The 53301-nt window shown below is 40.1% G+C and overlaps 3 protein-coding genes across 7 annotated transcripts; 2 read left to right on the top strand and 1 right to left on the bottom strand.

The window, feature by feature from the left end:
* Positions 1 to 230: 230 nt before the first annotated feature.
* On the top strand, positions 231 to 20239 carry LOC115141156 (advillin-like). Of its 4 annotated transcripts, none has more exons than XM_029679866.2 (20): positions 231 to 434; positions 827 to 912; positions 1008 to 1082; positions 9470 to 9666; positions 11936 to 12044; positions 12160 to 12270; positions 13801 to 14006; positions 14223 to 14301; positions 14417 to 14515; positions 14677 to 14830; positions 16754 to 16854; positions 16973 to 17110; positions 17237 to 17395; positions 17598 to 17777; positions 18038 to 18189; positions 18423 to 18567; positions 18768 to 18956; positions 19107 to 19175; positions 19496 to 19606; positions 19845 to 20239. In XM_029679866.2, exons 2-20 carry the CDS (start codon positions 853 to 855, stop codon positions 19956 to 19958), a joined length of 2448 nt encoding a protein of 815 aa, XP_029535726.1. In that variant the 5' UTR covers positions 231 to 434; positions 827 to 852; the 3' UTR covers positions 19959 to 20239. The 4 variants fall into 4 exon arrangements, with proteins under 4 accessions (XP_029535726.1, XP_029535710.1, XP_029535718.1 ...); XM_029679850.2 differs by having other exon boundaries at positions 811 to 912; XM_029679858.2 differs by having other exon boundaries at positions 780 to 912.
* A 2538-nt stretch (positions 20240 to 22777) lies between these two features.
* On the top strand, positions 22778 to 30124 carry LOC115141144 (probable Bax inhibitor 1). 2 transcript variants are annotated; one of them, XM_029679836.2, is made up of 10 exons: positions 22778 to 22891; positions 24383 to 24481; positions 27449 to 27557; positions 27778 to 27898; positions 28542 to 28590; positions 28686 to 28783; positions 29026 to 29105; positions 29272 to 29372; positions 29660 to 29735; positions 30016 to 30124. In XM_029679836.2, the coding sequence occupies exons 2-10, from the start codon at positions 24426 to 24428 to the stop codon at positions 30034 to 30036; spliced, it is 711 nt and encodes a 236-aa protein (XP_029535696.1). In that variant the 5' UTR covers positions 22778 to 22891; positions 24383 to 24425; the 3' UTR covers positions 30037 to 30124. The 2 variants fall into 2 exon arrangements, with proteins under 2 accessions (XP_029535696.1, XP_029535687.1); XM_029679827.2 differs by having other exon boundaries at positions 22779 to 22891; positions 30013 to 30124.
* Positions 30125 to 30180: 56 nt separating this feature from the next.
* LOC115146084 (ly6/PLAUR domain-containing protein 1-like) lies at positions 30181 to 36572 on the bottom strand. The gene is made up of 3 exons (XM_029687885.2): positions 35896 to 36572; positions 34053 to 34190; positions 30181 to 33883 (listed from the first exon to the last, which is right to left on the bottom strand). Exons 1-3 carry the CDS (start codon positions 35945 to 35947, stop codon positions 33654 to 33656), a joined length of 420 nt encoding a protein of 139 aa, XP_029543745.1. The 5' UTR covers positions 35948 to 36572; the 3' UTR covers positions 30181 to 33653.
* Positions 36573 to 53301: the final 16729 nt, after the last annotated feature.

Below are 53301 nucleotides of genomic sequence, written 5' to 3'. Positions count from 1 at the left end.
CTCCCTCCCTTTCTTTCTCCACCTCCTCTCCCCCCTTCCCTCCCAACTCCACTATCACTAATGTGTCCTTTAAGCCCATGGTCTTTTGAATATGAGTCGTGTCTGCTCTCTCATTTCCCTGCTGATTTGTGTATCTTTCCTTTTCTCGAATCAGCGATTGGATGGAGCGATAGGAGAGGTCCTGGAACATGCAAACTCAGGCAAATCTCCCAGGGTCCAAGGGCCAGGAGGAGGAAGAGGAGAAGAAGGATGCTTTGATGCTCCAGTGACAATCCTAAATCCTCTGGTGCTCTCCTGGGGATGTACTGCTGTGTCCAACCTTGAGTCAACAGAAGAACCATCCAGACACACACAGAGACACTTACTCCTACAATCAAGCAAGTAACTTTCTAGCTGGACACCCTTGTCTTCTACCTCTGCAACAGCAACTCCAGGTACTGTTTGACTTGATCATATCTGCCCTCTGTGATTTCTGAGTTTCATGGTGTATATTGAGAGAAGATAATCAGGATGTTTTATGGCTGGATCGATATAGGCGTACACAGCTTTGACCATCAGAACAGTAAGGTACAGTATGTTGTGGACTTTGTATAGTAATGGATGTCAATGGCAACGCAGTGCTTTTGAATGCTTCTCCCTCTTCTTCCGACAACACCCATTTTTTGATGCAAATACATTCATTCTGCAGTAAAACTCCATAAATCCTGAAATTGATATTGAAGTCATTTTTAATATCCATCTCAATAACCTCCTGTGTCAGACATTGCAATTTGGTTCAGTGGTTACAGAAATACTCCTTCTTCGTCCAAGGATCTTTCCCTCATAGATTGAGATTGCCTGTATCTGAGAAACATGGAGTACACATTCAGAGCAGTATCCCACAATCCTGGGATTATAATCTGGCGAATCGAGGTAAGGCAGCTGTCAGTCAGTGTATTCTTTGAAAATGATCAGGGTGTGGATTTCACAAAGTCAGTTGTGAAAAAGACATTTCTTTGTCACCACAGAAAATGGAGCTGGTGCAGGTCCCTGAAAAATCACATGGAAACTTCTACGAGGGCGACTGCTACATCCTACTCTCTGTGAGTCTCGGGGCCATGATACTCATCAGGGATGTCATGTCAGCACATTAATTTGTTGAATGAGGGAGTTATGATTTGCAGTGCCTAGTGAAAGTCTACACACCCCTCTTCACATTTGTCTGTCTTAAAATGTAATCTAAAAGGGATTCAATAGTTTTTCCCCCTCTACAGATATACACAACGTCTCCACATTTTTTTGTGGTACTTTTTACCCCTTTTTTGTGATATCCAATTGGTAGTTCCAGTCTTGTCTCATCACTTCAACTCCCAACTCGGGAGAGGCGAAGGTCGAGAGCCACGCATCCTCCGAAACACGACCCTGCCAAGCCACCCTGCTTTTTGACACACTGCTCGCTTAATCCGGAAGCCAGCCGCAACAACGTATCGGAGAAAACACTGTACAACTGGCAACCGTGTCAGCGTGCAAGTGCCCGGCCCACCACAGGAGTCGCTAGAGCGAGATGGGACAAATACATCCCGGCCGGCCAAACCCTCCCCTAATCTGGACAACGCTGGGCCAATTGTGCCCTACCTCATGGGTCTCCCGGTCACGGCTGGCTGCAACACAGCCCGGGATTGAACCCAGATCTGTAGTGACGCCTTTAGCACTGCAATGCAGTGCCTTAGACCGCTGCGCCACTCGGGAGGCCTACTCCACATTTTCAAAGTGAAAGAAAGCTATACAATAATTTCCAAATGAACACAAAAAACCCTAAGATTTCTTGAATGCGCATGTCTTCACACGCTAGAGTTAATACTTGGTGAAAGCACCTATGGCAGCCATTACAGCTGTGAATAGTTTTCAATACGATTCTACCAACTTTGCACAACTCTTAGCGCAACATATATCCATCATTTTTGTCAAAACTGGTCAAGCTCAGTAAATTCGCTTGGGAATCATTGATGGAAAGCAATATTTAATCCTTGTCTCAGATTTTTTAAATAGATTTAAATCGGGACTGAGACTGGACCATTCAAGAACACTCAACTCCTCTTGGTATGCCATTCTGATGTCTTTACATAAACATTTGTGTAATTGTCCTGCGGAAATATAAAACCCTATCCCAAGGTTAGGTTTTCAGAAGACTACGGTAGGTTTTTCTCTCAACTTTTTACCTGGGATTTGCTCCGTTCATATTTATTTTGACCCTGGCAAACTCCCCAGTCCCTGCCAGTGACAAGCATACCCATAACATGATGCTGTCACCACAATTCTTGAAAATACAAAGGGATCCACAACATTGCATTCACTCCATACTAGCCTGTGTGATAAAGTAAAACATCCACTCCAAATCATCCATTCTGTTTGCAACAAGGATGTTAAGCAATACTGCAAGACAACACAGTGAATACATTAAATAAAAAACTACAGGTTTGGGTCAAATCCAATACATTACAGAGGGAAACCCTCTCTATTTTCAAGTATTGTAGTGGCAGCATCATGTTATATGTATGCTTGTCATCGGCAGGAACTGAGGAGTTTGTCAGGATCAAATTAAATATGAAAAGAGCAAAGCCCAGGTAAAAAGTTAGAGGAAAACCAGCCTCAGCCTTCTGAATACCCTGGGATAGAGTTTTATTTTACAGCAAGACAATTACACCAATGTTAATGCCAAAGACACACCAGAATGGCTTTCAAAGTGGTGTTGAGTGTTCCTGAATGGTCCAGTCTCAGTCCTGACTTAAATCTGCTTGAAAAATCTGAAACAAGGTTTGAATATTGCAGTCCATCAATGATTCACAATCAAATGTAATGTGATTGAGCAATTTTGACAAAAACAATGGATATGTTGCCCTATAGGTTGGTAGAATCATTTTCTAAATGATTCACAGATGTAATGGCTGCCAAAGGTGCTTCCACCAAGATTTTTAAATTTTGATTATTTAACCACGCTGGGCCAATTGTGCGCCGCCCTATGGGATTTCTTAACTCTGGGTTGTGAAAACATACGCAATCCAGTTATATTTGTTAATTTTTTACATTTTCTATAACTTCCTTTAAACTTTGAAAATGTTGTGTTGATCTGTAGGGAACCGCCACCCCCCCGCACACACATTTAATCAATATTTAGATTGAATTTTAAGGCAGCAAAATGTGAAGACTGTATATAGGGTGTGTAGACTTTCACTAGGCACTGCATGTTAATTAATGCCCTGGAGGGAATCAGTGTGTTTGCTTTGGAGTCTGTTTTGCATGATTATCATAGTGGTGACAGTATTTGCTTGCTAACGGCTATATACCATTGGTCCTGGTTTGAAGGCCTGTGAGTCACAAAATGCTCTTTGTGATGTTTCCTCTTTCTATCTCTGTCAGTTTGTTTGTTTGTCTGTCCGCCTCTACCTCCTCTTCTTTCAATCTCCCTCCATGCTTTTTATCTCTTTCTATCTCCACCCTCTCCCTATCTGTCGCTCTGTTAATCTATCTACAGTGCCTTCAGAAAGTATTCACACCCCATGACTTTTTCCACATGTTGTTGTGTTACAAGGTGGGATTCAAATGGATTTAATGGTCTTTTTTTTGTGTCAATGATCTACATAAAACTCCCTGAGTCAATACATGTTAGAATCTGTGAGTCTTTCTGGGTTAGTCTAGGATTTTGCCTGTGCTTAGTTATATTCTGTTTATTTTTATCCTAAAAAAAACTTCCTAGTCCTTGCAGATGACAAGCATACCCATAACATGATGCAGCCAGCACCATGCTTGAAAATATGAAGAGTGGTACTCAGTCATATGTTGGATTTGCCCCAAACATAACACTTTGTATTCAGGATATAAAGTTAATTTCTTTGCCAATTTTTTGGGGGCCTTTCGTGCCTTATTGCAAACAGGATGCATGTTTTGGTATATTTTTTTATTCTGTACAGGCCTACTTCTTTTCACTCTGTCATTTAGGTTAGTGTTGTGGAATAACTACAATGTTGTTGATCCATCCTCAGTTTTCTCCTATCACAGCCATTAAACTCTGTAACTGTCACAATTGGCTAGTGGTGAAATCCCTGAGTGGTTTCCTTCCTCTCCGGCAACTAAGTTAGGAAGGACGCCTGTATATTTTCAGTGACTAGATGTATTGATACACCATCCAAAGTGTCATTAATAACTTCACCATGCTCAAAGGGATATTCAATGTTTGTTTTTTGTATTTTTACCCATCTACCAATAGGTGCCCTTCTTTGCGAGACATTGGAAAACCTCCCTGGTCTTTGTGGTTGAATCTGTGTTTGAAATTCACTGCTCGACTGAGGGACCTTACAGATAATTGTATGTGTGGGGTACAAATCATGTTAAACACCATTATTGCACATAGAGTAAGTCCATACAACTTATTATGTGACTTGCAATAACAAAGGGGTTGAAGACATTTTAGTAAAAACATAATTCAACTTTAACATTATGGGGTATTGTGTGTAGGCCAGTGACACAAAATCTCAATTTAATCCATTTTAGTTTCAGGTTGTAACACAACAAAATGTGGAAAAAGTCAAGTGGTGTAAATACTTTCTAAAGGCACTGGGTCTATTTCTCTCGCTCTCTCAATTCAATGGGGCTTTATTTACATGGGAAACATGTTTACATTGACAAAGCAAGGGAAGTAAACAATAAACAAAAGTGAGAAGACACAAAACATCAACAAACAATTATTAGAAATTAACAGTAAACATTGCATTCACAAAGGTTTCAAAATGATAAAGACATTTTAAGTGTAATATTATCAACTATGTACAGTGTTTCAGCAATGTGCAAATAGTTGTAGTAGGAATAGTAGGGAAGATAAATAAACAGATAAGTGTTGGTGGTATTTACAGTGTTGTTTCTGCTCCACTGGTTGCCCTTTTCTCATGGCAACGGACAACACATCTTGCTGCTGCAATTGCACGTTGTGGTATTTTGCCAAACAAATATGGGAGTTTATTAATGTTTTATTTGTTTTCAAATTCTTTGTGGGTCTGTGTGATCTGTGAGAAATATGTATCTCTAATAGGGTCATGCATTTGGCAGGAAGTTCAGCTCAGTTTCCACCACATTTTGCGGCCAGTGTGCACATAGCCTGTCTTCTCTCGAGAGCTATGGAGCTATGGCGGACTCTCGCAATAGCAAGGCTATGCTCACTGAGCCTGTACATAGTCAAGGATGTTCTTTAATTTTGGGTCAGTCACAGAGGTCACGTGTTCTGCCACTGTCTACTCTCTGTTTAGGGCCAGATAGCATTCCAATTTGCTGTTTTTTGGTTAATTCATTTCCAGTTTGTCAAATAGTTCTCTTTTTGCTTTCTCATAATTTGGTTGGATCTGATTGTGTTGCTGTCCTGGAGCTCTGTGGGGTCTGTTTGTGTTTGTGAACAGAGCCCCAGAACCAGCTGGCTGAGGGGACTCTTCTCTAGGTTCATCTCTCTGTATGTGAGGGCTTTGTGGTGGAATGTTTGGGCATCGGTTTGTTTTAGGTGGTTGTACAATATAACACCTATATTCTGGATTTGGATAACTACTGGATATAGTCCTAATTCTGCTCTGCATGCATTATTCGGAGTTTTGCGTTGTACACTAAATATATTTTTGCAGAATTCTGCATGCAGCGTCTAAATTGGGTGTTTTTTCTAATTTTGTGAATTCTTGGTTGGTGAGTGGACTCCTAGACCTCACAACCAGAGGACAATGGGTTCTAGAACTGATTCAAGTATTTTTATCCAGACTCTAATTGGGATGTCGAATTTGATGTTCCTTTTGATGGCATAGAAAGCCCTTCTTGCCTTGTCTCTTAGATCGTTCACAGCCCTGTGGAAGTTACCTGTGGTGTTGATGTTTAAGTAATGCTTGACTTGGGATGAAAGAAGTGCAGGAGCTGTCTTTTTCCAAGTTGGTTCATTAGACTATGTTCACCGAAATTCACAAATTACATTATGCTACAGAGACCTGATTATTCACTGTTAATGGTTTATACAAATGTTCCATTACTTCTCCATGATTTTTAACCACGTTTTCATGACTATTATTATAGCGTACATGAAAAGTAAGCATTATTGACACTGGAAGGCTGCTGTGTCTGATCCCATGTAGACTTACCATCTCCTGCCATTGTGCCCTTGATCAAGGCACTTAACCTTCAACTAAGTAGAACTCCAGTTGTCACATGTTATCAACAAGTGGTCAACCCTCAATCTGGAGAGCTCCTGGGTGAGGAGGCTTGGCTATTGATCCAGCCCTGAAACACCCAAGTCTACCCTGTTGAGCAGCTCCTGTTTTGACTACTATGTGGTTAGACCAGGGCTTGAACAAAAGCCTGCACACTCAGTAGCTATCCTGGAGGATGGTTACCACCCTTGATATAAAATATTGCAACATTACAACAAAATGCTTTTGTCTTTATAAAATGATTCCCTCATTCAATGAATCAGGGATCAAATGGATAAAGTAAGCTACTTCAAAGCCAGGTATCTAACTAGACATATTTATATATAAGGCTATAATATTCATGTTTTGGGGGAGATCTATGCACAGCATGTTATTTGTCAGTTAGACTATTCTTCGAATATTTTTTAACATTAGCCATAAATTATGGCTATTGTCTAGTAGAGGGGAATCCCAATTTTCCAACATTGCAGATTTATTTAGGCTCTACAGTGGTGGTGGAAATGTGACAACGACATTAATGCTTAGTTAGCTATAGCAAGATAACTTGTAGAAATGATGTTTTGAATTGGCTATCTAGTAAGTCTTGTCTGTAATTATTTTATACCTTCTGCTGAAATGTCGCGCTCTTCCTCAGGCAACGGCCCACTCGCACTGGCACACAAACAGCACACATAGACAGGCACTGAAGGGTAATTCCCATTTAAACATGTGCCTTTATGAATTACATAACAAAAATTATTCAACTAATTTCCATGACTTTTCATGACCTTACAATCCCTAATTTGACAACTTGGAACAGCATTCAGGCTGGCACATTTTCAATCTGCGCACTTTCAAACAGTTTACTGTTACGCACAGATTCACAGACAGGCAGCAAATAAACTTGAACAAAACGGAATTAGGAAATGAATGCCCACTCTCCATTGCTATTCAATGCAGATCTCGCCTTCATTCCACTTCGATCAATCATTTTTTGCCTGTGTGTGAATCTAGGCCCAGCGATAGACTACTTTGTTTTATAGAGGAGGTGGTACGCAGTTCCCCTAAACTTTGAAGTGCCGGTATGGCGCTCTGTACTGCTCTGGCCGAAGTCAAGCAATGTGTCATGCCCTGACCTTATAGAGCTTTTTATGTCTCTATTTTGGTTTGGTCAGGGTGTGATTTGGGTGGGCATTCTATGTTCTTTTTTCTATGTTTTGTATTTCTTTGTTTTGGCCGGGTATGGTTCTCAATCAGGGACAGCTGACTATCATTGTCTCTGATTGGGAAACATACTTAGGCAGCTTTTTCCCACCTATGTTTTGTCGGTAGTTTTTTTTTCTTCTGTTTAGTGGTCTTCACCTGACAGGACTGTTTCGGTTTCGTGTATTCACTTTGTTATTTCTGTTTGTGTTCAATAAAAGTAATGAACACTCACTACGCTGCGCTTTGGTCCGATTCCCCCTCTTCCTACGACGACACCCGTTACACAATGTGTTTAGGCCAGGAGCTCAACTTTCACATGCCGCCTAATGAAAATGAAAAATCGTTCTTTTAGAAATGTTTGCAAATTTATTTACAAAAACAACAGATATGTAAATAACGTAAGTATTCAGACCCTTTGCTAAGAGACTCCAAATTGAGCTCAGGTGCATCCTGTTTCCATTGATCATCATTGAGATGTTTCTACAACTTGATTGTAGTCCACCTGTGGTAAATTCAATTCCTTCTACCTCATGGCTTGGTTTTTGCTCTGACATGCACTGTCAACTGTGGAACCTTATATAGATAGACAGGTGTGTGCCTTTCCAAATAATTTCCAATCAATTGAATTTACCACAGGTGGACTCCAATCAAGTTGTAGAAACATCTCATAGATGATCAATGGAAACAGGATGTACCTAAGATCAATTTCGAGTGTCATAGCAAAGGGTCTGAATACTTATGTTAAGATATTTCTGTTTTTTAAAATTTCTAACATTTCAAAAAACCTGTTTTCACTTTGTCATTATGGGGTATTGTACGTAGATTTGTAAGGTAACACAATGTGGAAAAGTCAAGGAGTCTGAATACTTTCCGAATGCACTGTGTACGTGGTCTGTCGTATGTTTTTTTTTGTAAGAAGCCAATTTGACATTTGCTCAGGACATTGTTTTCACTGAGGAAATGTTGGTGTCTGCTGTTGATACTGCAGAGGATTTCTGTGATTGCTGTTGACACAGATTCCACAGTAATTATTGGGGTGAAATTTGTCTCCACTTTTGTGGCTTGTAGTAACTAGACTTTGGTTCCAAATATTGGGGAATACGCCAGACCTAAGAATAATGTTGGAGAGTTTAAGAATAGCCCATTTGAATTTGTGGTCTGTATATTTTATCATTTTGTTTAGTATACCATTAACAACACAGGCCTTTTCAGGTTGGAGGGTTTGTATTTGTCCTGTAGCTCATCCAATGTAATTTGAGAATCCAGTGGGTTCTGGTAGTCTTTAATAGCTGATTTATGCTCTTATTCTTTGCCTTATTCTAGAATTTATTAAATTGGATTTTTCTCTCATCAATCTACATACAATACCCCATAATGACAAAGTGAAAACAGTTTTTTTGAAATGTTAGAACTGTTGTTATATTGCTGAAGAGGTTGTAGAAGTGGTTTATCCATACATCTCAATTTTGAATAGATAGCTCTTCATTAAACCATTTCTCATTGCTGTTAGTTTTCTTAGGTTTTCTGCCTGAATTCAAATGTGATATGTTAGCTGATAGGTCAAATATATTGTTCAGGCTTCCTACTTCTAAGTTTACACCTTCACTATTTGCAGGGAAACATTTTGTCCAGGAAGTTATCTAGGGGTGATTGGCTTTGTTTTTGGCCAATTGTTTTTTGGTAGGTATCTACACTACCCTCCTACCATCGATAGCATTTCTCAATAGCATGCAGTTTTTTCGGCTTCGATGCCTCATGGTTGAGTATTGCTCTCTTCAAGTAGATTGTGATTTTGCTGTGATCTGATAGGGGTGTCAGTGGGCTAACTGTGAACACTCTGAGAAACTCTGGGTTAAGGTCAGTGATAAAGTGGTCTGCAGTATTACTGCCAAGAGATGAGCTATAGGTGTACCTACAGATGTAGTTCCCCCGAAGCCTATCATTGACTATGTACAGACCCAGCGTGAAACAGAGCTGCAGGAGTTGTGACCCGTTTATGTTGGTTGTTTTGTTGTAGTTGTGTCTAGGGGGGGAATATTGATCTCTCTCTCTTTATCTCCCCCTGTCTATCTCAGACCCAGAAAGTGGGTAGTTCTCTCTCCTATGACATCCACTACTGGATCGGCTCCCAGTCCAGTCAGGATGAACAGGGTGCGGCCGCAGTCTACACCATCCAGCTGGATGAGTTCCTGGGATCAGGGCCCATCCAGCACCGCGAGGCCCAGAACCATGAGTCGGATGCCTTCCGGGGATACTTCAAACAAGGGGTCATGTAAGTATATACAGTGCCTTGTGAAAGTATTCACCGCCCTTGGAATTTTTCCTATTTTGTTGCCTTGCAACCTGGAATTAAAATATATTTTTGGGGGTTTGTATCATTTGACTTACACAACATGCCTACCACTTTGAAAATGCAAAATATTTATTTTTGTGAAACAAATGACAAATAAGACAAAAAAACAGAACTTGATGGTGCACACCTATTGGGGTATGTCTCTCTAAGCTTGGCACATCTAGCCACTGGGATATTTGCCCATTTGTAACGATCTTCTTCATCTGAGGAACAGGAAAGATCGGACCAAAACGCAGCATGGTAGGTGTCCATGTTAATTTAATAACTGAACACGAAATACAAAATAACCAAGTGAAACAACGAAAATCGAAACTGTCCTGAAAGGTGACAACACAAAACAGAAAACAACTACCCACAAAACCCATGTGGGCAAGAGCTACCTAAGTATGATTGAGAATCAGAGACAACGATAGACAGCTGCCTCTGATTGGGAACCATACCAGGCCAAACACAGAAAACATAGAAAAACAACAGAATGCCAACCCCAACTCACTCCCCGACCAAACCAAAATAGAGACATCAAAAAAGAACTAAGGTCAGGGCGTGACACCATTCTTCAAGGCAAACTGCTCCAGCTCCTTCAAGTTGGATGGGTTCCGTTGGTTTATAGCAATCTTTTAGTCATACCACAGATTCTCAATTGGATTGAGGTCTGGGCTTTGACTAGGCCATTCCAAGACATTTAAATGTTTCCCCTTAAACCACTCAAGTGTTGCTTTAGCAGTATGCTTAGGGTTATTGTCCTGCCGGAAGGTGAACCTCCGTCCTAGTCTCAAATCTCTGGAAGACTGAAACAGGTTTCCCTCAATAATTTCCCTGTATTTAGCTCCATCCATCATTCCTTCAATTCTGACCAGTTTCCCAGTCCCTGCCGATGGAAAAACATCCCCACAGCATGATGCTGGGGATGGTGTTCTCGGAGTGATGAGAGGTGTTGGGTTTGCGCCAGACATAGCATTTTCCTTGAGTGCCAAAAAGCTCAATTTTAGTCTCATCTGACCAGAGTACCTTCTTCCATATGTTTGGGGAGTCTCCCACATGCCTTTTGGCGAACACCAAACATGTTTGCTTATTTTGTTCTTTAAGCAATGGCCTTTAACTGGCCACTCTTCCATAAAGCCCAGCTCTGTGGAGTGTACGGCTTAAAGTGGTCCTATGGACAGATACTCCAATCTCCACTGTGAAGCTTTGCAGCTCTTTCAGGGTTATCTTTGGTCTCTTTGTTGCCTCTCTGATTAATGCCCTCCTTGCCTGGTCCATGAGCTTTGGTGGGCGGCCCTCTGTTGGCAGGTTTGTTGTGGTGCCATATTCTTTCCATTTTTAATAATGGATTTAATGGTGCTCGTGGGATGTTCAAAGTTTCTGATATTTTTTTATAACCAAACCCTGATCTGTACTCCACAACATTGTCCCTGACTTGTTTGGAGAGCTCCTTGGTCTTCATGGGGCCGCTTGCTTGGTGGTGCCCCTTGCTTAGTGGTGTTGCAAACTCTGGAGCCTTTCAGAACAGGTGTGTATATATACTGAGATCATGTGACAGATCATGTGACACTTAGATTGCACACAGGTGGACTTTATTTATCTAATTATGTGAATTCTGAAGGTAATTGGTTTCACCAGATCTTATTTAGGGTCTTCACAGCAAAGTGGGTGAATACATATGCACGCACCACTTTTCCGTTTTTTATTTTGTAGAATTTTTTTAAACAAGTAATTTTTTAAAATTTCACTTCACCAATTTGGACTATTTTGTGTATGTCCATTACATGAAATCCAAATAAATTTAAATTTAAATTACAGGTTGTAATGCAACAAAATATGAAAAATGCCAAGGGGGATGAATACTTTTGCAAGGCACTGTACATAAAATATATATAAATATATACACAGAGACAGAGACAGGGAGAAATCAAACAATCTCATCGTTATACTCTGTTCAGTATTCCCATTCTGATCTTATTCTGAGGCACTGTGGGTAATTCTTCTGTGGGTGTAGGTTGGGCAAAGCAGCATAGTTATCAATGGTGATTAGTGTACCCACCCATACAGATTTGATTATTGAGCAAAAGCTCTTATTTCAACGTCACTAAAAACACAATGTATATTGTGCATGCAATACAGACATTACACTGTAATAAAACCAAGAGAAATGTATTTTATAGCCTACTTATCTCTCTGTCTCCTACAGCTATAAGAAGGGTGGGGTGGCATCAGGAATGAAACACATAGAGACCAACAGTTATGACATCCAGAGACTGCTGCATGTGAAAGGGAAGAAAAGGGTCAGCGCCATGGAGGTGAGAAACATAGATACAGGGGGATTTCATTCTGTGTAACACAACAGGAAGTGCAGCTGAAAATGCTTGAAAATTAACTTGTAATGTATCTGGCACAATTCTGCCTATACTGTAGGTAGAGATGAGCTGGAAAAGCTTCAATCTTGGGGATGTCTTTCTGTTGGACTCTGGTAAAACCATCATTCAGTGGAATGGACCAGAGAGCAACAGACAGGAGAGGCTCAAGGTACGGTAACGATCTGTGCAATTGCTATTCTCAAGGAGTGCATCAACAGTGAAGTCAATGTAATCTTATTACACCTACCTCCTATCAGTGACACGATGAAGCTAATTCCATATTGGTAGCTCAATAAACCAAGAGTGGTTGAAGTGAAATCCACTTCACTCCCTTAAAGATTGGCTGAAGAGACCCCTAGTAGAAACACATTAGAAGCGACACTTTAGATTAGAATCACAGTAAATCAATCACACAACTCTGGGTTATTCCACCAATTCTGTGCCTTTTGAAAATATTTGATTTCACCTAATTTTAACATTCTGTCATAAAGAGCACATGTTCATGTAATGTGCTGGTGGCAGGGAAGTCAGGCGCAGGAGAATGAACTTGGTAAAAACGGAGCTGTTTAATAAACATCAAAACCTCCGAAAACCAAAGTATACAAAAATAACATAATAGGGTGCAAAACCCGTCGCACACCAGAACAAATAACACACCTACATACAACAAACAATCTCTGACAAGGACATGAGAGGAAACAGAGGGTTAAATACACAACATGTAATAAATGGGATTGGAACCAGGTGTGTAGGAAGACAAGACAAAACCAATGGAAAATGAAAAATGGATCAATGATGGCTAGAAGGTCGGTGACAAGGAGAGGGACCGAACAAGGAGAGGGACCGACTTCGGCGGAAGTTGTGACAGTTCAACTTTATTCAAAACAAATCTTTCCATCTTGATAGGTTAAATAAATAAATAAACACTATAATAAGTGCCTATTAAGTGCCAAATAAAGTAACAGGGTTGACCATAACAGGGTTGATGATTTCATCTTAAATCCGACATAAAATCCCATTGTGACAGGGGGAATGGAAGCTTGTTGTGGGCAACAGAGAGCGGCAGTTGAATGCAAGCTTCACAAAAAAACGTTTATCTCGCCTGTCTATCTTATGGGTAACAGGGTTGACAGGTGTTATGCTCGACCTGTTTAGTTGTCCCATCACAAAACACCAGAAAATTGCCAAAAAGAGTAGAACCAGCTCACTTGCGTTTACACTATGATTTGACTATTAGATGTTCAATGTTTCTTTTGGAAAAAATGATCCAAAACTCAATAAAAATGCAGTTATTGTAACAGGGTTGACCTTAAATTGAACCACTAATCACATTAAATAAATAATCTTTAGAAATTAATTTGGCAAATCAAGTTAATAACTAGGGCTTTACAATGATGATGAAACTTGGGAAAATGTTTGGTGGGTTGAAGTGGGATGAAATCTTCCTAAAAGTGACACAGGGTTGATAGAGGAACATGTACAAATGCAGAAGTTTTGCACTTTATAAGCCATAATTCATATAAAAAAGTCTGATTTATCGAATTCTCCAGGTGGTATATATTAAAGGGCACTTCATTGAATTTAACAGACTTTTAAAATGCAATATTGGTGAACAATTTCTACTGAAAATATCAAAGGGATGCAACATCCACTCTTTTCATGGAACGACATCTCTAACTTTACATTCTGTGACTCTTAGGGCATGCTGCTGGCTAAAGACATTCGGGACAGGGAGCGAGGGGGTCGGACGGAGATAGGGGTGATAGAGGGGGAAGCAGAAGCAAATTCCTCTAAACTGATGGACATCCTGACTAGCATCCTGGGGCAACGGACCTCCAAGCTGCCCAGTGGAATGCCTGATGAATTAGCTGACCAACAACAGAAAGCACAGCTTACTCTGTACCAGTGAGTGGCTAAGGGCCCATGTCCAGATGTCCTGTATTTTTGCCTGTTTGGATTGTGTCAGGCATTTATTCCAAAAAAAGTTAACTCCAAAAAGTTTAAAACTCATTCTGAATCATAGTTAGCCTAGTCCAAGCCATGCTTGGCATGACAATAAGATACAAGGAGTTGACATGATAGCATGCTTAGTCATTAGTAAGTATGTCCTGTCCCCAACAGTGTGTCTGATGCTGAGGGCCAGATGAAAGTCATAGAAGTTGCCACTAGGCCACTGGTTCAGGACATGTTGAATCATGACGTAAGTCTGCAGAGCAGAAAATTGTACAAGTCGGACATCATTTGATATTAGCATTATGAAGAGTTGTGGGCTCCCAGTTATAGATATTTGCTCATGTGACTTAATCTTTCTCCAGGACTGTTATTTCCTAGACCAGGGAGGGGTGAAGATCTTTGTGTGGAAGGGGAAGCGAGCCAACAAGGCAGAGAGACAGGCTGCCATGTCCAGAGCTTTGGTGGGTATAAGAGATCACACATACTGTATGGTATCTTCTTTTTGTTTCCTCTTTTGTAACAAAAAATCAGCTATAGTGGCAGCTTGAGTTTTGTGTGCCAAGTAACCAGTTGCAGTATCTGATGGGAATGCACTGAATCTGTCTCCTTCCTCTGTGAACAGGAGTTCATTAAGCTGAAGAACTATCCCACCACCACCAATGTGGAGACAGTGAATGATGGGGCAGAGTCTGCCCTCTTTAAGCAGCTGTTCCAGAGCTGGAGTGTGAAGGATCAGACTGTAGGCCTGGGCAAAACACACAGTGTGGGGAGAGTGGGTATGTGTTTCTATGTTAGGTACCAGATCCAAATCAATAGCTAGAAATGGGATAAAAGTTATTGTCTTTAAGTGACTACCTTTCCCCCTTCTTGATGTATGTTTGACATGAGTGCTTGGAAAATACTATCTTTAGTATCTAATTGCTCACTTTGTGTTTGTCTTTATTTTGTGGAGTCATTAAAACTCGTTTTTCAACCACTCCACAAATTTCTTGTTAACAAACTATAGTTTTGGCAAGTCGGTTAGGACATCTTCTTTGTGCATGACACAAGTAATTTTTCAACAATTGTTTACAGACAGATTATTTCACTTATAACTCACTGTATCACAATTCCAGTGGGTCAGAAGTTTACATACACTAAGTTGACTGTGCCTACAGCTTGGAAAATTCCAGAAAATGATGTCATGGCTTTAGAAGCTTCTGATGGGCTAATTGACATCATTTAAGTCAATTGGAGGTGTACCTGTAGATGTATTTCAAGGCCTACCTTCAAACTCAGTGCCTCTTTGCTTGACATCATGTGAATATCAAAAGAAATCAGCCAAAACCTCAGAAAAAAAATTGTAAACCTCCACAAGTCTGGTTCATCCTTGGGAGCATTTCTAAACGCCTGAAGGTACCACGTTCATCTGTACAAACAATAGTACACAAGTATAAACACCATGGGGCCACGCAGCCGTCATACCTCTCAGGAAGGAGACGCGTTCTGTCTCCTAGAGATGAACGTACTTTGGTGCGATAATTGCAAATCAATCTCAGAACAACGGCAAAGGACCTTGTGAAGATGCTGGAGGAAACAGGTACAAAAGTATCTATATCCACAGTAAAATGAGTCCTATATCGACATAACCTGAAAGGCCGCTCAGCAAGGAAGAAGCCACTGCTCCAAAACCGCCATATAAAAGCCAGACTACGGTTTGTAACTGCACATGTGGACAAAGATCATACTTTTTGGAGAAATGTCCTCTGGACTAATGAAAAAAAAATAGAACTGTTCGGCCATATTGACCATCGCTTTGTTTGGAGGATAAAGGGGGAGGCTTGCAAGAGGAAGAACACCATCCCAACCGTGAAGCGCGGGGGTGGCAGCATCATGTTGTGGGGGTGCTTTGCTGCAGGAGGGACTGGTGCACTTCACAAAATAGATGGCATCATGAGGAAAGGAAAATTGTGGATATATTGAAGCAACATCTCAAGACAACAGTCAGGAAGTTAAAGCTTGGTCACAAACTGGTCTTCCAAATGGACAATGACCCCAAGCATACTTCCAAAATTGTGGAAAAATGGCTTAAGGACAACAAAGTCAAGGTATTGGAGTGGTCATCACAAAGCCCTGACCTCAATCCTATAGAAAATTTGTGGGTAGAACTGAAAAAGCGTGTTCGAACAAGGAGGCCTACAAACCTGACTCAGTTACACCAGCTCTGTCAGGAGGAATGGGCCAAAATTCACCCAAATTATTTTGGGGAGCTTGTGGAAGGCTACCCGAAACATTTGGCCCAAGTAAAACGATTTAAAGGCAATGCTGCCAAATACTAATTGAGTGTATGTAAACTTCTGACCCACTGGGAATGTGATGAAAGAAATAAAATCTGAAATAAATAATTCTCTCTAGTATAATTCGGACATTTTACATTCTTAAAATAAAGTGGGGATCCTAACTGACCTAAGACAGGGTATTTTTACTATGATGAAATGTCAGGAATTGTGAAAAACTGAGTTTAAATGTATTTGGCTAAGGTGTATTTAAACACTTTTTTGTTTGTGTGTTACATCATAGTTTTATATAAGTGTTATATATGTGTTATTTCATAGTTTTGATGTATTCACTATTATTCTACAATGTAGAAAATAATAAAAATAAAGAATGAGTAGGTGTGTCCAAACTTTTGACTAATACTGTATACATATATATGTTAGCCAACGTCACTCAGGAGAAGTTTGATGCAACACGGATGCATGTGATGCCAGATGTAGCAGCACAGGAGCGCATGGTGGATGATGGCACTGGCCAAGTGCAGGTAAACTCACAAAAACATGAACTCTGATTTATGTCATTTGTTCCAAGATATCTCTCGGTCATTTGACTCACTGTTTGTTCCTTGTGGAGATTTCATACACTCTCTGTGACACATGCAGGTGTGGCGTATCGAGGACCTGGAGCTGGTCCCAGTGGAATCCCAGTGGCATGGCTTCTTCTATGGAGGAGACTGCTACTTGGTCCTCTACACTTATGAGGTCCACAACAAACTCAACTACCTCCTTTACATGTGGCAGGTAAAGGAGCTCACTGCCATTGTAGAACGCATGAAGGTTCATCCATTTATTTGGAATAACATGGCAATAAAATTACCTTACTTTAGACCTAAATACATCATCATTACAGTTCATATTTTTTTTCAGGGGCGTCATGCCTCTCAGGATGAGATAGCGGCATCTGCCTTCCAGGCCGTGGCCCTGGATCAAAAGTATGGTGACCAGCCTGTACAAGTAAGGATCACCATGGGCAAGGAACCCAGACACTTCATGGCCATGTTCAAGGGTAAAATGGTTATATTTGAGGTGAGACAGTTTTATTTTTTGATTTAATGGTACAATGATACAATTTAAGAATTGTGAAACTGGTTTTCATTTTCTGATATCCATGGATTGTCTTTTGTTTATCCGTGATTATAGGTTGATTTAGGATTTCAAACCATGAAGTAATTTATTACAACATATTTAAATCAAACCTGACCTGCTCTCCTCATCTTCTGTTCCTTAGGGTGGTACCTCCAGAAAAGGGACATCTGACCCAGAGCCCCCCATCAGATTGTTCCAGGTCCGCGGTTCTGATGCCTCCAACACCAAAGCCATCGAGGTGCCGGCCCTGGCAGCCTCGCTCAACTCAAACGATGTCTTTCTGCTGAGGAGCCAGTCCGGGATTCACCTGTGGTGTGGCAAGGTACTGTAGGGAGGATAAATAGATATATTCAGGTGTGGAATCTGCTGGTTTTCTGTTCTACCAGATAATTAATTGCACACACCTGGTGTGACAGGTCTACATCAGTCCCTGACTGAAGGGGAACAATTAATAAAATGAAGTGGAACATGCTTCGAGGTCCAGAGTTGAGTTTGTGGGGTATAGGGAATAGGGTGCCATTTGGGACGCAGACACAGAGATGGTACAACATTCTGTCTAATAGTCTCTCTCTGATTGGCCAGGGATCAAGTGGGGATGAGAGAGCCATGGCTAAGGAGGTCAGTTCTGTAATTGGACAGCACTCAACTGCTGAGGAGATCGTGGCGGAGGGTCAGGAGCCTGTTGAATTCTGGGATTTACTTGGAGGGAAGGCTCCTTATGCCAACGACAAGAGGTAATAAACTGTCATAAAGTATGGCAGTATGTTACCTTGCCATTATCTGTATTTCAACCAAATATTCTCTCATATAATGTAAATTGGAGCAGCTGTATTACGTTAGTGAAGTTATTGCAATCCTAAACCATGTACAATTGATTGATGTGAGTCACTGTGCTAGATAGGTTGGATTTCAAGTAAACAGTTTGGTGTATTTACATTTGTGTGTGTGTGTTTCTTGTCTCTGAAAGACTACAGCAGGCTGCTCTGGATCATCAGCAGCGTCTCTTTGAATGCTCCAATAAGACTGGCCGTTTCATCGTTACCGAGGTGACCCAGTTCACACAGGATGACCTCAGCGAGGATGATGTCATGCTGCTAGACACGTGGGACCAGGTACAGTGTGTATTGTTAAAACACAACTTGCAATGTTAACCAAATTGTTATAAAGTAAATCACACAATTATAAAACATTATACTAACAAAAAGGTAATAGGTCTGCAATCAAAGCGCTGTCACATGAAGCTTACTTTATTTTGTATATTTTATATTACATTTGTGAATCGTCATCAGATATCTGATCATGTTGCATCCAGGTTTTCCTCTGGGTAGGGAATGAGGCCAATGAGTTGGAGAGGAAGGAGGCTGTGGTCACCAGTCAGGAGTACCTGCGAACCCACCCAGGGTCCCGGGACCCTGACACCCCCGTCCTCCTCATCAAGCAGGGGTACGAACCCCCCACCTTCACCGGCTGGTTCACCGCCTGGGACCCCTCCAAATGGAGCGTGAGTGCAAGTGATCTCCTTCTCTTCCAGTTGAACTCTCGGCCTGTGTGTGTGTATATGTGTGTGTCTGTGTGTGTGCGTCAAATTGTACACAACTGTTTAAGTATATAGATTCCATCAATAATACTGTACACACATTTGTTGTGTTAGGGAGGGAAAACTTACGAAGAGCTGAAGAAAGAGTTGGGGGAGGTGACATTCCTCGTAAGGATCACAAATGTAAGCACAATTTTATTTATCTATGCATTCACCAAAACTTGGTGTAAAGAGGGGGATTGAGAAAATGATGAGCTGAATCCATCAATCAATTGACCTAACCTTGCTGTGAACTCAACCCAACAGACGAAGGGATACCTCAATTGTATTGGCCCTGTACACACTCAGGCCATTACAACAGATTTACAACCCACTTTGGTTGTGATATAACTGATCGTTTAGTTTGTCTGAACAAAAATGATTACACATCCATTATGCCACGGCAGCCGTTGTGTAAAACAAAATTGTCAGACAAACTCCTGAATCTAATCTTTGCCTCTCAGGAGCAGAATGGTGTTGAGACCAAGAAGAACTTCCAGTCTTACCCACCTAAGGACCTGATCAACAAACTAGCCAATGAGCTGCCTAAGGGTGTCGAACCCACCCAAAAGGAGGTAGGTGTACTGAGCTGCTATAATGAAGTGACTAGTGTTCAAAGTACTGCCACACTGATACACTCAGATGATGTATTCATTGGTAGTTTTTAAAGTGAGAAAAGTATATTCTCTCCTCAATATGAGTTACGCAGTAGTACAACTTGTTTTAAGTGTCTTGACAAATGTATTCTTTACACTTGAATGTTGCCTTGAAACATGTAAATGGTCTCCTTCTCTCTCTCCCTCTGTCTTCCAGAAACATCTCTCAGACTCAGACTTCAGTGCCATATTTGGAATGTCTAAAAACCTGTTTGCCAGCCTGCCTATATGGAAGCAGCTGAGCATTAAAAAAGGCAAAGGCTTATTTTAAGGGGACTGAATCTCTCATAATTTTGCATCAATTTCCAGATGTTTAAATTTGCAAAGCATACTAATTGTACCTTGTTCCAACATTACTTTTAATTTGTGTCTTATTATTTTGTTCTAATTTCAAAGACTGTCATAAATTCAATGGATGTCAGAAGAAATTAACTGAGATATTTAATGTTTTGTGCACTTAAAAAAACATTTTGATTGTACATGTCTACCTCAATCAAACACCCATGTTAAATACAATCAATTGAATAAAAACATCAATGTGTGTATTCTCAATGATTATATTATTGCCTCTTCGGACCACGCACAACTACCACATATCCTGTAGTTTAGTTGATTGTAATATGGTAGGACTCAATATCCAAATAAAAAATGGGATATGTCTATCATTGTTATGTGTGTTTCATGCGTGTAGTTCACAAGAGGCTTTCAGGGTCTTCATTTCTTGGTGTAATTATCTTTCTCCTAATCCATCTTCAATAAATTGATGTTAATAATGTCAAAATCAAACATGCATAATTGTGATTGAATTGTTTTGAGTCCTGAATATATATTTTATGGCAAACTATTTTTATTAGCAGACATTTTTGGAGGTGTGTTGTGTTCAATGCAATGCATGCAACTTTTGTACCATGTTGTTGCACTATATTCGGGGCGTGTCTATTCCTATGATGTCACCACGTACCCTATAGTTATGTACACATTGAAACAACAGAATCTAAAGCAGAGATATAGAAAAAGAAGGAACAGCACTGTCAGAAATCAACTCAATGTAATCGAAGACTCCATAGACTCTAACCACTTCTGGGAAAATTGGAAAACACTAAACAAAGAACAACACGAAGAGTTCTCTATCTAAAACTGAGATGTATGGGTAAACCACTTCTCCAATCTTTGTGGCCCAATAACAAAGAACAAACAGCAAAAACATATACATGATCAAATACAAATCTTAGAATCAACTATTAAAGACTACCAGAACCCACAAAATGCAAACCCTCCAACCCAAAACGGCCTGTGGTGTTGATGGTATCCTCAATGAATTTATAAAATATACAAACCACAAATTCCATTTGGCTATACTTAAACTCTTTAACATCATCATTAGCTCTGGCATCTTCCCCAATATTTGGAACCAAGGACTGATCACCCCAATCCACAAAAGTGGAGACAAATTTGACCCCAATAACTACCATGGGATATGCGTCAACAGCAACCTCGGAAAAATCCTCTGCATTATCATTAACAGCAGACTCGTACAATTCTTCAGCGAAAACAATGTACTGAGCAAATGTCAAAAATTTGACATACCAATTAGGATCTGGCTAAAAAATACTTGAATCAGTTATATAATTCATTGCCCTTCATGGTTGTGAGGTCTGGGATCCGCTCACCAACCAAGAGTTCACAAAATGGGACAAACACCAAATTGAGACGCTGCATGCAGAATTCTGCAAAAATATCCTCTGTGTACAACGTTAAACACCAAAAAAATGCATGTAGAGCAGAATTAGGCCGATACCCGCTAATGATCAAAATCCTGAAAAGAGCCGTTAAATTCTACAACCACCTAAAAGGAAGAGATTCCCAAACCTTCCATAACAAAGCCATCACCTACAGAGAGATGAACCTGGAGAAGAGTCCCCTAAGCAAGCAAGCTGGTCCTGGGGCTCTGTTCACAAACAGACCCCATAGAGCCCCAGGACAGCCACACAATTAGATCCAACCAAATCAAGAGAAAACTAAAAGATAATTACTTGACACATTGGAAAGAATTAACAAATCAACTGAGCAAACTAGAATGCTATTTGGCCCTAAACAGAGAGTACACAGCGGCAGAATACCTGACCACTGTGACTGACCCAAACTTAAGGAAAGCTTTGACTATGTATAGACTCAGTGAGCATAGCCTTGCTATTGAGAAAGCTGGCTCTCAAGAGAAGACAGGCTATGTGCACACTGCTCACAAAATGAGTTGGAAACTGAGCTGCACTTCCTACCAAATGTAGAGACACATATTTCCCTCAGATTACACAGATCCACAAAGAATTCAAAAACAAACCCAAATTTGATAAACTCTTATATCTACTGGGTGAAATACCACAGTGTGCCATCACAGCAGCAAGATTTGTGACCTGTTGCCACAAGGGCAACCAGTGAAGAACAAACACCTTTGTAAATACATCCCATATTTATGTTTATTTATTTTCCATGTTGTACTATTTGCACATCGTTACAACACTGTATATAGACATAATGTGACATGTGTAATGTCTTTATTATGTTGGGTCTTCTGTGAGTGAAAAAAAACAATAAAAATGGACATTACTGTTCATTTTTATTGTTTTTTTCCACATTTGTTTATTATCTACTTCACTTGCTTTGGCAATGTTGACATATGTTTCCCATGCCAATAAAGCCCTTAAATTGAAATGATATTAAAGAAAGGAGTAGCTCTGGCTAAAGTACGTAAAGAAGCTGCAAGACTATTCTACTCAAGATAGACCACAGCATTTAGTTTCAAATGGGAACAAATAAGTCATAGTGGGCAGAGCCAAGCACGCATGTATTTGATAGAAATCTAAACAACGCAATTTTTAAATAAACTTTTGCAAAGGTTAAAATCTACAAAACACAGTCCACTCTGTTCGTAACAGATTCTAGTTTTGGCAACAGTAAACGGTATTGAAATGAAATGTTTCATCGATGAGAACCTTTGCATACTTCCGGCCAAAATCCATCTCACTCCATCTTCTCCCACTGGGCTTCCTCTCATCACCATATTTGGTAGTGAGCGGAAACGGCAACCGGATGCTTCACACTTGTACTAACAGTGAAATGTCTGGCTCATCTGTGGAAACAGCTTGCCTTTCGTTAGCTATTTAAAAATCTATCTGTTGCTGATCGTTGTCCAAATATCACCATCAGGTAATTTGTATTATATATCAAATGCAGCTATCCAGAAAGTTGTAAACGACACCTGCCCTTATGTTCGTTTTGACGTCTGACAATGAAAAGCGTTGTTAGCCAATGTCGACGCTAACATAAACTAGCTAGTTAGTAGGCTTGTTCGACATTGCAGCCAACAGTGTAGGCGGCTACCGACTGACTGATCTAAATAACTGCCCATTAAAATGTCTAGATCAGTCAGTCCACCCATGCTTACATTACGTTTTTGATGCTCTCGAACACGGCCAATGTTAGCTAGCTAACGTTAAATAGTTGACTTTCTACTCACATTTTATTTATCCATAAAAATGATGTAACGTTATCCTGTTACCTGGCTTTTATGTAAAGGGTTGTGGTTAGCTATATTACAATAGGCAACTGTAATTAATCGGAGTGAAGTTGGCTAGTTTTAGATAACCTTACACGAAACGGCGAACAAGCTAAGTTTGTTTGAGTTTTACGCATGATTGGGTAAGGGCCTTCGTTAGCCAAATTGTCTAGGATAGCGTGCTGGCATTAGATGTCTGGCTATCATGACAGCGCCCCCTTCAACTAGCCATCTGTTTGGGAGCATCTAAGCGCTAGCTACATTTACGATTACATTAAATAGCTAGATAGATTAACAATGTAATCTGAAGTGAGTTAGTTAGTTTCCTGGTTGCACTATCCTCTTCCACCACTAAAAGCACTTGCCGCGTTCATGTACTAGTCGGAACTCGGAAATGTACGACTTGCTTACTGGTTGTCGTTATACTCGTGACGCGTTTAACCATTTGGCAAGTCGTAGAATTTCGAGTTTCTTAGTTCAGACCATAAAATGAACATGGCAACTGTCATTTTAAATCAGTGCGTATGTGGCCTGACGTCAATTGTCGACTCTTGTGCGATTACGACAAGGTTTCATTACGTTTGACAAGTGTTGACTATTTGTTTACTGTAGGCCTAATTACCCGTAATAGTTTGTTACTCTGGGGGATTTTGGCCAAGGTGTATTAGCTAACAGTTGTTTACCGATAACTAAGTAAATCTGAAACGTAGCCAGAGATGGTCATGGTGAGACTGAGTGCTATATAAGAATTGAACTCAGGAAGCCCCTTACCACAATCCCTTACAACCAAGTCAGTAAAAAGCTAAACCCCAATCCCAAACCTTCGTAATGCCAGACTAATCATTACACGAATTATTGCTTTGCATAAGAGGAGGCTATATTCGTTCAATTTCAAACCCACACAGTTAACGTTAGCTGTCTATTTGATCTGTCCCAAGTATGTGATCCATAATATAAAGAATGAAGTGAAAAAAGTACTTTTGGCTCGGGTGATTCAGCCAGATATATTTTTTTCACTTTCATTCCAGGACATATAGCTAGTTCAAATATGATTTAATTAAGAAGGCTGTTTTTATTTCAATCCATTACTGTACTAATCAACAGTAATGCCTAATGTCCATCACATATTTGTTTTGTTTCAGGAAATTTTACTCTAGGGACAGGGTCCAACCAAGTCCAGACAAGATGAACATGTTTGATCGGAATATACATTTTGATTCCCTTTTTAAATTTTCCCAAATGTAAGTAACTTGCTTGGTGTACTATTTCCACACACTATCTGACAACATTAAGGAGACTTACTGGCATCATTAGTGTTGTCATCATGAGTCAGTCATTGAACAGAAGCAGTCTGTACTGGTCACTAACAGGCTTTGCTACTGTTGCAGGCATTGATGTGTTACTAAATTACAATATGACTAGATTAGTCCTAACTGATGAGTTGGACATTTTATGTTAAAATACATTTTCTGTAGAGCTAAACCTGTTCCTCATACAATAAAAACTCTCCCCTTGATCTCACGTCCTACTCCACTCAGGCTACAAGCATACCTGATTCTGGGTGGGGTGGGTTGGGTGTAGTGATAGATCAATTCTCTGTTGATGTTAGGCTTTGTGGGTGTTGCATGTGATGTGCACTAACGTTAAAACGTTTGGGGTACCCTAGAAATGTCCTTGTTTTTGAAAGAAACACTCATTTTGTACATTAAAATAACATCAAATTGATCAGAAATGCAGTGTAGACATAGTTAATGTTGTAAATTACTATTGTAGCTGGAAACGGCAGTTTTTTTAATGGAATATGTACATAGGCATACAGAGGCCCATTATCAGAAACCTTCACTCGTGTTCCAATGACGCGTTGTGTTAGATAATCCAAGTTTATCATTTTAAAGGGCTAATTGATCATTAAAACACCCTTTTGCAATTATGTTAGCACAGCTGAAAACTGTTGTCCTGATTTAAAGAAGCAATACAACTGTCCTTCTTTAGACTAGTTGAGTATCTGGAGAATCAACATTTGTGGGTTCAATTAGTCCCGAAATGGCCAGAAACAAAACTTTCTTCTGAAACTTGTCAGTCTATTCTTGTTCTGAGAAATGAAGGCTATTCCATGCCAGAAATTGCCAAGAAACTGAAGATCTCGTACAACGCTGTGTACTACTCCCTTCACAGAACAGTGCAAACTGGCTCTAACCAGAATAGAAAGAGGAGTGGGAGTCCCCAGTGCACAACTGAGCTAGATGACAAGTACATTAGACTGTCTAGTTTGAGAAACAGACACCTCACAACTCCTGAACAGGCAGTTTCATTAAATAGTACCCGCAAAACATCAGTCTCAACGTCAACTGTGAAGAGGCGACGGGATGCTGGCCTTCTAGGCAGAGTTCCTCTGTCAAGTGTCTGTTCGACTATCTTAATCTTTTCTTTTTATTGGCCAGTCTGGAATATGGCTTTTTCTTTGCAACTCTGCCTGAGACATGAGATACATAGAGAAGATTAAGAGAGATGTGTGCATGTATATACAGTTGAAGTCGGAAGTTTACATACTTAGGTTGGAGTCATTAAAACTCGTTTTTCAACCAGTCCACACATTTCTTGTTAACAAACTGTAGTTTTGGAAAGTCTGTTAGGACATCTACTTTGTACATGACACAAGTCATTTTTTCCAACAATTGTTTACATACAGATTATTTCACTTAAAGTTCACTGTATCACAATTCCAGTGGGTCAGAAGTTTACATACACTAAGTTGACTGTGCCTTTAAACAGCTTGGAAAATTTCCATAAAATGATGTCATGGCTTTAGAAGCTTCTGATGGGCTAATTGACATAATTTGAGTCAATTGGAGGTGTACCTGTGGATGTATTTCAAGGCCTACCTTCAAACTCAGTGCCTCTTTGCTTGACATCATGGGAAAATCAAAAGAAATCAGCCAAGACTTCAGAAAAAAACATTGTAGACCTCCACAAGTCTGGTTCATCCTTGGGAACAATTTCCAAACTCCTGTAGGTACCACATTCATCTGTACAAACAATAGTAAGTAAGTATAAACACCATGGGACCACGCAGTCGTCGTACCGCTCAGGAAGGAGATGCGTTCTGTCTCCTAGAGATTAATGTACTTTGGTGTGAAAAGTGCAAATCAATCCCAGAACTTAAGCAAAGGACCTTGGGAAGATGCTGGAGGAAACAGGTACAAAAGTATCTACATCCACAGTAAAACAAGTCCAATATCGACATAACCTGAAAGGCTGCTCAGCAAGGAAGAAGCCACTGCTCCAAAACCGCCATTAAAAAATAAAAGCCAGACTATGGATTGCAACTGCCCATGGAGAAATGGAACTGTTTGGCCATATTGACCATCGTTATGTTTGGAGGAAAAAGGGGGAGGCTTGCAAGCTGAAGAACACCATCCCAACCGTGAAGCACGGGGCTGGCAGCATCATGTTGTGGGGGTGCTTTGCTGCAAGAGGGACTGGTGCACTTCACAAAATAGACAGCATCATGAGGAAAGGAAAATTATGTGGATATATTTAAGCAACATCTCAAGACATCAGTCAGGAAGTTAAAGCTTGGTTGCAAATGGGTCTTCCAAATGGAAAATGACCCCAAGCATACTTCCAAAGTTGTGGCAAAATGGCTTAAGGACAACAAAGTCAAGGTATTGGAGTGGCCATCACAAAGCCCTGACCTCAATCCTGTAGAAAATTTGTTGGCAGAACTGAAAAAGCGTGTGTGAGCAAGGAGGCCTACAAACCTGACTCAGTTACACCAGCTCTGTCAGGAGGAATGGGCCAAAATTCACCCAACTTATTGTGGGAAGCTTGTGGAAGGCTACCTGAAACATTTGACCCAAGTTAAACAATTTAAAGGCAATGCTACCAAATACTAATTGAGTGTATGTAAACTTCTGACCCACTGGGAATGTGATGAAAGAAATAAAAGCTGAAATAAATCATTCTCTCTACTATAATTTGGACATTTTACATTCTTAAAATAAAGTGGTGAGCCTAACTGACCTAAGACAGGGAATTGTTACTAGGATTAAATGTCAGGAATTGTGAAACTGAGTTTAAATGTATTTGGCTAAAGTGTATGTAAACTTCTGACTTCAACTGTGTGTGTGACACACACACACACACACACACACACACGTACGTGTCTGTGTGTTCCTCATACAGTACAACTTTCCCTTCTGTCTCAGCTCCCGCTCCACTCAGCTGCACCTGAAGAATGTCTACTCCAGCCTGGCCCTGTGCATGTTTGTGGCTGCAGCTGGAGCCTACGTCCACGTCATCACCAGACTATTCCAGGTAAATGGAGATAATGGTAGCCATAGGAACAAGTACAACCAAACTGAAGCACTCTATTAGTGTTGTAACTATGAAGAACACTTAAGTTTGGGGTAGATTTCACAAAAGAGGGCCATATAACATGATTGTGTGGTAATGTTTCGCATTAACTGGTAATTGACAATCACCATTTATCTTATTACATTATAATAACTGTTGCTGTGTGTTTTATGTCCATTAGGGTGGGCTGTTGACAATAATGGGCTCCCTGGCCATGATGGTCTGGCTGACGATGACCCCCCACTGCCCTCAGACGGAGAAGAAGAGACTGGCTATCCTCTCTGGCTTTGCCTTCTTCACAGGTAATCTCTTGTGCACAGATCTACGTAAATATAACTGGTAACGTAGAATCTGTCGGGAAGGAATGGGACGCGTAGGATAATGAGCAGCAGTAGTTTCATTGTTTGGGTTTTCCGTCACTGGTTATTTGGACAATCACGATTTCGCAGGTGTTAGCATTTTTTGGAAGGGGAGGGGACATTCAGCCCGGTAACTTGCAAAGAGGGGGTGGACCTCCTCGTTCCAGTTCCGCTCTGTTTTAGCATCTCTTGATCCCTTCTCTTAACACTTATGGACCCAGAACTTAATTGAGCAGCTGAGCAATTACACAAGATTTTAGTTCTGGGCAAACCAAGGTTACTTGACATCTGGTTACCAAGGTTACTTGACATCTGCCTCATAGCGCTGTCAGAAAAGGGCTGTGTGTGTGTGTACTTTTTCACTCACCCTCATGCATTTTAAAAGCTTTGGATTGGTGCAAACATGGCTGGAGGGAGTTGCCACCATATTCCTTACACCAGTCCATTCTTTTGAATAAATCCTTGAGGGGGAGGGTACGAGTGCACACTTCCAAAGAAGGGTAGAGAATCTAAACGCAGCCTATGTATTTTTAGCTATTGTAGTGGTCATGTGCTGATTTTTATTTTATTTTTTTCTCCATTCCAGGTGTTGGTTTGGGCCCAACCATGGATTACATCATCTCTATTAACCCTAGGTAAAATGAAAATAATGATCTGTAAGTAGCTAGTTTCCTTTTGACTGAAGGTTTTTTCTAAATGTTTCTCATATCTACTCTCCTTCTCCAACCAGCATCATAGTTACAGCCTTCCTGGGGACCTCCATCATCTTTGTGTGCTTCACACTGAGTGCTCTTTACGCCCAGCGTAGGAGCTTCCTCTTCCTCTGGGGTAAAGTGTTGTCTGCTGCTAACCACATTGTGTAATGTAAAGGAATTGAAACTATAGAACGTAAACTTGCACACCTTGACGTGCTACTAGGTCAGATACATGGAGAAAATAGTCTAGTCATTACCAGTGTCCTGGAGTTTTATTTTTTATTAAGGGACTGAAATCACTACGGTTTTAGTGAAACTGTACTATTGTACAAAATAAATGTTACTAAATTAAAATACCCCATGTCTGCCTTTCAGGTACTCTGACATCCGGATTGTCCATCCTGCTCCTGGTCTCTTTCCTCAACATGTTCCTGGGGTCTGTCATGTTGTTCAAGGTAAGAGGAAAACAACCTACTATAGTCAAGTTTGCATTGTTTTGAATAATAATAATACTATACACAGTGCTGTCCAACACTACTCTTCATGGACTTAGTTATAGTATGACTTACAGAATGTGTGCTAGTTGTCATTTTTACCAATCAAATGTTTTTGTGTGTGTAGGCTCACATATACCTTGGCCTGGCCATCATGTGTGGATTTGTGCTATTTGACACTCAACTCATCATTGAGAAGGCTGAGATGGGAGACAAAGACTACATATGGTAATGGGGACACACTCTCTGGACCTGGTGAAGAGGGTGGGGGACTAGTTGTTGAAACAGTCTTTTGCCATTGTGATCTGGAATTTACAAATGTGCATGGGTGTGTCTCTCAGGCCATGCAATCTTTCCTTATCTAACACAGTAAAACGTAGAGTAGGGTATACAATGCAATTGGTACGGACTTGGTATTATGTAGACTGTGTCAATAGCTTGGCTCTTTTATAATGAGCTTTTCAAGTGTTTTATAAGATATTTGTTAACTCTTTTCTCTCTTCACCCTATTGAAGGCACTCTGTGGATCTCTTCTTGGACTTTGTGACTATCTTCAGGAAGCTAATGGTTATTCTGGCCATGAATGAGAAGGTACAATACTGGCAAGGGTGCTCTAACACAGTGCATTTTGATATAGTATACCAACTATACTATACTTCCACTAACTCTTATACACATTGCTATGTTTTGAACAATCTAATAACATGCACATAGGACCAGAAAGCATCTTAAATACTATGTATGATTAACCAGCATAGTGTACCTTATAGTAATCTTGTACTTTGCACTGCCAGGTTAATAATGGTTTGAGGTTAGTTAAGGTGAGAATTTGTCTGTTTTATGTATTGAAAATATGTTATTTATTTAGCAGGACAACAAGAAGAAGAAGTAAATTAAGTGGAGGAAAGATCTGTGACCTGGAATTGCATCAGGGGTGCGTCTGGTGCATTCGCCTTAACTGCTTGATCATTATGAATTATTTAGACCATGATTTGATTTTGTTCTTTGGTATATTGTCTTAATTTTTAGGAACCGATTGGTTGCATTTGGAATTTGACTTTGGCATAAGGTTTGATGTCTTTGAGCTTTGATGTAAAGGTCTAGAAGTCCCATTTTGAAGGGACCGTGTAGTTGCTTTGAAGTAATTCACACAGACTTATTTTGATAGTTATTTTCACATTGTGTTGAGGAGACGATTATAAAAAAATATATATTTTCCATGTGAACAATGCCTCAAATGATTAAAGGCCACTTTTTATATACCTACTGATAAGTACGATAACAGTTTGCATTTGTGGGACCTCTTCAGCAGCTGTTAATATAATGGAAATGGATACATTTACTGCAAAGAGGATGATAATTCTGTGAATATTATCTGTTCAGTTGGGAATTCTGCCACTTAAATAACCCCCCACACCATATTGGTCTCATAACGATGACACCGCAGGATTTCAGCGTTGTGATGAATGAAGAACATGAGTTCGTAGGGTGCTCATTTACATGCTTTATCATTGTTATTAGCATACCGGTATAAGAAATATTACTACTTCTATTACAGTACAATCCCTTTCTAGGACATTTATTTATGTCTGTTAACTGATCAGAGTAATTTACTGGTTTCATTTAAGACATTGTCTTTCTCAAAGTGAGGATGCTCTTATATCAGTATTTTTATTTTGTAGGTTGTCATTTAGGGGATGTTCTCAGTTTTTTTTATAAGATGCAAACGATTGCATTCGAGGATTTTAATCATGTTAAATATCCAGACCTGGCCCAAAGCACCTCAATCAACATAAAAAATGATTGCTATAGGAGTTGTATGGTAATTGCTGGTGGTGTTGTCCGCTATGGTGTCTAGAAAGTGATATATATTGATTGACTTGTTGAGAAGTGTAATATATTTTCCAGATATTTCTTTTGTCAAGCTTGTTCTGTCTTTTCCTTAAAAAAAGATTCAGTGCTTGAAACGGGTGAACAGTAGAGAACCTGTGTTTCATGTGCTACGGATTTTATTTTATGTATTGAGGTGAAATGAAATAAATAAATCCCACTCATTTTAAAGGAATGTCCAGGAGTAACAAAATTGATTTACAAGGTGCACTTACAGTTGAATTGAGAAGTAATCTCTTGTGACAGGGGTTATGGGATTAATTGAGAAGTAATCTCTTGTGACAGGGGTTATGGGATTAATTGAGAAGTAATCTCTTGTGACAGGGGTTATGGGATTAATTGATAAGTAATCTCTTGTGACAGGGGTTATGGGATTAATTGATAAGTAATCTCTTGTGACAGGGGTTATGGGATTAATTGAGAAGTAATCTCTTGTGACCGGGGTTATGGGATTAATTGAGAAGTAATCTCTTGTGACCGGGGTTATGGGATTAATTGAGAAGTAATCTCTTGTGACCGGGGTTATGGGATTAATTGAGAAGTAATCTCTTGTGACAGGGGTTATGGGATTAATTGAGAAGTAATCTCTTGTGACAGGGGTTATGGGATTAATTGAGAAGTAATCTCTTGTGACAGGGGTTATGGGATTAATTGAGAAGTAATCTCTTGTGACAGGGGTTATGGTATTAATTGAGAAGGTATGGCATTTCTGCCAAATTCAAACTATTCCAGTCAGTTCAGTCACTGAAGCACATGGCATAGCATCCAATTACCAGTCAGAACTAGTCCTCTTCTACTCATTAATTCTGCGTCCTTGGCTAAAGGATGAGCTGCTACGAATGTTTCTTCCTAGATGTTGAGGGGAATCAAGATGCAGGGAAATTAACGGTTTCCATTCTGATATGTGTCATATTCCTTAGGTTTTCAACATTGCTTGAATGAAATTGAACAGTCAAAGATCCTCCCTGCTAGGCTTTATTTTCTTAAAGTGCCAATAACAATACAGGTTTACCAAACTATTACTTCTCATCTGAGGATTTTACGGTTTCAAAAATTAAATAAGTGCTCTCTTATACTGTGAAAACTTTTGCTTTTCCAGGAATTGCTGTTGTAAATCTGCTAAATTAATGTAAGAATAAAAACGTTAAAATAAGGTTTAAATCAATAGGACTTGTAATTTATGTTCATTATGATTTTTTTATGGGTTGCAAAGTATCACACACATCCCAAGGGTCTTTTAATCCTTAGTCTATTGACGCACCTGTGCATCAATCTAATTAACATGATAAAAACATCCCCATCAAAATCTGTCAGTTTAAGATGATTATTTTTTGCATGGGCTTCATCTCAATCCAACACATCAGCCTTTGTCAGCCTTCCAAATCTGCGGTGGAAAGTGGCTACAGGACTGTCAGACCAGGAGACATCCCAAAAGTCGGTATTCTCACAAAAACCTCTTTTGACCACTATGGAAAGAGTCCCGTGGGACTCGCCTGAAGTCAGTACCGCCGATGTGGAAACTTCTGTCTCTACCGTCCAAACTGTTTGGACAACAAACTAATATGCTAATTTGCTCTTCAACCCCCACAAGTGTCATGGGACTTGTCTCAAGGTAACCCATACAAATGTCATGGGACTTGTCTCAAGGTAACCCATACAAATGTCATGGGACTTGTCTCAAGGTAACCCATACAAATGTCATGGGACTTGTCTCAAGGTAACCCATACAAATGTCATGGGACTTGTCTCAAGGTAACCCATACAAATGTCATGGGACTTGTCTCAAGGTAACCCATACAAATGTCATGGGACTTGTCTCAAGGTAACCCATACAAATGTCATGGGACTTGTCTCAAGGTAACCCATACAAATGTCATGGGACTTGTCTCAAGGTAACCCATACAAATGTCATGGGACTTGTCTCAAGGTAACCCATACAAATGTCATGGGACTTGTCTCAAGGTAACCCATACAAATGTCATGGGACTTGTCTCAAGGTAACCCATACAAATGTCATGGGACTTGTCTCAAGGTAACCCATACAAATGTCATGGGACTTGTCTCAAGGTAACCCATACAAATGTCATGGGACTTGTCTCAAGGTAACCCATACAAATGAATGGAGGTAGTTTTGTGGCAACAAAAAAGCGGTTAAATATGTAAAAAATATATATAATTTCCTAAGCTTTCTTATCTCCTAGATATTAGGACAGACACAAACCATATTCCTTATGATTTATTTATCTTTTTTTGCCATGTATGAATGTGTTATTCAATGTGTTTCTATGGGCCAAATTCAATATTTTATTTTTTTAATATATTTTTTGATACATAGTGGTTCTAAAATTCAAAATCAAATTGCTTAATGATCCATGGTTTGAGTATCTTAAAACAATTATATATGTTATCTTTGTAGACCAATTTCACTTCTGTTTGTCACTCTTTTTGGTCAATGGAGCCATATGTGTCAGTCAGCCCTGTTGGTAGATTGTAGAATCTCTGTCCACAGTAGACCTTGTTTTTCCAGTCATCTCTCAGGGCAGTGTCTGTTGGCTCCAAAGCAAGGCATCTCCACATCTGAGAACCTTCTATCCAATCCAGCCAATACTAGTGTCCACATCAGGGAAGTGTTCCCATGGCAACAGTGATGATGAGGAGAGTAGTGGGTCTAGTGGGAGGATGGGTGGGGGCCAGGGAAATCCTGGGGGGGCGGGGTCCGTTGCAGAGGGGGGTGTTACAGCAGCTGATGCAGACAGAGCCCATCCGACCCGGGACGCAGAAGGACTGATACCCTGCTGATACGATCAGACAGGTGGAGAAAGAGGCACAGGTCTTCCTGTAGGACACACCTGGAGAGAGAGAACACTGAAACATCAAAACCTTAGCCAAACATTACACAAGTCAAAGGGTGCAATTTTGTTTGTTATTGTAAAACAACAAAGATATTTTTTAAATATTACTATTAACCCTGCCAGAATGGATTCAGACTTGACAGCAAAAAAAGTCCACCAGGCTCACCATTTTCACCCACAATCACCTCCTTCTGACAGGCATTCTGGATGTTTGCTGTGCAGTTGACAATGAACTTTGGAGCTGAACAGTCATTGTCCAACAGAGTCTCTTCACAGTGATAACACTGCATCTGAAAAGGCCAGCCTGACACACACGCATGCGTAAAATACATGGAAGGAAACATCTAGTTATGGTGCAATAAAACATGGAAGCGCATTCACGTGTTTCCAAGCAACGTCCATGGAGATAAATGCAGTGCAGAATATCCACAAGAGGGAGCCATTTCCTTCTGTTGATGCCTCTATTCCTTCTCTAATACGAAGACATGACCATTTGCTAGTACCCTTTTCAATTAGCATGGGTTTAAACCCTCTAAAAATGCTACAGTTATTGCTTTTACACTGTTTCTCGTTTTAACACCATATTATTATGACCACTGTCTCAGCAAAAAAGGGAGCGATCATCACATGCACCTTCAAGTTTGAAAGCTATCCAATCACTGCCACGATACAGATAATCATTAGTATTACGAATCCTTGGCAATCAGTAGTCACCCAGCTCTGATCAACATAGATGTTTGGAGTTGATCTGTTGTTCATCCTCTGACTATCTGGGCTGGATTGATGTTTATTTATTTTACATTTATTTAAACAGGGTGTCACCAATGAGACCAGGGTCTCTTTCGCAACGGAGACCTACACATACATAAAAACGAACTAAATACAGTACAACAAACAATCAAGAAAAACAGCCACATTCCTCGGCAAATAGTTCCCCAATCAATATTTTAAATTGCCCAAGTGTTATCAGAGCATCCAATTGCAGTGCATGTTGCAATTGGTTCCAGCAATGAGGGGGATTAAAACAAAACAAAAATGACGTATTTTGGTGGAAACCCAAGGAACATCAAGAGTTAACCAATCCTGGGAGCGGGTTTGGTTTCTCATGTTAAAAAAACTTTAACAACGAAGTTAGGTCAATTGGAAGCTTGTGTAGTAGGGGTTTTTAAACAGAAAGAGAGTATTGAGTTGATCTACGGGACTTTAATGAGGACCAGCCTACCTTTTGATACAGGATGCAGCGGTGAGTATTAAAACTGTCACCAGTGCTAAAACGAATGGCGCTATGGTAGACGGCATCCAAAGGTTTAAGAGTAGAGGCTAATGCAATCTGTTATGCCAGCATGATCTGATGGGTATTGCTTGCAACTCATGAACAACATTATAGCAGCACGTTGTAAAACACATATCTCTATACAGCTCCACTATTTTGAAATCGTATTACTATTTTTCTGTGTGGTTGCGTCCTATATGCATGGTTCAACATTGATATGTCTGTCTGTCTGTCTGTCTGTAAAGTCATCTACCATAAAGAATAATCCAAAGTGGCCACACATACAGTATTATTATTACATTATCCATATTTCAAACAAAGAGATTAACTGGTCTAACTATAGGCTAATGCTGTTGGAGCAGAAATTATTCATGCGTCTGTCTAAATGACAGAGACTGGTTTCACGATTTTGTGTTTATGACAGGTTGTCTCAGACTTCAAAGGTAAAACAAGTTAAATAAATCATTCACTTCTGTCAATGTTCGTAATTGTGCATGGTTAGCTTAAATTTAAAACAATTGCATACATATTTAGTCTACATTTTAGTTTAGAAAGTAAAATAAAATACATTTGTGAGAAGCCTTCCCACGCCTAAAGGCTATATTCTTAATTTGAGAGATTTTAGGGCACCGAGGCAATAATTGAGAAAATAATCAATACTGGGGATTGAAAATATTATACATAATATAAATAAACCTACACTGAACTGTACAAAAGAGAAACAGTAGATATGTACCTGAGCAGAGGACGCATCCACATAGAGAAGCAAGGAGAACAAACGATTGCATCTTCCATAAACTCCATCAAAAGGTTACTGTGTCTCCCAAAAAATATTACCCAGGTGTAAGGTTAGGCTAGACTTTAATTCACGCCTGATAAAGTATAGTGGAAGCAGCAATATCACCAGTAAGCGTCCAGTAGCCGAAATTGGTTCCAGTGGGTAGGCTTGCGTTTCCTAACTTGGATGCGGTGAGTGCGCTCTTGTGGGCAATCAATCTCAGAGTGCCGTGTGTAGTGATGTACAATTCGCAAACGATTCGTTCCTTTTGAACAACTCTTTTTACTGACTCGAGAGTCATTATTAATTTTTCTGAGTGACTCGTTCATTTTAGTCGTACATTGACCTGCTAGTGCTGGTCGCAATGGGCCCTACAGGAGGATTAAGAGCAAATGTATGCTTGATCTGTAAATGTGTCCGGAGACTCCATTTGGAGGGTGTGACGCAATTGCGAAGCTTCCAGTGGCATGCAGAGGCCAAATTGTGCTCTGTACTGCATCGCTGTGCAGCTCCTAAATGTTGTAGGGCTCTGCATGACCAATCCGACGTCTGAAGTGGCCGTACATAATTTACCGTGATACAGCCACCAAAGACATCAGGGCTTTCATACTTCTTGCGCTTAGTGGAGCAGAGCTATTGCGAAGGAAGTGAGTTTGTGTTCAAAAGCGCTGCATGGTCAATCTGTCGTCTGCATTGGGTTTGCTGCATTTAGGGTGACACTGCCTATGCAGAAGTCAGGGCATTCATACTTCTGACACTGAGCCGAGCACCACAGAGCTGTTGTGAATGAAGTTGTCAAGGAAGTGTGTTTATGTTTATACAGGACGTCCTGCCCTCACCTACTGTCAACCAATCATGTCAACGCAGCGCTATTGCCCTCAACATTTAAAAAATAATATTTTTAAAATAATATTTGTTATTTTGAACAACAAATCAATACATAAAGCACATGAGGGAACACAAGCATACATAGATTACAAACAATGGACAATCGATCTAGGGGGTACAATATCACATTACAATTACACAAGGACCTTAAGGGACATACATATACTTACAATTCTAACAGCTTTTTGTTAGAAGAGCATTTAACCGTCTTAAAATACAGTTCAATTTATTTTTGTAGGGTAAGAAAATGTGTTTTTCTGTTTGTAAATGTACATTTGTGTATATGAAATTTGGCCAAAAGAATAATGAAATTAATTACATAAAAATGTTTCAGCTTATTTCTATTGTATGTAAAGAATCCAAACAGTACATCTCTCCACAATAGTGTAAAATCTTCATAAATGTGTTCAATTATAAACCTACTTGATGTCTTGCCACAGTTTTCTTACATGCACACAATGCCAAAAAAGATGCAACACTGTTTCTGGGTGGTCATTACAAAAGGAACAATTTGAGCTGATTTTTTCCTTAAACTTATTCATATAGTGGTTGGCAGGATAATATTTATGAATAATTTTAAAGGGAACTTCCTTAATTTTGTTAACAGGTAGGTATGTGTGTGGCAACATGCAAACTTTTTTCCAACAGATATGATCAATAAATCCATTCCAATAAGGCATGACATAAGGTTTGCATACAACATCCTGCTGAAACAAGGTTCGTATCGATCTGTTGTTGAATGGACCATAAGAGAAACAAATCTTTCCTACTGATGAGTCAACAGGGTCAATAGAAGGTAGGCTCTGAGGGTCAGGTCTTGACATGTTCCTGAATAACATAGCAACACCTGAGGGAATGGCATCTAAAACAATTGCAAAATCTTTAGGTGTTACAGGGACCTTGTAAAGTGATAAGAATTCTTTATAACTGAGTAAAAGACCCTCTGCATTTACCAGTTGGCTCACCAATATAATATTATTTCGGAACCAATATTCTAAAAACAAAGAAGTATTTTTATACAATATATCCCCATTATTCCATATATAATATCTGTGTGGATAAAAATTGTGTTCATAAATTAAGGATCATGACAAGAAAACCTGCCGATGAAAAGCAGAACGTTTCACTGGAACTTTGTCAATATTATAATTGCAAAACAACATGAAGTTAAGGCCACCAAAAGTAGAGAAGACATGATGAGGAATAAAATTCCAGATAGAAGTGGGTCTTAGGAATTGTTTTATCCAATTGATCTTAAAAGTATTTTTTAAAGTAGTAAAGTCCAGAAAATTCAGTCCACCATTCTCATAAGTGTTCATTACAACAGTTTTCCTAATGTAATGGGTACGGTTTCTCCAAAGAAAGTTGAAAAGTATCTGGTCCATCTCCTTGCTTATTTTACCGTCAAGATATAAAGATAGAGTGCCATATGTTAGTCCAGAGATACCTTCAGCCTTGGTTATTAGGACTCTACCTTTTAAACATAAGTCCCTCTGTAGCCATTGATTTAGCTTTTTCTGGGTTTTTTTAATACGAGGGTTAAAATTTAGTAAGCCTCTAGACTTCTGATCCTTTGTAATGGTTATGCCTAAATTTTTAAGCTCTTCTTTTACTGGAATACCATAATATGAAGGTGTCACACAATCTTTGACAGCTATGAGTTCACATTTATTAATGTTATGATATAGACCAGACACTTTGGAAAAGGATTGTATCACATTGATCGATATGGGAATTTGGTTAGCGTCTTTCAGAAAAAGTGTAGTATCATCAGCCAGCTGGCTTATAATAATTTCTTTACCAGCTATGGAAATACCTTGTACAGGACTATTATTTAAAGAATTTGCAAGAAGTTGGGTGATTTAATAAAAACAGGTATGGCGAGATAGGACAACCTTGCCTAATTCCTCTCTTTAACTCAAATCTAGGTGAGGTGCCATATTTCAATTTGATAGAGCTTTTACCATTTGCATAGAGAGTCTTAATAGCCTTACAGAAAAAATCCCCAAAGCCAAGTCTCTCAAGGGAGTGGAAGAGAAACTGATGCTCTACTGTGTCAAATGCTTTATAAAAATTTAAAAATAATATGAAGCTATCTTCAGTTATTAGGTCTGAGTAGTCAAGTATGTCTAATACTAGCCTGACATTGTTAGAAATATGTCTGTTCCTCATGAAGCCAGACTGTGTTTCATCAATGATTGCATCCAGGACCTCTTAAATTTTTTTTGCAAGTAGTAAGGCTAATATCTTATAGTCATTATTAAGAAGACAAATTGGACGCCAGTTATCGATGAGCAGCACTTCTGACTCATTGTAGGAGGGAGAACATTGTTTTTAATACTCTCTAAAAAGACTTCCAATAGGAAGGGAGCTACTTGTTCAGAAAATAATTTGTACAATTCTGATGTAATTCCATCAACACCTGGTGATTTATTGTTCTTTAGATGTTTGATAGACTCTATAATCTCTTCAACTTTGATGGGTTCATCACACTGTTTAGATTCCACATCACTGATAGAGTGAACATTATTCAGTGAGTTAAAAAAACATATTTGTGGATTCCTGACAGTATGTAGAGAGCCATACAATTTTCTGTAAAAATTGCTACAGTATTTAGCGATTAATTTTTGGTCATATGTAATAACACCATCAATGTTTAACTTATGGATAGTGTTATTTTTAGAGTGAAATTTCTCAAGTTTAAAGAAATAGGATGAATTCTGTTCTCCCTCCTCAATCCATTTTTCCTAGATCTAATAAAGGCTCCTTCTGCTTTTAATTTATATATATTATCCAGTTTATTTTGTAATTCAATTAGTTCCATCTTCTCATCCCCCGAGAGGTCGGCTGGGGACCTCTGAGAAAGAGGTGATCTTAATGATCACCTTTTCCTCCTCAGCTCTTCTGGTCTTAGCGAGATTACTACCATATTTCCTAAGGTATTTGTACACCTCAAATTTAAAGAGCTCCTAGTTCTTGCAATAAGATTTTTCTTCACAAGCCCTTTCCCAAAAGTGTGAGAGCAGATTTCTAACCTCAAACTTAACTATATCATTATTTAATAATGAGCTATTTAGCTTCCAGTAGGATGCTCTACCAAGGTAAATATTAGGGGTAAATATTTTGATATCAATGTAAATAGCCCTATAGTCTGTGAGGGGAGTAGTACAAATATTTGTAGTAACACACTCACTATCAATACATTTGGATATAAGCCAAAAATCTATTCTGGATTGTCTGGAACCTGTTTTGTTACTCAAAGTGAATGATCTGTCGGCCGGAAACCTCTCTCTCCATATATCAGTAGGATCAAACTTTTCCATAAAAAGTATTAAACCCGAATTCTGATTGGTTGGCCTACCTGGGGGCCATCTATCAGTTGAATTATCTATAGTAATGTTATAGCCCCATTCTATCAATAATAACGATTTGGGAAATTTATATAACCAATGAAGTATATGTTTCTCTATACATTGAAGCAACTCATCATTCTCATGTTTGGTGTTGTACCCGTAGAATTTGACAGTAATGACCGTAATGTCATTGTAACTGATCATTCTTATGTTTGGTGTTGTACCCGTAGTAGTTTACAGTAATGAGCGTAAAGTCATTGTAACTGATCACAAGACAAATAAAGTGACCAAAGGGGTCACATTCCGAGTGTAGAATATTACCACCAAAGATATTTTTCATTGTAGTGACACCAGCGGAGCGTTCAGATCCATGGGAAAGCCAAATATCGTTGCCCCACTGTGACCTCCAGAAGTTGGCATCAGCCAAAATTGAGTGAGACTCTTGAAAAAAGCAAAAATCTGTTCAAAATTGTTTAGCAAATAAAAATAAGGCCTTGCGCTTCACATTGTTTCGTAACCCCCTAGCATTAAGAGATACTATAGACAAAGACAAAACAACAAAGATGATATAAAAGTATAAACTGTAGTAGGATGAGTCAAAGACGTAGGAGCAGTGAACGTAAACGATAAGGAACCTGAGATCTGCACTATTTATGTCAATTTAAAGTGAAAATAGCTTATTCCATAACCTTTGAGCTAGACGTTATCCGGCTTTGAAATTCAACTCAACTGAAAATTATGTTCAAGACCAAACCAAGGGTTCTTGTAGAAAGAGAGACTAAAAACCCTCTTTAGTGTAATCAGGAACTATTCTGAGAAATAAAATAACAAATAATAATTTAAATAAAAGGGTACCTACTATTTTAAGTGCATATGAAAACTGATCATAAAATAATTGAATAAAAAATGTTTTACATATAAACGTTCCTAAGACCTTTTTTTGGAAATAAGTATTAATAACTAAATAGAGCAATAACCGTGTAAAGTCAGAGCAGACCTGTATGCCCTTTAAAACAGTATCTTAGTTACTGTATATATAAAAAATAAATACAGCTTTCAATCTTCTTCGTAAGTTTGTAAACAAAATATGTCTTCTGGTCATACAAGAACAAACTAATAAATTGAAATACCTGAGTATTCCTGAAAAATAGTCACCTGATGTTTGTTAGGTAAACCACATAAGGAAAATGAGAATAGCATTGCTGAAACCATCAACCTGTTCCTTCTAGTGAGATTTTAGGGAGGAATATGGATTTCTGAACCGTTGATGAAGCCTCGTCCTCCGACGAAATAAGCAGCCTTTCCCTCATTTCGTGCTTTCTTGATCGTTGGCCACAACTTGTTCCTTCTTGCTATGTCCTCAGGGCTGAGATGCTCGGCGAAACGCATACCATGGTTCTGAAGGAAGGCGTTCTTCCTAGCAGCTTTCCAGACAGCATCCCTGTAGAATCTGGCAGTGAATAGGATGATGATACCCCTTGGTCTTGAATCGTTTTGCTGTTGCTTCTTGCTGAGGCGATGCACAACATCGATGGTATCACCAACTTTGTTCTTCTCTGCAGGCAAAACTTCTTGGCAGATACGGATAGCCTCTCCTCGCACATCTTCATTCTCCACCTCTGGCAAGCCGTAGAGTCTCAGGTTCCATCTTCTTGTGTATTGTTCCAGATCAGTGAGACATTGTTATTCATTGTTATTCTTTTCCACCCTTTCCACCCTTTTTTAAACTTTTGCCTCTCGTTTTCACATCCTTGATTTCACCACATGCAAACTCCAGTCTTTTTCAAGCCTTCGATAACCATGGTGTTCGCGCCTACCATTTTCTCAATGGCGTCACACCTGGAGTTGATGAGTAAGAAGAGGGTAGCCACGATGTCAGAGTTCATGTTGGGTTTTTTGGAGGGTGGAGGTTTGCACGGAGTAACCGGTAAAGAGGGGAATTCGTCATCTTCAACAGCATTCGAAAGCATGATATTATCCATAGGCCAAGCGTAGTTATGGCAGTTGTCTATAAGTACGTTTCAATTCAATTTCAATTCAATTCAAGGGCTTTATTGGCATGGGAAACATGTGTTAACATTGCCAAAGCAAGTGAGGTAGACAACATACAAAGTTAATATATAAAGTGAAAAACAACAAAAATGAACAGTAAACATTACACATACAGAAGTTTCAAAACAGTAAAGACATTACAAATGTCATATTATATATATATATACAATGTACAAATAGTTAAAGGACACAAGATAAAATGAATAAGCATAAATATGGGTTGTATTTACAATGGTGTTTGTTCTTCACTGGTTGCCCTTTTCTCGTGGCAACAGGTCACAAATATTGATGCTGTGATGGCACACTGTGGAATTTCACCCAAAAGATATGGGAGTTTTTCAAAATTGGATTTGTTTTCGAATTCTTTGTGGATCTGTGTAATCTGGGGGAAATATGTCTCTCTAATATGGTCATACATTGGGCAGGAGGTTAGGAAGTGCAGCTCAGTTTCCACCTAATTTTGTGGGCAGTGAGCACATAGCCTGTCTTCTCTTGAGAGCCATGTCTGCCTACGGCGGCCTTTCTCAATAGCAAGGCTATGCTCACTGAGTCTGTACATAGTCAAAGCTTTCCTTAATTTTGGGTCAGTCACAGTGGTCAGGTATTCTGCCGCTGTGTACTCTCTGTGTAGGGCCAAATAGCATTCTAGTTTGCTCTGTTTTTTTGTTAATTCTTTCCAATGTGTTAAGTAATTATCTTTTTGTTTTCTCATGATTTGGTTGGGTCTAATTGTGCTGTTGTCCTGGGGCTCTTTAGGGTGTGTTTGTGTTTGTGAACAGAGCCCCAGGACCAGCTTGCTTAGGGGACTCTTCTCCAGGTTCATCTCTCTGTAGGTGATGGCTTTGTTATGGAAGGTTTGTGAATCGCTTCCTTTTAGGTGGTTGTAGAATTTAACGGCTCTTTTCTGGATTTTGATCATTAGTGGGTATCGGCCTAATTCTGCTCTGCATGCATTATTTGGTGTTTTACGTTGTACACGGAGGATATTTTTGCAGAATTCTGCGTGCAGAGTCTCAATTTGGTCTTTGTCCCATTTTGTGAAGTCTTGGTTGGTGAGCGGACCCCAGACCTCACAACCATAAAGGGCAATGGGCTCTATGACTGATTCAAGTATTTTTAGCCAAATCCTAATTGGTATGTTGAAATTTATGTTTCTTTTGATGGCATAGAATGCCCTTCTTGCCTTGTCTCTCAGATCGTTCACAGCTTTGTGGAAGTTACCTGTGGCGCTGATGTTTAGGCCAAGGTATGTATAGTTTTTTGTGTGCTCTTGTTGATTAGCAATAGAACGGCTAACTTCTTTCTTTCTTTTTTTGTCACGACTTTGTATGGACATGCCGAAATAAATGATCCAATTATTATTCCAGTCACAGGAAAGGTCTTATATCTTGAACAAATAAAAATAGTAATGATTGTAAACTTGTTTTGTTTTTTTCACAATCTTTCTGAAGTTCGGTACGGAGCTCGGTAAAAAAGCGCCTGTTCAAGCCGCCATTTTGGCACCACCAATTGCCCTCCACATTGTTACAACATTTGAGAGGAGCACTGGGATACTGTTTGGCCTCTGCGTGCCTCCGTAGGCTCCTTGAACGCATCACACCATCCATACAGCATCGCCGACCACATTTTCGGATCAAACATAAATTGTCTCTTATATTGGACCTCCCACCCTCAACTACCGTCAACCAATCATGTCAATGCGGAGCTATACTGAGCCCTCCGCATTGTTACAAAATTTGAGAGGCGCACGGTGATGCAGTAAGGAGCTTGATTTGGCCTCTGCATGCCTCCACCGACTTCGCATTGCACCCTCCTTAAGAAGCCTCAGACCACTTTTTCAGCACAAGCATAACAAAAAATGCAAAGTCAAAGGTTGCGAGTTCGAATGTCATCACTGACAACTTTAACATTGAACTTATTAGCAACTTTTCAACTACTTACTACGTTTTAGTTACATTGCAACTACTTAGCATGTTAGCTAACTCTTCCCCTAACCTTAACCCTTTTAGCTAACACTTCCCCTAACCTTAACCTAACTCCTAAACTTAACCCTAATTAAAAGTCCCAACATTCAACCTTCAATTGTCCATTTAACTGTCAGTGTTCCTTTTCTTTCCTTGTTGGTTTTCTTTTTGACTGGTATCTGACGGGTCTCTTCACAGGTCGTCCCGGTAACTTTTGGTGACTCTGTAGACCTAGGGGTTTTTGGTGTGGTTGGAGGATCACCAGTGTGGTTTGCTTCCAACTCTGGCTCTGGGGTAGCAGATGGCAGACATTCCACTATAACATCAGACTCGCCTTGTGGGGTTTCCATTGTGTGGTGTCTGTCCTCAGGAGCAGCTTGGAGGTGTCTCCGGTTTCTCCTGAACTCGCCACGCTCAGTATCCACAATGTATGATCTGGCATGTTCAGCTTGACCTTTCACTGTTGCTGTGGTCATCCAGCCTTTGTCTTGGTTGAGCTTCACGAGCACGGAGTGTGGGAGAAATTGGTTATGTGGGAGAGATTATATACATGATTTGGTAACACAAGAGAAAGATACACATATGGGTTCATTTCCTGTTCTGGTAAAGTGCATTGTCTGTTGTGTGGGGCAGGAAGCGGATGGAGGCCGTGGGGGTATGGGATAGCTGAGAAACACTCCTAGACCAGCTGGATATACAAAGATCAGAGGGATATAACAAAGGAGGGGGTCAGTTAAATGACTAACTGATGACCAATAGACATAGTTTGCATATTTTTAGGACGTAGAGATGCAGAAGGAATGACAGAGAAGACACATAGTCTGTTGCTCTGAGATAAAGACACACATACATAGTAACATATTGAGCTAAGTGCAGAGCCAAAGCATAGGACTGTAAAATAGAGGAATGTATAGTATTTTTAGTATAGCTGGACACGCTAGAAACTGAGGAGACACATAGTCTGCTGATCTTAGATAATACACAAACAAAAGAATGCATTTAGTTAAGTGCAGGAACAAAGCAAAGGTCTTGTTATCATTATAATCTGACGGAAAGCAGGTATGAGCATTATTGAGCTGAACAAGCAGGATGCACGGATTGGAATGTAAACTTATTTTACATGTGGGATGGGCTCATATGCAATATGTGGATAAATACTGGAGCCAGGGCTCTGGAAAAGGTGTGTGTTCCGCGGATCGCTCCGGCTTATGATACTGGTGTATTAAAAGTCTATATTGATTTTCACAAAGTTCTTGGTTGTGTCATATTTGAACCGATTGGCCACTACAGGAGTCACCCAGCTGTAACAGTGGCAGGGGTCTGGCTCCGTGATGCCTGTTTTAGTAGGTCCTGTATGATGCTTTTGCCTCAGTGTCTTGCTTGGCAACCGTCTTCAAGTCTGGCCACCTAGGTTATAGGTTCTTCGCTAGGTTTGGACGCGTTGTCCGTAACTGACAACCCATGAGTAGCTGTGCTGGGCTACAGCCTGTAGCCGCAATCGGTGTCGCTATGTAGGTAAGAAGAGCGAGAAAGGGATCTTCTCGCTTTAAGATTTTCTTAGCAGTCTGGACAGCTCTCTCAGCTTCTCCATTAGCTTGTGGGAAGTAAGGGCTGGAGGTCACGTGGTCGAAGTCATACTCTTCCTTGAAGAACTGGAATTCGGAAGATGTGAACTGCCTTGTGTTATCGCACGCCAAGACCTCAGCTATTCCTAAATGCAGGAACATGCTCTTCAGCTTCCTGATCACTCTTTTGCTTGATGTATCTGGCATGTGTACCACTTCTATGAATCTTGAGAAGTAATCGACAACAACCAGGTACTGCTGTCTGTCAACCTCACATAGGCTGGCTGCAATGCGTTTCCAAGGTCTGTCTGGCAACTCGGTCGTGATCAACGGTTCTTTGCGTTGGCTTGGTAGCCTGACACTGCTTGCACTGGCTCACTTTTCCTTTATGTCCATGCTGATTCCTGGCCACCACACAAAGTCGAGCATGTTCTCTGTACTTTGTGAAGCCCTGGTGACCCTTGTGGATCTTGCTGAGAATCTCGCTTCTCAGGACCTTTGGAATCACGATTCTATCTCCGTGCAGCAGTAGCCCATCTGATTCACTTGGGAACCCTTGCTCGCTAAAGTAGGTATTGATTGTCTCAGGAACTGTTTTGATGTGCTTCGGCCCTCCGTGCCTTGTGTACTTCAGTGCTGCCTGTATTTCCTCATCTTCACTGTGTGCTTGCGCAATCTGGTGAAGCTTCAAAGGCTGCGACCTCTTCTTCCAGGTCTGAGCTCTCTAGGCGGACCGACGGGTTTCTTGAGATTGTGTCGGCAATGAGCAGCGTTTTGCCTGGGGTATATTTAGCTTTGGGGCTGAACCTCATCATTCTGATAAGCAACCGCTGGCAGCGCAGAGGGACCTCATCCAGGTTTTTGTAGTTAAACAACGCCACCAACGGTTGTGGTCTATTAGCAGTTTGAAAGATTCCAGGCCGCACAGGTAACGTGAGAACTTCTCACAAGCCCAAACTGATGCCAAGCACTACCTCTATGTCTGGACATGTCTTCTCTCAGCAGAAGAGAGGGTACGTGAGCAGAAGGCTACAGGCAGCATTTTCCATTCATGCTCTTGTAACAGTACTCATTCAATGCCATAACTACAGGCAACGTTCTGTGGTTTTTCCAGTTTATCAATATTTCAATATTTCTTAGTGTTTTAGAATGAGTTGCTTATTAGCAGTGCTTGACTTGAACTGAAATAGGTACCAATACTCAATTTGGGTGCTGGTACTGTTTATATTTAGGTGCAGGAGCTCCACAAAACTTTTGAGCTAATATTCTACAAGAGGAACAGGAGCTCAAGCAGTAGAATATTTGAGGTGCCGGTACTCCACTCTGGTGAGAGTTCCTGCCCAAGTCAAGCACGGCTTATTAGGCTATAAATTGATGTCCCTCATCTCTGATTCTCCGCTAGGTGTGCAGTATCAAGTGTGCCTATAGGCTACTTAGTGTGGTCTCAATCAAATGAGCCATAGCCTATAGGCTATAGGCTACAAAGAGCATGCTCGGAGAAGCACAGAGCAAAGTTATATTTCTAACATTACACACTGCAATGGATTTTCCAACCCTTAGCCCTGGCCTGCTCTGCTCTTGCTGATAAAAAACATGTTTATTGTGTTGCCTAACCAATGGCTGTGCTGTCTAGCCCTAAGGTGGCAATTTGTATTTGTACTTATTATGGATCCCCATTAGCTGCTGTCAAGGCAGTGTGTGTATAGTGCGTATGTTATCATGTGTGTGTATGCATGTGTCTGTGCCTATGTTTGTGTTGCTTCACAGTTCCATAAAGTGTATTTGTATCTGTTTTTTAAATCTGATTCTACTGCTTGCATCAGTTACCTGATGTGGAATAGAGTTCCATGTAGTCAAGGGTCTATGTAGTACTGTGCAGATCCCATAGTCTGTTCTGGACTTGGGGACTGTGAAGAGACCTCTGGTGGCATGTCTTGTGGGGTATGCATGGGTGTCTGAGCTGTGTGCTAGTCATTTAAACAGACAGCTTGGTGCTTTCAACATGTCAATGCCTCTCACAAATACAAGTAGAGATGAAGTCAAACTCTCCTCCACTTTGAGCCAGGAGATATTTACATTATTAATGTTTGCTCTCCGCCCTGCCCTGTTCTGAGCCAATGGCAATTTTCCTTAGTCCCTCTTTGAGGCACCTGACCACATGACTGAACAGTAGTCCAGGTGTGACAAAACTAGAGCCCGTAGGACCTGCCTTGTTGATAGTGCTGTTAAGAAGATAGAGCAGCACTTTATTATGGACAAACTTCTCCCCATCTTAGCTACTGTTGTATCAATATGTTTTGACCATGACAGTTTACAATCCAGGGTTATTCCAAGCAGTTTAGTCACCTCAATTTGCTAAATTTCCATGATTTATTACAGGATTTAGTTGGGGTTTAGGGTTTAGGGAATGATTTGTCCCAAATACAATGCTTTTGGTTTTTAAAATATTTAGGAAACTTACTCTTAGCCACCCATTCTGAAACTAACTGCAGCTCTTTGTTAAGTGTTGCAGTCATTTCAGTCGCTGATGTGTATAGTGCTGAGTCATCCGCATACATAGACACACTGGCTTTACTCAAAGCCAGTGGCATGTCGTTAGTAAAAATTGAAAAAATTAAGAGGCCTAGACAGCTGCCCTGGGGAATTCCTGATTCTATCTGGATTATGTTGGAGAGGCTTCCATTAAAGAACACCCTCTGTGTTCTGTTAGACAGGTAACTCTTTATCCACAATATAGCAGGGGGTGTACAGTCATAACACATACAGTACCAGTCAAAAGTTTGGACACACCTACTCATTCCAGGGTTTTTCTTTATTTTTATTATTTTCTACATTGTAGAATAATAGTGAAGACATCAAAACTATGAAATAACACATATGGAATCATGTAGTAACCAAAAAGTTTTAAACAAATCAAAATATTTAATATTTGAGATTCTTCAAAGTAGCCACCCTTTGCCTTGCTGACAGCTTTGCACACTCTTGGTATTCTCTTAACCAGTTTCACCTGGAATACTTTTCCAACAGTCTTGAAGGAGTTCCCACATATGCTGAGCACTTATAGGCTGCTTTTCCTTCACTCTCTGGTCCAACTCATTTCAAACCATCTCAATTGGGTTGAGGTCAAGTGATTGTGGAGGCCAGGTTATCTGATGCAGAACTCCATCACTCCTTCTTGGTCAAATAGCCCTCACACAGCCTGTAGGTGTGTTTTGGGTCATTGTCCTGTTGAAAAACAAACGATAGTCCCACTAAGCGCAAACCAGATGGGATGGCGTATCGCTGTAGAATGCTGTGGTAGCCATGCTGGTTAAGTGTGCCTTGAATTCTAAATAAATTTGTTACACTTTTTTTGGTTATTACATTATTCCATATGTGTTATTTAATAGTTTGTGTCTTCACTATAATTCTACAATGTAGAAAATAGTTTTAAAAAACCCTTTAATGAGTAGGTGTGTCCAAACTTTTGACTGGTACTGTTCGTTTTTCCAGGAGCAGACTATGATCGATAATGTCAAAAGCCATACTGAAGTCTAACAAAACAGCCCCCACTATCTTTTTATCATCAATTTCTCTCAGCTAATCATCAGTTATTTGTATAAGTGCTGTGCTTGTTGATTGTATTTCCCTATAAGCGTGCTGAAAAACTGTTCTCAACTTGTTTACTGTAAAATAGCATTTTATCTGGTGAAACACAATTTTTTCCAAAACTTTACTAAGGGTTGGTAACAGGCTGATTGGTTGGTTATTTGAGCCAGTTAAAGGGGCTTTACTATTCTTAGGTAGTGGAATGACTTTTGCTTCCCTCCAGGCCTGAGGGCACATACTTTCCAGTAGGCTTCAATTGAAGACATGGCAAATAGAAGTGGAATTATCGTCTGCTATGATCCTCAGTAATTTTCCATCCAAGTTGTCAGACCCCGGTGGCTTGTCATTGTTGATAGACAATAATACTTTTTTCACCTCACACTCACTTTACGGAATTCAAAATTGAATATACTTGGATGTGTATGACCTCTTATAGACTATATTAGGCCCAGCTTTTGGAACTTGGTTTTTCTAGATATAGCTACTATATTGTGATCGCTACATCCGATGGTTCTGGATACTGCTTTCAAGCACATTTCTGTAGCATTAGTAAAGGTATTATCAATACATGTTGAATATTTCACTCCTGTGCTGTTTAACTACCCTGGTAGGTTGACTGATAACCTGAACCAGGTTGCAGGCACCGGTTACAGTTTGAAGCTTTTTCTTGAGTGGGCAGCTTGATGAAAGCCAGTCAATATTTAAATCACCCAGAAAACATACCTCTGTTGATATCACATACATTATCAAGCATTTCACACGTTATCCAGATACTGACTGTTAGCACTTGGTGGTCTATAGCAGCTTCCCACAGTGCATGGTGAGCTGCACACAGTTGACTTCCTACTAGGGCACACCGCCTCAGTGCTAACAGCATAAATCTGGTTCATAGGCACATGATTGTTGCATACAATAGCTGTTGGATCAGCAGAGGCATTAAGGGCAGTTAGAGGGACATAAATTAGGTTACTTACATTGTGTCTACCAATGCGCCTGGTATAATGTACATTTGCTAAAGCATTATGATGACTCAGCGACACAATGGTAGGGATTAACTGAGCTGGGGTCATTGATAGATAAGTCATTGTCTCAACACAGCCTTAATGCTGTGAAAGGGCCCCGGAACCGAAGTGATTTGGGTGGATCCCATCTTCCTTATAAAACGTGTTTTGTTTTCAAAAGGTATAGAAATTGTCAACAAAAGTTACACTCATTTAGCTGCAATAATCATGTAGCCAGTTGTGAAGAGAAAGAATCCTGCTAAAGCGTTCAATGCCACGGTTCAGAGAGGACACAGGGCCAGATATGACAGGTCTTTTATTAGTGTCTAGCAGAGAGTCAATCAGCTCTTTGAAATCCAGTTTCAGCGACAAAGGTGCAGGAAGATCAGGCTTTGCGGGAGGCCGCTGTCTTTGGCTTCCACTGTCTATGGAGGCTGGCAACCTGCGCGATCAAGGAAGCCACCACAAGCCTTTAATCCTCGGCAAGCAAACAATTGCCGCATTGGAACTCTGTGTGATCCAGTTTGTCCCGAAACAAAGTGTAGTAGATACAGCTCCTACAGCGCTGGGTCAAATATATTATGTTGAAGGGAGGGCCATCCATTTTAATTTCAGAGAGGTCTGATTTTGTCCATGTAACCCTTATTATAAATAACGTTCACTCCCTTAGCTTCATGTCCACATCCCAGTTTACACCTAAATTGGGTTGCAAAGCTACCAGTAATTGACCAAATGTATCAAATATTCTGTAAATTTGGTAACAAAAACATTTTTTGTATTACTAATTACTTGTAATTTAGGTAATTTATACTTGAATAATGAATGTGTCCATGAGTGTCTGGTGGATAGACCATATGGTTCAAGAGAAAATAGCTTAATTAATGAAAAAAAGCATCTAATCAACAATGGCATTCTTTTCTATTAACTCTGCAACTATTCCAACGATTGACTTTATTTTATTTTTTACAATTGACACTAGTTTGGAGCTAAAACATTTATAAAGATATTGACTGTCCTAATAAATAACTGTGTAAAAAGTACATCAAGGACATTTCATTCTGAAACTCTCATTAAAACACCACTGGTATTCACCAAGTTGATGGTTTGTAATTAGGATAATGTAAAATCATCTTATTTGATTATTTAATATATTTTACATGGGATAAGGCCACACAGTCACCTGTGATCATCTGAGGTACCCAAAACGACCACTAGATGTCATCTGATGAAATGCAATAAAAAGTAAAAATACAAATTATGGTAGTTTACTGGTAAAATTTCCAGTAATATACCCTCCCTCTGAAAGAAACCCTAGCTTCATTTCTACACCCGGTTCAACACAAACCCTAGCCTTAACACAACCCTAGTATAATGTCTACACCCGGTTCAACACAAACCCTAGCCTTAACACAACCCTAGCTTCATGTCTACACTCGGTTCAACACAAACCCTAGCCTTAACACAACCCTAGCTTCATGTCTACACCCGGTTCAACACAAACCCTAGCCTTAACACAACCCTAGCTTCATGTCTACACTCGGTTCAACACAAACCCTAGCCTTAACCCAACCCTAGCATAATGTCTGCACCCGGTTCAACACAAACCCTAGCCTTAACACAACCCTAGCTTCATGTCTACACTCGGTTCAACACAAACCCTAGCCTTAACACAACCCTAGCTTCATGTCTACACTCGGTTCAACACAAACCCTAGCCTTAACACAACCCTAGCATAATGTCTGCACCCGGTTCAACACAAACCCTAGCCTTAACACAACCCTAGCATAATGTCTACACCCGGTTCAACACAAACCCTAGCCTTAACACAACCCTAGCTTCATGTCTACACCCGGTTCAACACAAACCCTAGCCTTAACACAACCCTAGCTTCATGTCTACACCCGGTTCAACACAAACCCTAGCCTTAACACAACCCTAGCATAATGTCTGCACTCGGTTCAACACAAACCCTAGCCTTAACACAACCCTAGCATAATGTCTACACCCGGTTCAACACAAACCCTAGCCTTAACACAACCCTAGCTTCATGTCTACACCCGGTTCAACACAAACCCTAGCCTTAACACAACCCTAGCTTCATGTCTACACTCAGTTCAACACAAACCCTAGCCTTAACACAACCCTAGCTTCATGTCTACACTCGGTTCAACACAAACCCTAGCCTTAACACAACCCTAGCTTCATGTCTACACTCGGTTCAACACAAACCCTAGCCTTAACACAACCCTAGCTTCATGTCTACACCCGGTTCAACACCTCGGTTCAACACAAACCCTAGCCTTAACACAACCCCTTCATGCGGTTCAACACAAACCCTAGCCTTCTAGCTTCATGTCTACACCGGTTCAACACAAACCCTAGCCTTAACACAACCCTAGCTTCATGTCTCAACACAAACCCACTTAACACAACCCTAGCTTCATGTCTCGGTTCAACACAAACCCTAGCCTTAACACAACCCTAGCTTCATGTCTACACCCGGTTCAACACAAACCCTAGCCTTAACACAACCCTAGCTTCATGTCTACACACCGGTTCAACACAAACCCTAGCCTTAACACAACCCTAGCTTCATGTCTACACCCGGTTCAACACAAACCCTAGCCTTAACACAACCCTAGCTTCATGTCTACACCCGGTTCAACACAAACCCTAGCCTTAACACAACCCTAGCTTCATGTCTACACCCGGTTCAACACAAACCCTAGCCTTAACACAACCCTAGCTTCATGTCTACACTCGGTTCAACACAAACCCTAGCCTTAACACAACCCTAGCTTCAACACCCGGTTCAAACAAACCCTAGCCTTAACACAACCCTAGCTTCATGTCTACACCGGTTCAACACAAACCCTAGCCTTAACACAACCCTAGCTTCATGTACACCCGGTTCAACACAAACCCTAGCCTTAACACAACCCTAGCTTCATGT

This window comes from Oncorhynchus nerka, linkage group LG2 (assembly GCF_034236695.1).
Source record: "Oncorhynchus nerka isolate Pitt River linkage group LG2, Oner_Uvic_2.0, whole genome shotgun sequence".
NCBI classification, from domain to species: Eukaryota; Metazoa; Chordata; class Actinopteri; order Salmoniformes; family Salmonidae; genus Oncorhynchus; species Oncorhynchus nerka.
Note: the sequence above shows the minus strand (reverse complement) of the source record. Positions and strands in the feature narration are given on the sequence as shown.

Excerpts from the sequence above, each read along its gene's own strand:
- LOC115141144 (XM_029679827.2), top strand. The coding sequence starts at position 24,426 with ATGAACATGTTTGATCGGAATATACATTTTGATTCCCTTTTTAAATTT. Across the intron at positions 27,899-28,541 it reads TGGCTTTGCCTTCTTCACAG|GTGTTGGTTTGGGCCCAACC; the intron begins GTAATCTCTTGT and ends TCTCCATTCCAG. Across the intron at positions 28,591-28,685 it reads ATCATCTCTATTAACCCTAG|CATCATAGTTACAGCCTTCC; the intron begins GTAAAATGAAAA and ends TTCTCCAACCAG.
- LOC115146084 (XM_029687885.2), bottom strand. The coding sequence starts at position 35,947 with ATGCAATCGTTTGTTCTCCTTGCTTCTCTATGTGGATGCGTCCTCTGC. Across the intron at positions 34,191-35,895 it reads TGGATGCGTCCTCTGCTCAG|GCTGGCCTTTTCAGATGCAG; the intron begins GTACATATCTAC and ends CGTGTGTGTCAG. Across the intron at positions 33,884-34,052 it reads GGTGATTGTGGGTGAAAATG|GTGTGTCCTACAGGAAGACC; the intron begins GTGAGCCTGGTG and ends CTCTCTCTCCAG.
- LOC115141156 (XM_029679866.2), top strand. The coding sequence starts at position 853 with ATGGAGTACACATTCAGAGCAGTATCCCACAATCCTGGGATTATAATC. Across the intron at positions 913-1,007 it reads TTATAATCTGGCGAATCGAG|AAAATGGAGCTGGTGCAGGT; the intron begins GTAAGGCAGCTG and ends TTGTCACCACAG. Across the intron at positions 14,302-14,416 it reads AGGACATGTTGAATCATGAC|GACTGTTATTTCCTAGACCA; the intron begins GTAAGTCTGCAG and ends ATCTTTCTCCAG.